The sequence below is a fragment of the Cricetulus griseus genome, chromosome 4 (genome assembly GCF_003668045.3).
Source record: "Cricetulus griseus strain 17A/GY chromosome 4, alternate assembly CriGri-PICRH-1.0, whole genome shotgun sequence".
Taxonomy (NCBI): domain Eukaryota; kingdom Metazoa; phylum Chordata; class Mammalia; order Rodentia; family Cricetidae; genus Cricetulus; species Cricetulus griseus.
In genome coordinates this window covers 197,744,450-197,816,538 of record NC_048597.1, presented here as the reverse complement: position 1 = coordinate 197,816,538, position 72,089 = coordinate 197,744,450, and the positions used below count along the sequence as shown (strand labels likewise).

General features: G+C 39.9%; 2 long non-coding RNA genes across 5 annotated transcripts; both read left to right on the top strand.

Annotated features, from left to right (window-relative positions):
• The first annotated feature begins 13,780 nt into the window (after positions 1-13,780).
• On the top strand, positions 13,781-48,448 carry LOC107979695. Of its 3 annotated transcripts, XR_004769915.1 has the most exons (6): positions 13,787-13,838; positions 15,927-16,031; positions 26,208-26,527; positions 44,334-44,450; positions 46,078-46,169; positions 48,134-48,448. It is a non-coding gene; the product is annotated as an uncharacterized LOC107979695 (long non-coding RNA). The 3 variants fall into 3 exon arrangements; XR_003484593.2 differs by lacking the exon at positions 15,927-16,031 and having other exon boundaries at positions 13,781-13,838; XR_004769916.1 differs by lacking the exons at positions 13,787-13,838; positions 15,927-16,031 and adding an exon at positions 25,664-25,784.
• Positions 48,449-50,587: 2,139 nt separating this feature from the next.
• On the top strand, positions 50,588-54,455 carry LOC118238787. 2 transcript variants are annotated; one of them, XR_004769914.1, is made up of 3 exons: positions 50,588-50,779; positions 50,931-51,249; positions 53,742-54,455. It is a non-coding gene; the product is annotated as an uncharacterized LOC118238787 (long non-coding RNA). The 2 variants fall into 2 exon arrangements; XR_004769913.1 differs by lacking the exon at positions 53,742-54,455 and adding an exon at positions 51,378-51,874.
• Positions 54,456-72,089: the final 17,634 nt, after the last annotated feature.

The following is a 72,089-nucleotide window of genomic DNA, read 5'->3' as shown; positions in this document are numbered from 1 at the left end:
CGGAGTCAGGTAGAAATATAAGGGTATTTAATAGGGAAAAGCCTTACTTACAGAGCAACCTAGCCAGCCTGCGTGGTAGTGGTCTGTACAGCAAGAAGCAAAGAGAAACTGAAAGCGCAAACGCAGTCATACTAAGTCATTCTGACCACGCCCTCACAAGCGTGGTCAGGCACACCTGTAGCCAGCCCCTAAGAAGGCGTGGCTACAGCTTCCCCTACACTTTTTTTGTTTCTATATTGTTTTGTCTTATTTTATGCATTTGAGTGTTTTGCTTATGTTGTATATCCTCCACACGCATGCCTAGCTTCCATGGAGGCCAAAAGAGGAGGCCATTTGACCCCTGGAACTGGAGTAACAGGTGTTTGTAAGGTGCCGTATAGGAGGTTAGAATCAAACTCAGGTCCTCTGGAAGAGCAGTCAGTGCTCTCAACCATGGAGACATCTCTCCAGTCCCTCAAATTCTTTGATGGTTAAACTGTTTAAAATCTGGGCTTGAGAAGTGGCTCGAGGTTAAAAGTGCTGTTCATGCAGGGATGTTTTTAGTTCAGATATTATTAACTACATAAAAAGTCGGGCGTGGAAGCCTGTGTCTGTAGCCCTAGACCTGCCGGGCAGAGACAAGAGGATTGCTGGGGCGTCCTGACCACCGGCCTAGCTCTAGATTCAGTGACACATCCTGTCTCATGAGAATGACATGGGTGGTTACACAGAAGGACACCCACCATCCTCCATTGATCTGAGCACACATGGCCACCAATACTTGTGTGCACTCACCGCATACATACATACATCACACACACACACACACACACATCACAAACATTTAATATACATTCTTTTAAATTTTTCAAGTAAACATCATTAGCTCTAGGCATCTGCTGTACAACAGGTCCCTGGGGTTTATTTCTCCTCTCTAACTGAAATTTTGGATCTTTGCCTCAACGTCTCCCTAATCATTCCAGCCTTCCTCTGAGCTTTTGGTGTCACATCAGGACCATTGTTTGGAGGGATGCTGAGAAACTACTTCCCTTTATTTTCACAAAAAGATCCACTGCAGAGCCAGGACCTGAGCCCAGGTTGTGTGACTGTGAGAGATCGTTAAGCACAAAGCCTTTTCCTCCTGGACCTACCAATTGGGCTTTATTTTCCAGCCTCCTATTGAACCAAATGTAATCATGTGATTGAATTCCAAGAATTGGAATGTAAATAGAGGTGATATTTACTATTTTTTAGACTTGCCCACGAAGTTCCAATAAGATTAGAAAGAACAAATTTATGTAGCATGCCTTAATTTCTTTTTGAGAGGCTACATTTAAAACAAGGTAGTATTAATGGCCTGTTTCTTCCAAGTAGTCTAAATAGCAGCTGGGCATAATAGAATACTTTTAAGGCAGGGTCACCTATTGAGTGAGATGTAGTCTCTATTTTCTTATTTATTGAACTGGGTGTGGCACTCAGGAAGACAAAGAACCTCTGAATTCAAGGCTAGCCTGGTCTACAGAGCTAGTTCAGGACCCAAATGGTTACAAAGAGAATCCCTGTCTTTAAAAACAAACAAAAAAGCAGCAAACTATTGGGGCTGGAGAGATGGCTCAGAGGTTAACCGCCTCTTCCAAGGGACCTGGGTTTGATTCCCAGCACCCACATGCCATGAGGAATCTTACTACAGTTTCATCTTACCATAGCTTCAGGCAAGTATGCTTGGCTGCCCTGGATGTGTTAATCAGTACTTAAACAAAAAACTTATATGCCAATCAGGCACCTTTTTTTTTTTTTCTGGAACATATCCAAATAAGAAACTTTCCCTTATATCTGAACCATTATACATTTAAGGGGTTGCTTGAGATAGCTGCTCAGCATTTTATCACACAGGATACACATAATTTAACACAACTTTTCTCCATCCTGAGAAGGGCTGAGATAAAGGAAATCTGTATATGGTAGAAAGTTAAGCAAAGAACTTTTAATGAACACTATTTGAACAAGCCAGAAGGTCTTTCATTAACTCCTTTTTTTTTTTCCTTTTTTTAAAATTTGAATTAGAAACAAGATTGTTTTACATGTCAATCCAGTTCCCACTCGCTCCCCTCCTCCCCTATCACCTCCCCCAACTAACACTCTACCTATCACATATCCTTTCTGCTCCCCAGGGAAGGTGAGGCCTTCCATAGGGAGTCATAAGAGTCTATCATATCCTTTGGGATAGAGCCTAGGCCCACCCCCCCCACCCCGTGTGTCTTGGCTCAGAGAGTATCCCTCTATGTCGATTGGGCTCCCAAGGTTCACACCTATGCTAATGATAAGTACTGAACTACTACAGGAGGTCCTGTAGATTTCCAAGGTTTCCTCACTGAAACCCATGTTCCTGGGGTCTGAATCAGTACCATGCTGGTATCTTAGCTATCAATCTGGGGACCAAGAGCTCCCCGATGTTCAGGTCAGCTGCATTAACTCCTCTTTCAAGTCCTTTGAATCGTATTTATCTGAATTATCAAGATAAACATTCATTAATGGATATTTGAAACATTGGACACCTTGTGTTAACATCCATCAAACAGCATTATTATCTGATAGGATTTAAAAAAAAATCTGGTCGGGTAGAGAGCAATGAGAAAGAAATCCAGAAGAATCAGAATTCCTCAGTGGACAATTCAATTTAATGTAAACAATAGTTGTAATTATGTAAAAATATCAAATTCCTGGGGTCTTAATTTCACTTCTGCAAATTATAATGATAAATTTAAATGAAATTGGTCTCCTTAAAAATTACCATTAATGTTACAAAGTTTCCTGGTAGCTGTACTTGCAAGGAAAAAAATGTTTCTCTATATCTACATTTAAGTGCAGCAGCCTTCCTGCATATCATAAAAAAATCAAATAAGCCTTTTAGATAATGCTGGGAGTTTATGGAATGGCTGTAGAAATACTATATCATCTAAAAGTAAGTTAATGTCAGTGCAGAGAGTAAGGCTACTCTGGGTGGGGCTTTGACAGGGGAGCAAAGACAGCTTCCCACACAATTGTCAATGCTGGGCCCAGTCAGCAGTCATGGTCCATTGTTGTAGTGGAGGCAGAACCCCATCACCTCTGGAGGAGAGGTCCTTAAGGATGGTGGGTAAGTGGTGTCACAGTCCAGGAGGAGTCATTGAAACAGAGTGGAAACCAGAGGTGCTGTTATCGGGCACTTGCTTTGCTTTATAGCTATTTTGCTTTGGTTGGGGCATTAAATGTCTGCAGTTCTGAGTTGTGATGCATCTGCCAAGGGGGGTGAGGGGTGTGGGGCTGGACAGCACTATTTATGTTGAGATTTTTTTTTCTTGAGAATTATCGATAGTACAAAAGAAGTAATTCATAAGCAAACCTGGTTGCTGATAAAATGGAAACACAATGGCACATGAGGGCAGTGGGCCCACTTCAGGGGTAGGGTGAGGAGAAGCTGTCAAGAGTTGGCCCTAGGGGTCAGGACTAGAAGACTCTAGTTCAAGTGGAGGAAAATGGTCCACACAGAGAGAGAAAGCAGATGCTTGGTAGTCAGAGGTATGTCTCCAGGAATCACTGGCCTGGAGGAATCATTTGATACAAACAGTGGAAAAACACACCCAGATCCTATCTCTGCCAGAATGGGCTCCTGATGCACCAAGTCTTAGCCAGCATCATCTCAAGGCCTGGGAGCAGCAGAGCCTCTCAACCAAAAGGATATCATGTCTGTATCTGTGGGTATTTGAAATGGACAAGTATTGGAACTGTTATGGGAAATTTTAAGATTTTAAATTTTAAAATTTAAATTTTCTGTTTTTCTAACTTGATTAAAATCCCCTTACCAAATAAGATTGTATATAATTGAGAGGTACAAAAGTGATGATTCAGTAAATGAGATAAAACATTCTTTTTATAAGAACATCTAAAGACTTCTCAACTCTTGAAATCTGCAGAGCAGGAGAACTTCAATATAGAAATTCTGCCAGTAGTATTTATTTATTTAGAGACAGGGTTTCTGTAGCCTGGCTGTCCTGGAACTGGCTTCAAACTTTCAGCCATCCTGAATTGCTACAACTCTTGAGGGTTTGCTTTGTTCTTAAGGGGGAGCAGGGGGTGTAGCTCAATTGGTGCCATGCTTTCCTACCATATATAAAGCCCTGGGTTTGGTCCCAAAACTGAATAAAAACATGTGTGGTGGCATATGTCTGTGATTCCAGCTTTTGGGAGTTGGGGGCAGGAGGATCATGAGTTCGAGGCCAGCCTTGCCTACCTAGGGAGTTTGAGGTTAGCTTGGGTTTCATGAAACTCTATCTCAAAAAGAAGTGAAGAACTAAAAATTAAAAAGCTAGCAGGAAAGTGTTTGAGGCTGCCATCCTATTTTTATTTCCAGTGTGCTAAACAGTGTTTTCTTTCCTTAAAGCAAAATAAAACAAGGTCCCTATTATTCAGACCAAGTTAACTAACACAGCCGTCTCCTCACACATCCCCCTTGTATAGTAAGACTGTCCAAGAACTAGCTCTCTCTGTCTGTCTCACAGACATATGCCCACATCTTGGGATTGAAGGCATGTGCCACCATCGTGTCCAGCAAAATTTCTTTTAACATATTTCAAATATTTAACACAATATAGTTTTGTTAGCTATAGTCACCATGTACATAGGAGTCTCAGCATTTACTCATCTTGTAGCTGACATTTCTACCGTTTAACATCTTCTCATTTTGTCTCACCTTCAAGCCTCAGGCAGCCATCATTCTACTCTCTCCTTCTATAAGGCTGGCCATTTTTGAGTCTACATACATTAAATGGTGTTTCTCATTCTGGGCCTGGATTGTTTTCCTTAGCTCTACCTCCTCTAAGTTCATTCAAAATATGGCCAATAGTATTTTCTTCATTTTTATATGTATAAGATACCTAAGTGTGTATGCATGTTTCATTTTTCTTATCTACTACAAAAAAAGCTCAAAAATTTCACTGTCAGTTTTTTATTCATCTTTTTCATACATCTTGCATCTTCTATTTCCTTCCTTCTTCCCTCTTTTGCCTCCTTCCCTCCCTTTTTGTCCCCATCGCTTATTCCTCTGCTTTCATCTCTCCTCAAACTCCCAAGAAACTCCATCTGTTGGGAGTCAAAGACATAAACAAATGTTAGCTGAACACAATGAGGGCTACAAAAGAAGATACAGAAATGTACTCAAAAAGCTGTAAGAACAGAGAAAAACTGACAGCAAGTTCCATGGGCAGTGGGGAGGTTGGTACAGATACTGGCTCTCTGGTCAGGCTGCTAGAATGGGAAGTAGAAGATGTTGTAAGGCGGAGGAATTATGAAGAATACCCGCGACTTTCTTATCCCAATGCTCAATCATGGTCAAGAGAAAAGCAAGATGCTAGAAGAAGGCCCTCTGGAGGCCTCCCTCCCAGAGAGTGAGGGAGGACCTGGGATGGGCGTCTCTGTTGAAGGAACCCTTACTCCAGAAGTCGGCTTTTGCTGTGAGCTCCTGGGGTTGGATATGGATATGATTAGGGTCTGCAATAAGTGACATCTGTTTGCTCTGACCTCTGGGTAATGTGGCGTTTCTTTCTCTGGGGCAGATGCTAGAAAGGTGTTTATTGTGAGTTGACAGGGGTCTTGGTGGGTGGTGAGGTGTGAGTCAAAACTCGACTATGCATTTTGGCATTTTGTCTACAGATGTTTCTCAGATGTTTGTGGGCGGGCATGTCTTTTAATAAAGAAATAACTGAATGTATGTTTCTTTTGTGGAGAAAAGGGAGGAACGTGCATTTACAAATTGCCCTTTTTCTAGTGTCAGAGACACTCTTGTTTCGTGGCCAGATTGAAATTAGTTGATGTATATATTTCCTAAGGAGAAAACTTGCTCGTGTATGAAAAATTCATCTGTTAGTTTTAAATCAATGTGCTGACGTAGAAGGTAAAGAGGGCAACGGGGGAAGAATAGAAAGCTTCAGGGGTTTTTGTGATCATCTTTCCAAGGCACACCTCCTCCTTACCTAGGCCATGACACTGATGTTGGTGAGGACCATTCCAGATACTCACACAGCGGAAGTCAAAGAGACTCTTAACTCACAACGTACACTTACTTAATTAATAGTATAGTATACCATAAAAGTCAGGCATTTTTAAGATGCCATTGTTATGTATGAGAGAGTGGTACCTTGTATGATATTGAATTCCTGATCTCTTGAATTAAGTAAGTATAAAAATGATTTGTAAAGGAAAGGAAAATGAAGCCATACTTAAAAATTATCTTCTTGGACTAGTAGAGTGATTCAGTGGGAAAAGGGACTTGCCATGATGCCTGACCACTTCAGTTCAATTCCCAGATCCCACATGGTGGGAAGTGAGAACCAACTCCAGAAGGTGTCCTGTGACTTACGTGCACCCTTGATCATGGGTGCATGCACATATGCATAAACAAGCAAATAAATACTAATGGCTAAACATATAAAAATTGTCTTCCTTGTATTTTAAGGAAAGTCTATTTGGTTTTTGATTCTCATAAAGGTGAAAATTCTGAGGGAATACTTCAGTTTGATTTGAGAAACTCTCCTTAAAACATGTTGCAAACACATGAAAGAAATTTCCCATAGAGATGCTCATCAGATTAGATGCCAGAGGAGCTGTGATGACAGAATGGTCATGAAAACCAAGAGCTAGGGTGTTCTGTAGTTTCTCTGATTTGTATTAAAGCTTCTTGAAGTAATTGTTGCAATAGATGTTCACTTTGGGGTCCAATTGTTAGCAATTATATTGTTTATCATCCATCTAAATTTATTTTAGAAATAACCTTCTGATATACAATTAAAAGGATCAACTTAGTTTGGCTCACTTAAAATTCTTAAAACTTACTATTTTAAAAGGAAATATTTTGTCTACTATTGCTGCAATAAATAATAACTGATTAATGATTATAAAGATGGTTTTAAAAAATGAGACTTTTCTTACCAATATTACTGACTCTCTTCTGATACAAAAACAAAACAATTGTCTCTTTAACTTAGCTGTGATACTGTGTCCATTTTCTGGTATTCCTATGGAAATTAAACAGAAATACAGGAAGGGAAAACCTGAATAATAGTTGGCTCATTGGCTGGGCTCCTTCTCCCAAGTCACTACAGTGTCTTCTAGGAAGTCTGAAGAACAGGATGGCTTTACAACCTTTAATGTAGGGACTAGAGAGGTGGCTTCGCAGTAAAGAGCACTCCCTGGTCTTATAGAGGATCTGGGCTCAGTTTCCAGCACCCACATGACAGATCCTAACTGTCTATAACTCCAGTTCCAAGGACTCCAACACTTTCTTCTCACAGCCACGGACACCAGGCATGCATATGGTGCACATACATAAGTGCTGGCAAAATACTCATACACATTTAAAAAAATAAATTAAAATATTTAGTGTACATGATTTCTTCATTTCAACATTTTGGCACTCTGCTGACGAGCCTTAACTGTTTCATTTCAGGATGTCTGGGTAGAACATAGGTCTGTCCTAACATGGAAGCCCCACAGTATCTAATAGCAGCTACTCAGTTGTCATTGCTTAATCACAAAACTCTGTTTCTTTCTCTGTTTACACTTTATTCCATTTCTTACTCTTCCTTTATTTTGTATGACAGTCCCAGGCTGGCCTGGGACTTACAATGCTACCTTGTGGGCTATCTTGTACTCCCGATCTTCCGGCCTCCATCTCCTGGACTTTCAATCCTGCATTACCACTCTTCTCTTTCTTGTTTTCCGTATCTTGTTAATATTAGTCCATTTTACCACTTGTGACCCCCTTGGAGTGAAAACTGCCTACTTTTTTTCTTACTCTACTGGTATTCAGCAAAAAATGTCCTGGTGATGTGGCCTTCACTACTAGGACATGGTTGGGCAGCTGTCAATGTTGGCAAAACTCAGGATGACATATGGCCCAGTACATTCAGTGTAAATGTGTCAGTCAAGGTAGACATAACCAGAGCATATTGGCAGGCAGTTCTACCCTCGTGCTGAGGGCCAGGTGCTCCCCACATGTGAGGCCCTTCCCATCCAGAGTGTTGGGGTTTTCTGCTCAGGAAGAGAGAATGTAGAGATACAAGCCATTGTCCTGGAAGAGACTGTTACTTCCCTCCCCCAATATCCCATTGCTTAGAATAAGGAACACAGGTTTGTCTCAGTAGCACAGTGATGGTAATTCTCTATTTCTTCATAAGTGAAGAAAAATAGTAACAGTGCTGAGTAAAATAACCCTCAAAGCTTTTAAAAATCACCAGTGTCTCATACAGTGACATAAAGTGACCAGAAATAAAAACTAGTATCTGGGCTGGAGAGATGGGTCAGTGGTTAAGAGCAGTGGCTGCTCTTCAAGAGGACCGGGGTTCTATTCCCAGCACCCACATGGCAGCTCACACCTGTCTGTAACTACAGTTCCAGGGGATCTGGTATCCTTACACCAGTGCACATAAAATAAAGTTAAATAAAGTATTTTTAAAAAGTGTTTTTTAAAAAAAACTAGTATCTTACACCTAATAATCATTAAATTATTATATAAATCAATAATATATAATAAATCAATAAATACTTACGAGAGGCAGTTCATTATCTTATTGTGGCACAATAAACTCTGCAGCTAAAAACAATGTCTTGTATTAAGTCATAAGTTCAACATGATATGACTGAGATTTATTCTCATAATTTCATGAGGCTGAAATCATGATGTTGGGCAACCTGAGTGCTCATCTGAAGGTTCAGGAGAAAAAGCCACTGCAGGGCCACTCAGGCCATCTGTTAAAGTCAGTTTCTCACCCAATGGTTGCAAGACTGATGCTTGCCTGTAATGGGTGGGGTCTCACTGAGTTTCTAGACAATGTCTATATTCCATATTTAAAGCCAGAAGCTTTGGAGCAAGCTCACATACAAACTTTTTAAAAATGTGTTCCCTCTCATTGAATTCCTGTGTCTGATCCCGAGATACAGGTTTTAAGAACTGGTTTGATCAGGTTAAACCTATCCAGACAACCACTAATCTTGGGGTCAACTGACTTGGAACCTTAATTACATCTACAAAATTATGATCATAAGCATGCTATCTAATTTGATTTTTAAAACTTCAGGGACAGTGCAGGAGAAACAACACACAGGTGAGGTCAGCCAGAGATCATATTAAAGTTCTATGTAAACAGCATCCCAGGCATCTTGGAAAAAGTATAACTTGAGTTGAGTCATATAACTTAGGTTCAAGACCAGGCTCTGCTGAGGACTTTGGAGTAAGTTTGGAAGCCTTTCTTCCCATAACTTTGAAATGGGAAGTTTAGTGCCCATCCTAATAACCACATTGAAGGCCTGTGAGTATCAAATAAGAGTATGCGAGAACTCTACATTTTAAAGACCCTCACAGATGCAAGTTAGCATTAGTGAGTTTGAATATGATTTTCCCTCCTAGGGTATGTGAGACCAAACTTCTTAAAACAATGCAAGAAGAGAAGGATGCCCCAAGGGCTAAGGAAAGGTTTTGAGAGACCAAGGCTTTGGCTTCTGTCCTTACAGAACACAAGTCTATTGAGCTAATCACAAAGTAAGTAAAAGCACATGAAGCACATTTCCCCTTTAATGCATGAAATAGGTGTAAAATTTTTGAAGGCCACTCTGGCAAAAGGTTTTGGCTTCTGCTGTGTATAATGAATGTTATGCATTACCATATATGTGTGTTTTCTGAAGAAACTGAAATGGTGCAGAGAAAGGACTGTTCTTCTAAATGTGCCCATGAGGCAGAAACACAGATAGATGGATGGATGCACTGGCAACGACAACAGAACATGACATTCCAGTGCTAGGAAGAACGTTCGAACGAGTTCACCCTTAATCAAGAGGTATCACTTCATCTTTGCCTTCTTGCACTTCAGTACTTCCTCCTCTCCCGTTGGAGGCTGGAGTCTAGATGAATTTATTTACACATATTACCACCCTAAGGAGGGGGAAACAGTTTTAACATGCACCATGAAAAAGGAAGTAAGACATAAGGGGAACCTTTCTTTTTATATAATTTAAGTTCTTTAATTTCATTTTACATTCCATCCACACACAGTTCTCCCTCCCACCCCTCTTCCAGGGCCCCCTCGACTTCCCACCCAGACCTTCCCTCCACTCCTCCTCATAGGGAGTCAATAAAGTCTGGCACACTAAGTTGGGGCAGGACCAAGCCCCTCTCCTATGCATTAAGGCTGAGCATGGCATCCCACCATAGGTAATGGGCTCCAATAAGCTAGCTCATGCACCAGGGATAGATTCTGGTCCTACTGCCTACTCAGTGAGTCCAAGATTCACAACCATCTCCCACATGCAGAGGGTCTAGTTTGTTCCCCCAGAGTCTCCACAGCTGTTGGTCTAGATTTCATGAGTTTCCATAAGGATGGTTCAGCTGTCTTTGTAGATTTCTCCATCATGATCTTGACCTCCCTTGCTCATATATTCCCTCCTCCCTCTCTTTGACTGGATTCCTGGAGCTCGTCCTGGTGCTTGGTTTTGGATCTCTGCACCTGGTTCCATCAGTTACTGGATGAAGGCTCTATGATGATTACTAGGGTTTTCATCAATCTGTTCAGGCATTCCCTCTACTATTGCTCTGAGTCTTAGCTGGTGTCCTCCTTGTGGATTCTTGGGAATTACCCTAGCACCAGGTTTCTCCCTAATCCCATACTGACTCTTTCTATTAAGTTATCTCTTTCATTATTCTTCCACTGCTTCCCTCTTCCCCATGGACCATCCTGTTCCCTCACATTCTCATCCCCCTCCCCCTTACCACCTCCTGTCCCCAATTTATCCAGTAGATTTCATTTAATTTCCCTTCTCAGGGCAATCCATGTGTCTCTTTTAGGGTCCTCCTTGTTACCTAGCTTCTCTGGAGCTGTGGATTGTAGTCTGGTTATCCTTTGTTTTCCATCTAATACCCACCCATGAGTGAATATATACCATCTTTGTCTTTCTGAGACTGGGTTACCTCACTCAGGATGATTTTTTTTTCTAGTTCCATCCATTTGCCTGAAAATTTCATGAGGTCATCATTTTTTACAACTGAGTATTACTCCATTATGTAAATGTACCACATTTTCCTTATCCATTCTTTGGTTGAGGGGCATTTAGGTTGTTTCCAGGGTCTATTACTAATAATGCTGCCATGAACATTGTTGAGCAAATGTCCTTGAGGTATAATTGAGCATCCTTTGGGTATATGCCAAAGAGTGGTATCTCTGGGTCATGAGGTAGATTGATTGCAAACTTTCTTAGAAACCATACTGATTTCCCAAAGTGGCTGTACAAGTTTGCACTCCCACCAACACTGGGACTCCACATCCTCTCCAACATAAGCTGTCCTCAGTATTTTTTATTTTAGCCATTCTGGTGGGTGTAAGATGGTATCTCAGAGTCATTTTGATTTGCAATTCCGTGATGATTTAAAATGTTGAACACTTCCTTAAATGTCTTTTGGCCATTTGAGATTTTTCTGATGAGAATTTCTGAGGCTGTGATAAATTTTCTAGAATTTGTATTATGTACCTGGAATAATCTAAAATCTCTCTCATCACTTTGATTCTTGGTCATTAGACAAGGATGTTTTAAAGTTTTAAAGTGTGCATTTCTGATGTTATACATTCTCAGACTGCTGTTTACAATTGGTAGCAGACTTACAAGCTGCAGGCCTGATGACAGTGTGACCACTGATGAATCATGGTGATGAAGATGAGAGTGGCAGACAGCAGGTTAACGTTTTTCTGTTTCTCATGCTAAGACCTAGGTATGCAGTGAACATTTTGAAAATTGATTATTGATTTTGTAGCCAATTAACTTTAGAAATGAAAATACACTAAAAAGACCACATGGCTGATATTAACCCTTAAATAATCCATATACCAAGGTGAGACCAGATTCAGCTCTCATACTTTTTTCTTTTAAAGATTGCTTATTTCTCAATTTTTAAGAAAATCAACTGGAAGTGACATGACTCCCTAAGTTGTTCATAAAATTTGTACAACAACCCAAAATGCTGTGTACAGAATACAGATCAAGATCTTTTTGGGTATAACTCTCAGATAACATGACAAAGCACAGCCTTACAGGGAACAAGGAATGCTGGGGTGTTGACTATGATACAAATCAAGAAATTAGTCATCTATGCCTTTTTATTATTTTGAGAATTTCATCAGTGCATATAGTATGTTTTGATCAAATCTACCTCTACATTCACTCTCCTTCAACTCTTTCCTTATCCCTACCATCACTATCTCCTCACATTTCATGTGGTTTTACTTTAAATCCTGTGTCCACTGGGTGCTTCCTGGATGTGCATGGGAATAGAACCATCTCATGGAGCATGGATAGCCTCTCAGGCGGTATCCCTGCAGGATATACTGACTTTCCCTCACCCAGCAGTCAGCAACTGTCAATCAATAGCTAGCTACCCATCTAGGAGTGAAACTTTGTGACTCATCAATTCCCCAATCCAGGTAGGGATTTTGTTTAGCTTAGGCTTGTATGGTTTTGCACATGTAGCTACAGTTGTTATAAGCTTGTGAGCAACTGCCCTGTCTGAACAGCACTATTTTTACCGTAGTTTTCCTGCTGGTAGCATTTTTATTTGACAGCCTATAGTATCAGGAGAGGCACTGTCCCCATGGCTGTAGGGTAACCTCCATATAAACTTTTTCTGTCGGTCTATCTGCCCATCCACCTATCTATCTGTCTATCTTAGAAATCTTCTATAGTAGTATGTTTTTTAAGGTTTTTTTGAGATTTTATTTATTTATTTATTTATTTATTTATTTATTTATTTATGTATACAATGTTCTACCTGTATGTATGCCTGCAGGCAGGAAGAGGGCACCAGATCTCATTATAGATGGTTGTGAGCCACCATGTGGTTGCTGGGAATTGAACTCAGGACCTCTGGAAGAGCAGTCAGTGCTCTTAACCTCTGAGCCATCTCTCCAGCCCCTATAGTAGTATGTTTTCATATGGCTTTTCAAAGGTCTTTATTGTTAGCTGACCCTCTCCATATTCCCTTCTTACCTTGGAAAGCCAAAACAGTTCTTAAAATAAAACATGTTTGTCTTGTTTCTGATTTTAGTGGAAAAGCTTAAGTGTTTCTCCAGTTAGTATGATGCTAGCTGTGAGCTAGCTGTCTGTTGTCTTTATTATGTTGATCTATGTCCCCCATATCCCCATGTTCTCCAGAACTTTTATCATGAAGGGAAGTTGGATTTTGTCAAAGGCCTTTTCTGCATCTAATGAAATGATCATGTGGTTTCTATCCTTGGGTCTATTTATGTGACAGATTTTATTTATTGATTTCTGAATGTTGAACTATCCCTTCATCTGTCTTGGATGAAGCTGACTTGATTATGAGAGATTATTTTTCTGATGTACTGATGAATTTACAAATATTTCATTATGAAGATTAACGATTGGCTTATAATTTTCCTTCCTTCCTTTATTTTTCTTCCTTCCTTTCTGCCCTCCCTCTTTCCCCCCTCTTTCTCTCTCTTTTTTTCTTTTTTTTGGGTGTGTGTGTGTCTTTATTTGGTTTAGGCATCAGCATAAAGCTGGCCTTATAAAAAGGATGTGGAAGCATTTTCTTTTCCTATTTTATGGGGTAGTTTGAGAAGCACTGGTTTCAGTTTTTCTTTAGAGGTCAGATAGATTCTGCATGTTTTTGTGGGTGGAGAAGAGTGGGGACTTTCTATTAGTGATTCAGTATTGTTGCTTGAGATTTGTCTCTTTAAATGTTTTGTCTCTTCCTTGTTTCACTTTCATTTGTCGTATACATCAGAAAGCTCATACAGTTCTTTGAGAATTTCCAACTTCAAAAGGTATGAAAATGTGTCCTTCTAATCCTCTGGATTCCATTGGTGATTGTGGTAGTAGCTTTACCTCTCTAATTTCATTAATTTGGGGTTTTCTTTTATTTCTTTTGGTTAATTTGGCTTAGAGCTTGTTAATCTTGTTCAGTTTTTCAAATAGCCAACTCTTTGTTCCATTGATTCTTTATGTTTCTGTCTTCATTTCTATTTTATTAATTTGGATCTTGGTTATTTTTCCCTACATACTGGTTTAGGATATTTATTATTATCGTTTATCCAAAGCCTTAAAGTTCATCATTCAGTTGTTTTTATCTTTGATTTTTTTTTAATGTATGTGCTTAGAGCTACTAACTTTCTTTTTAGGACTACCCTCATTGTGTCTCACAGATTTTTATTATACTGCATTTTCTTTTAATTCTAAAAATTATTTTCTCCCATTTATTTCTTCAGTGATCCACTTAATAGTATAATGTATTGCTTAATATCCATGACTCTGCGTATTTTATATTATTTCTATTGCTGTTGTTATCTACTTTTAGTCTATCATGGTCAACTAAGACACAAGGAATTATTTCCGATTTCTTGTATCTGTTGGGAAGTGTGTTATGTCCCATATGTGGTCTATTTTAGTGAAGGTTCTATGGACTTTTGAGAAGAATGTGCACTTTGTTGTGTTTGAAAAGAATGTTCTGTAGATAGATGCTAGGTACATTTGATCTTTGATATCACCTGGCTGCATCATTACTAAGCTCAATTTTTAAAAAAATCTAGATGATCTGTCCTTTGGTGAGAGTTGGGTATTGAGGACACCTACAATTAATGTGTTGAGGCTAATTTGTTGCTTAATTAATTTGAGTGCACTCATGTTTGGTCCATGTATGTTTAGGATTATAATGCCTTCTTGATGAACTATTCCCTTGATCAGTATAAAAAGACTTTTACTACCTCTTTTGATTAGTCCCAGATTGAAGTCTATTTTGTTGGATATTAAATACAAACTTCTACTTGTTTTCTCATTCATTTTTCTTGCTCATCATTTTACTCTAAGGTGGCATTTATCTTTGGTGATAAGGTATATTTTTCAGAGGTAGAAAAATGATAGACACAGATTTTTAATCCATTCAACTAATCAGTGTCTTTTGATTGGTTAGGAGATATCCAATGTTCATCGCCATTATTGGAATATATGTGCGTGTATTGATGTCGGTTATTTTGTTAATGCTGTGGTGTTTGTTTTCTTAATCTTCCTCTGTTTAATCACTGATATAACATTACTGTTTTTACACTGTCACCTGTTGGATATGCTTATCTCTTTCTTCAGTCCAAGATACTCTTTCCAGTAACATCTATAGGACTGGCTTGCTGGTTATGAATTCTATTAACTTGCCTTTATAGTGAAAAACTTTTCTTTCTCCTTCAAATATTACTGATAGTTTTGTTGGGTATTACTGATAGTTTTGTGGGCTATCATTTTAGCCTAAGCTAATAGTTCTCAATCTTCCTAATGGCAACCCCTTAATAGAGTTCCCCATGGTGTGGTGACCCTCAACCATAAAATTATTTTCATTGCTACATAATAACTGCAATTTTGCTACTATTATGAATTATAATATAAATATATGATATACAAATTTCCCTAGGTAACCCCTGTGAAAGGACTTTTTCACCCCCCAAAAAGGGGTTGCAACTCACAGGTTGGGAACCACTTGCCTAAGACCAGCTGGCTTTTAAAATATCCATTGAAAATCTATGTTATTCTTATGGGTCCTCCTTTATATGTAGCATAATCTTTCTCTCTTGAAGCTTTCAAAATTCTTTCTCTACTTTGTGAATTTAGTGTTTTATTATTATGATGATGTGAGGAGTTTCCTTTTTGGTCTTGTGTATTTGGTGTTCTGCATGCTCTTGCACCTTGATAGGCATCAATTTCCTAAATTTTGGGGGAAATTTCTTCTGTAATTTTCCTGATAACATTTACTGTGTTTTTGACCTAGTGTGTTACACTCCTCCTAGGTCTAGTATTCATATATCTGGTCTATTATAGTGTCTTCAATCAGTTCATGACATCCAAGAATCTGCTGCTTCCATATCTCACAGGCACGCCTAGAACTGGAGTGTTTCTGATTAATTGTATAGACCTTAGCCAAAGCTGGTGAAAGAAGAAGGTGGAAGAACAAATTATGAACCTACACCAATCCTAGGGTAAGACTTCTATGGCAAGCCTGTGGTCAGTTCTCATCAGTGACAGGTTTATATGAAGAGCTTAGAGAACAAGAGCTCTGATTGTACAGATGGCATCAGCCACTACAGAAGAACTGATGATTAGCTGCCTGACACTCAGCAAGTTCTGCTGGTGTGTTTCATTCTGCTAAGAGCCATGTGGGCTGTATTGTGATCCCCATTTATAGAAATGGAAATAGACTGAGAAATTAAGAATGATGCTCAGAGCAAGCTGTTACTACAATGGGCTAGAAAGCATATGCCTCTCTCTTACCTGTATCTTCAAGCTATTTGAAGAAGGAGTTACTAAAGTTTTTTGTTGTCTAGTTGTGCTGGCTAGTTTTATGTCGACTTGACACAAGCCAGTGTCATTTGGGCAGAGCAAACCTCAACTGAGAAAATGCTCTACCAAACTGATCTGTGGACAAGTCTGTGGGGCAATTTCTTGATTGGTGATTGATGTGGTAGGGCCCAGCTCACTGTGGGTGGTGCCAACTCTGGGCTGGCAGTCCTGCATAGTATAAGAAAGCAGGCTGGGTAAGCCATGAGGAGCAAGCCAGTAAGCAACACTCCTTCATGGCCTCTACATCAGTTTCTGCCTCCAGTTGTTGCCCTGACTTCATGGATGATGGACTGACTCCAAGCTATAAGAAGAAATAACCCCTTTCCTTTCTAATCATGTTGTATACATTAGCACCAGTGCTATCCAATGCCTAGTTATACATCCAACAGGGCTTCCATATACTACTAGCATATCTGTCTTTATGACAGAAACTAGGAAACTCTGGCATTATGGACTCTCTGATTAAGAGTTAAACAAACTATCTGCAACTTATACTGTCTTTTTATCAAATTTGTGTCTAATACCCCTAGAAAGGATGACTCACTGAGCCCAGGGGCTCTCACTGATGGAAATGGAGCTGAGAGCCTGTTGGGAGGGGCAACTCTGTCTAGTGCACATTGCTCCAGGAAGAACCTGAATTCTGATGCACATGGACTCAATAGCTGATAAACAGCTCCTTGTGAACAATCTGGAACCAATGCCTTTCCCTGGGATAACAGAGTCAAGAGGAGGTTACGGTCCTAATGTGTTGATAACAACCAGAGTGACATCAGAATGTGAGGTCTTCAGGACAGAGACCTTGCGATGGTTTTGGCAAGGAGTATCCTACTGAGTCTTGTGTGTTTATGGGAAATATTAAATAATCATTCACTTGGTGGTTGGGGAATGACATACTTCGAATGAGGGAATGCCAAGGGTGGGGTCAGGGAGATTTCTTGATGACAGAAGATAAGGAACTAGAGGCTGTGGGAGGCTTTTTATGAGGCAGAGAAGTCTCTATGATGAGACACTAGGCTGGGTGTGTGGGCATGTTGGCAATTATGTCTGTAGATGAGGTGAATAATAAAACATTTCCAAGAAATTTTCAAGGTGTGAAGAATTAGAGAAAACAGATGGAGGAGGAGAGAGGGCAAGCCAGCCTGCAGGGCTTGTTGGCAGACCCACTGAGATTTCTGGACCAAGAGAAGTGCTAAAGAAATAGGGTCATGTATTTTTTTTCTTCAACAAAGAAAGCACTGAAGAAATGTCACAACATTCCAGAAACACTAAAGTCACCACTCGTTTTATGTGGAAAGGCAAGAGGCTATGAGAGAAAAATAGCCAGATGGCTTCACAAAAATGCTAGCCCTGACTGTTGAGCGGAAATAGGTGTATTCAGGCTATTTCACACTCTGTCAACAATACTGGGCCAAGTCTTTAGAACGGCATGGAGTGGCAAAGCAAACAAACATGGCCATATTCACTGTGGAACTTGGGCTAAAATGTGGGAGTATACTGGGACTCTGCTTGAAGATAGAGTCAAAAGACCTACAAAGGGGAAAAGAAGAAAGCCTTTCTTGTGTTTATCAGTTCTGCAAAGGTGTCTCTTTGCATCTGGACTCTGTGAAATTAGGGAGGCAACTTTAGCTCTATAGCTCTGTGTTTATTAGCGATGAAACAACCTTGCTCTTAATAGGAAATTATTCTCACAGAAGAGACTTGGCTGGGCCAGCTGGAGGTCTGAATGGTGTTAGAAGTCTAAAGCACCACACACTCAGAAAAACATGAGGCTGTCCCTTCTCAGCCATTTGGGTAGGAATTTCCAAATGGGGTTTAGAGCAGGGTGTCTACTGATCGGTTGCCAGAAGAGGTCAAAGATGATACCAGTTGTGAGGAAAGACTGACTGTGACAGTGCCCAGGCCAGGCGTAACAGTGCCCAGGAATCCATGCATAGACAGTCACTACCAGGAGCAACTCTGAATATGGACAAATTCTGACTCAGCCAAACACAATATTAAAGGATGTCAGATTCACACTCACACTTAGTCTGAGAGGTCCACACTACCCTGTGCATCTTACAAACACCTACTTATACCCTATATGGCTTTGGGAGCAGAGCTGGCCAGGGGAGATGAAACAGTACACATCCTCTCTCAGACAAGATGCTCTGTAGAACAGCGGTGGACACTAGCAGCCAGGCAAGGGCACTGGGAGGGATGATGAGAAACTAAGGAAGACAGAGGATGTGAAGTGAGGCCAAAGGATGCCCAAAAATCTCATTGAGGTCACAGGCTTATTATGTATTAATTAGTCACGTGTAGCGTAAGCCATCATTAGGACTAAAGAAAAGAAGAGATTATATATCCTAATTCTTCTTTTTAATTTTTGTATTTCTTCCTGGAGCCTCCTAGTTGATTTTTGCACTAAGACAATTTCCATGATCCTGTACTGGCTCCGCTCACATCTCTGTAGAATCTCTTCCTTTTTAGAGTAAGTGGTATCTGGTTTTATTGTCATCATGCAGTATGGGAAAGGTTATGGAATGTCATCTCCACCACTGTGATTTTATTTTTTTTCCAACTTTTTTTATTTGAATTAGAAACAGGATTGTTTCTAATTCCATTTCCCTTCTCCCTCCCGTCCTCCCCTACCCACCCCCCACACTAAAACCTTATCTGTCACATATCTTTTCTGCTCCCCCTGGATGGTGAGGCCTTCCATAGGGTGTCATCAGAGTCTTTCGTTTCCTTTGGGGTAGGGCCTAGGCCCACCCCGTGTGTCTTGGCTCAGGGAGTATTCCTCTATATGGACTGGGCTCCCAAAGTCCACACCTATGCTAAGGATAAATACTGGGCTTCTACAGGAGGTCCCATAGATTTCTGAGGTTTCCTCACAGAAACCCATGTTCCTTGGGTCTGGATCAGTACCATGCTGGTATTCCAGCTATCAGACCGGGTAGCAAGAGTTCCCGGATGTTCAGGTCAGCTGTTTCTGTGTGTTTCACCAGCATGGTCTGGACCTCTGTGCTCTTCACTGGTCCTTCTCTACATCTGGGTTCCAGTTCAGATCGGTGATTAGTATGGGTGTCTGCTTCTACTTCCACCAGCTGCTGGATGAAGGCATATAAGTCAGCCATCAATCTCATAATCAGGGGAGGGCATCAAGGTAGCCTCTCCTCTGTTGCTGAGATAGTTAGCTGGTGTCATCTTTGTAGATTTACAGACATTTCCCTAGTGCCTGATTTCTCTGTAAAACAAAAATGTCTCCCTCTATTAAGATATCTCCATTCTTGTTATCGTGTGTTCTTCCCCTGACTCATATTTTCTGCTCCCTCGTGTCCTTGGCATCCCTCTTCCTCTCCCTTTCTCATTCTCCTAGCTCCCTCCCCCCTCTTCCTGTGCTCCCAATTTGCTCAGCAGATCTTGAACCTCTCCCCTTCTCCAGGGGACCATGTATGTCTCTCTTAGGGACCTCCATGTTTATTAGCTTCTTTGGCAGTGTGGGTTGTAGGCTGGTAATCCTTACTCTATGTCTAAAATCTGCATATGAGTGAGTATATAACATGCTTGTCTTTTTGTGATTGGGTTACCTCACTCAGAATGGTTTCTTCTAGATCCATCCATTTTCCTGCAAATTTCAAGATTCCATTGTTTTTTTCCGCTGAGTAGTACTCTATTGTGTAAATGTACCACATTTTCTCTATCCGTTCTTACGTTGAGGGGCATCTAGGCTGCTTCCAGTTTCTGGCTATTACAAATAATGCTGCTATGAACATCGTTGAACATATGTCCTTGTTGTATGAATGTGCTTCTTTTGCCTAAGAGTGGAATTGCTGGATCTTGTGGTAGACTGATTCCCATTTTTTGAGGAGTCACCATACTGATTTCCAAAGTGGCTGTACAAGTTGGCACTCCCACCAGCAGTGGAGAAGTGTTCCCCTTTCTCCACATCCTCTCCAACATGAACTGTCATTGGTGTTTTTGATTTTGGCCATTCTGACAGGAGTAAGATGGTATCTCAGAGTTGTTTTGATTTGCATTTCCCTGATGGCTAAGGATGTTGAACACTTTCTTATGTGTCTTTCAGCCATTTTAGATTCCTCTATTGAGAATTGTCTATTTAGTTCTGTACCCCACTTTTTAATTGGGTTGTTTGGTGTTTGGGGGACTAGCTTCTTGAGTTCTTTGTATATTTTGGAGATCAGCCCTCTGTCAGATGTGGGGTTGGTGAATATCTTTTCCCAGTCTGTGGGCTGCCGTTTTGTCTTGCTGACTGTGTCCTTTGCCTTACAGAAGCTTCTCAGTTTCAGGAGGTCCCATTTATCAATTGTTGACCTCAGTGTCTGTGCTACTGGTGTAATGTTCAGGAAGTGGTCTCCTGTACCAATTAATTCAAGGGTATTTCCCACTTTGTCTTCTAATAGGTTCAGTGTAGCTGGATTTATGTTGAGATCTTTGATCCATTTTGGCTTAAGTTTTGTGCAAGGCGATAGGCTTGGGTCTAACTGCAGTCTTCTACATGTCCGCATCCAGTTATGCCAGCACCATTTGTTGAAGATGTTCTCTTTGTTCCATCCATATAAATTTGGATTGTTTGTCAAAAATCAGGTGTTCATAGTTGTGTGGGGTAATATCAGGGTTTTTCAATTCGATTCCATTGGTCTACCAGTCTACTTTGTGCCAATACCAAGGTGTTTTCAGGACTATAGCTCTGGAATAGAGCTTGAAGTCAGGGATGGTGTTGCCTCCAGAAGTTCCTTTATTGTATAGGGATGTTTTGGCTATCCTGGGTCTTTTGTTTCTCCATATAAAGTTGAGAATTGTTCTTTCAAGGTCTGTGAAGAACTGTGTTGGGATTTTGATGGACATTGCGTTGAATCTGTTGATTACTTTTGGCAAGATTGCCATTTTTACTATGTCGATCCTACCTATCCAAGAGCATGGGGGATCTTTCCATTTTCTAGTATCGTCTTTAATTTCTTTCTTTAAAGACTCAAACTTCTCACTGTACAGGTCTTTCACTTTTTTGGTTAGTGCTACCCCAAGGTATTTTATGTTGTTTGTGGCAATTGTAAAGGGTGATGTTTCTCTGATTTCTTTCTCCACCAATGTGTCATCGGTGTATAGTAGGGCTACGGATTTTTTTGAGTTAATCTTGTATCCTGCCACTTTGCTGAAGGTGTTTATCAGCTGTAGGAGTTCCCTGGTAGAGTTTTTTGGGTCACTAATGTATACTATCATATCGTCTGCAAATAGTGAGAGTTTGACTTCTTCCTTTCTGATTTGTATTTCCTTGATCTCCTTTTGTTGTCTTATTGCTCTAGCTAGGACTTCAAGGACAATATTGAAGAGGAATGGAGAGAGTGGACAGCCTTGTCTTGTCTCTGATTTTAGAGGAATTGGATGGAGTTTCTCTCCATTTAATTTGATGTTGGCTGTTGGCTTGCTGTATATTGCTTTTATTATGTTGAGGTATGTTCCTGTTATCCCTGATTTCTCCAAGACCTTTATCATGAAGGGGTGTTGGATTTTGTCAAAGGCTTTTTCGGCATCTAGTGAGATGATCATGTGGTTTGTTTTTTTTTTTTTTTTCTCAGTCTGTTTATATGGTGGATTACATTGATGGATTTTCGTCTGTTGAAACATCCTTGCATCCCTGGGATGAAGCCTACTTGATCATGGTGGATGATTTCTCTGATATGATATTGTATTCGATTTGCTAGGATTTTATTGAGAATTTTTGCATCAATGTTCATGAGGGATATTGGTCTGTAGTTCTCTTTCTTAGTTGTGTCTTTGTGTGGCTTGGGTATCAAGGCTATTGTAGCCTCTTAAAAAGAGTGTGGCAATGTCCCTTCTGCTTCTATTTTGTGGAACAATTTGAGGAATATTGGTATAAGTACTTCTTTGAATTTCTGGTAGAATTCTGCAGTGAATCCATCTGGCCCCGGGCTTTTTTTGGTTGGGAGACTTTTGATGACTGCATCTATTTCCTTAGGGGTTATAGGTCTGTTTAAGTTGCTTATCTGTTCTTGATTCAATTTTGGTAAGTGATAACTGTCCAGAAAATTGTTCATTTCCTTTAAAATTTTCCAATTGTGTGGAGTACAGGTTTTCAAAGTATGACCTGAAGATTCTCTGGATTTCTTCAGTGTCCTTTGTTATGTTCCCCTTTTCATTTCTGATTTTGTTAATTTGCATGATCTCTCTCTCTGCTTTTTGGTCAATTTGGATAACGGTTTGTCTATTTTCTTGATTTTCTCAAAGAACCAACTCTTTGTTATATTGATTCTTTGAATTGTTTTGTTTCGACTTTATTGATTTCTGCCCTCAGTTTGATTATTTCCTGGCGTCTGCTCCTCCGGGGTGAATTTGCTTCCATTTTTTCTAGAGCTTTCAGCTGTGATGACAGATCTCTGGTGTGGCCATTTTCTAGTTTCTTCATGTGAGCACTTAGAGCTATGAACTTTTCTCTTAGTACTGCTTTCAAAGTGTCCCATAAGTTGTGTCAATATTTTCATTGAATTCTAGGAAGTCTTTAATTTCTTTCTTTATTTCTTCCTTGACCCAGGAATGTTGCAAATGCATGTTGTTCAATTTCCATGAGTTGGTAGTTTTTTTGCACTTTGATTTGTTTTTGATTTCTATCTTTAAAGCATGGTGGTGTGATAAGACACAGGGGATTATTTCAATTTTTTTGTACCTGTTAAGGTTTTCTATGTTGCTGAGAATTTGGTTGATTTTTGAGAAGGTTCCATGTGATGCTGAAAAGAAGGTATATTCTTTTGTGTTTGGATAGAAAGTTTTATAAATGTCTGTTAATCCCATTTGGGTCATAACTTCTGTTAGTTCCTTTGTCTCTTTGTTATGTTTCTGTCTGGTGTCCTGTCCAGTGGTGAGAGTGGGGTGTTGAAGTCTCCCACTATAACTGTGTGAGTCCTTATTTGTGATTTGAGTTTTAATAATGTTTCTTTTACGAATGTTGGTGCCTTTGTATTTGGGGCATAGATGTTTAGCATTGAGACTTCTTCCTGATGGATTTTTCCTGTGATGAATATGAAATGACTTTCTTCGTCTTTTTTGATTGATTTCAGTTTAAAGTCTATCTTGTTAGATACTAGGATAGCTACTCCAGCTCGTTTCTGGGGTCCATTTGATTGGAGTATCTTATCTCAACCCTTTGCTCTGAGGTAATGTCTGTCTTTGAATTCGAGGTGTGTTTCTTGTATGCAGCAGAAGGATGGATTCTGTCTTTGTATCCAATCTGTTAGCCTGTGTCTTTTTATAGGCGAGTTAAGACCATTAATATTGAGGGACATTAAGTTCCATTCAGTGTTTATTCTTGTTCGTTTTTGGTTTGTTGTTGGTACTGGTATTGTATGTGGATTTACCCTGCCTTTTATTTTGTGTTTTTGTAGAGTGGGATTATCTATTGCCTATGTTTATACGAGTGTAGTTAATTTCCTTAGGTTGGAGTTTTCCTTCCAGTACTTTCTGTAGGGCTGGATTAGTGGTTACATATTGTTTAAATCTGGTTATGTTGTGGAATATCTTGTTTTCTCCATTTATAATGATTGAAAGCTTTGCTGGGTATAGTAGTCTGGGCTGGCATCCATGTTCTCTCAGAGTTGGTAGAATATCTATCCAGGTCTTTCTAGCTTTCAGAGTTTCCATGGAGAAGTCTGGTGTAATTCTGATAGGTTTGCCTTTATATGTTACTTGGCCTTTTTCCCTTGCTGCTCTTAATATTTTTTTCTTTATTCTGTACATTTGGTGTTTTAATTATTATATGATGAAGGGACTTTCTTTTGTGTGGTCCACTCTATTTGGTGTTCTGTAGGCTTTTTGTACTTTCATTGGCATGTCTTTCTTTAGGTTGGGAAAGTTTTCTTCTATGATTTTGTTGAATATGTTTTCTGCAACTTTGAGTTGGGTTTCTTCACCTTCTTCTATACCTATTATCCTTAGGTTTGGTCTTTTCACGGTGTCCCAAATTTCCTGAATATTTTGTGTTATGGATTTGTTAGACTTCAGATTTTCTTTGTTTGACGAGTTTATTTCCTCTAGTTTTTCTTCAGCGTCTGAGATTCTGTCTTCCATCTCTTGTATTCTATTGGTTATGCTTGCATCTGTGGTTCCTGATTGTTTACTAAGCTTTTCCACTTCCAGCATTCCCTCAGTTTGTGTTTTCTTTATTGTCTCTAATTCAGTTTTCAGGTCCTGAACTGTTTCTTTCAGCTGTTTAATTGTATTTTCTTGGCTTTTTTTTTTTTTGGCTTTCCTTGATTTCTTGCATCTTTTGGTTTGTCTTTTCTTCCATTTCTCTGAAGGATTTTCTGATTTCCTCTCTGAGATTCTCTATCATTTCTATGAAGTTGTTTTTAAGGTTGCTCTCTTCTACTTCTGTGTTGGGATGTTCATGTCTTGCTGGTGTAGAGTCCCTAGGCTCTGGTGGTGTCATATTGATTTTCCTGTTGTTGGATGTATTTATATTATCGTCTTCCCATCTCTTGTTCCAGTGGATACAGTTGGTGTCACTTCCTTTCCTGGTGTGTATGGGTCCGGTGTTCTCTTCAGGTGTGTGCAATTGGCTTTGATACTCTGATGGGTTTCAAGTTGGGTGTAGGCAGGTCTGAGGCACTCGCTCTCCAGGTGGATGAGAGCAACACTGGAGCAGAGATGTCAGCAGACTCTGGGTTACTTTGTCCTCAGGGGTTGAGTCGTCTTGTTGAAGATCCCTTGGCAGGGTTTGCCAAGGTGGGCAGATGGAAGTTGGGCCCAAATTAGGGGCCGAATCAGCTCACCTCTGGACTCTCCACTCTGTGGGGGCTGGAATGACCCAGCGATCTCAGCAGAGACAGGATCCCAGGGTCCTCAGGGACCGATTCAGTCTGCCTGCAGATCCTAGGGCGGGATTTGCCAGGGCGGGCAGGAGGAAGTTGGGCCCAAGTTAGGGGCCGAATCAGCTCACCTCTGGACTCTCTGCACTCTGTGGGGGCTGGAATCCACCGCTACGATTTCCAAAAGGTGGCTACAGTGAATCACATGGTTAAATCGTCGAAACTATAAACTTTGGTAACAACCTCGTAGGTTTGGAAGCCAATCTTCCTTAGCTGAGCCCCGAAATGTGACCCCCTCCTGAGATAACACTTTGTCTACGCCTTAATCAGACTCAGCTAAGCCAAGCCTAGACTCCTAGCCCCTAGAAACTGATATGATTAATGGGTATTGATTTTAATCTGGTCAGTTTCTAGCAACTTGTTATACAGCACAGGGAATGAATGTACTTACATTATCCATAATCCTTAGCAACATCTATTTTTCAACCAAGCAGATGAAGGATCCAGCAAAATCCTTTCTGTTTAAGACTGCTTAGCACATTGCCCAACATAAAGAAGAAGCCAGAGTTTAAGGTACAGCTTGGAAGGCCCATAGCTCCCATCACCTCTCCATCCTGGCAAAGTATTGCTTTCCCATTGCTCACTCTATCCACACCAGTCACCTTGCCAACTCTCCAACTTGCCAGCACACTCCCTGTTCCCTTTGCCTGAAATTCTCTTTCCTCTGATTCCCATAAAGCTTGCTCCCTCACCCCTTGCATGCCTCCCTGACCACTTCTGATTTATTTCCTCCTTAGCACTTCTGGTATCTGGCATAGGATGCAAACTCTGGCCACAAGCAATAGGGCTTTGGTTTCCTATGTTTACTGAGTTGCTACAGAGCCTAGAACAAGCCTGACACATAGTACAGACACAAGAAATATTTCTTGAAATAAATTTCAAAATGCATGTAAAATCGGTTACTTCATCAAGTTTATCTTAAAATCTTGCCCTCAGGCATAATCTGTATCATGTGGAATTGTCGAGACCAGTATCAAGATTTCCTGCTCTGAGAATGAAACATGGAGCTATTTAATGAAGACCAGTCAGTACAATGGAGGACCAATGGCAGTCCAACTCAGTGGGACCTTCTGTGCACCAAAATTGACCTTTGGTTTTATAGACCTAGGGGCCCAATTCTTCTACCTTGAGCACAGCCTTCCAAAGTCCCAATCAAGGTGCCTTTCAATGGAACTAAAGTTCTCAACTGAAATCCTTCCAACTCACTAGCTGTGCTGCTAAAATGACAAATTTTGTTCCCTGAAACAAGTTTACGGGTAAGTTTTGCCAGTACCTGCTTGTTGCTGGCTGTAAGAATCAAATCTCCAGGGCCTTGGGTCTGGAATCCCTACTGATATCTATCAGACAACAAGACTGCAGACTTACAGACTCAGTCCTGAACAGAACCTGTGTTGGGTAAGTAACAAGATATCTGTGGAGCTGCGAAGTGCAAAGCAGTAGTCTTATAATTTCCCCTGCTTAGAGAAGAATTGCTTGAAAAGGGAGCATCTTGGTGCAGGGGGAAAAGAGTTAAAGACCTGCTTTGTTTAAATCCCAAGTTGGCTCCTGACCTCTGATGTCTGCTTCATTTCTGTGTCTATAAAATGAGAATACAGTTCCTGTCTCACGGAGTTGTTAGAACAAATAAATGTGATAAGATGTGTGAATTTCTTGCTATCGTGGCTGGCACCTAGAAGCCTGTCAATGGTATGTGTGATGAATAATAAAGCACCATTTTAGGCAGTGCCTTTTTGCGATGGGAGAAACACATTATGAAGTATACTAGTGTTGTATCAATAAACACAGTGCGGCTAGATTTGAGTAAAGATATTGATCCCCAGAGGAGAGCACAGGGCCCCAAACCAAAGAACTGCCTTCATTGGTGGAGACACTTGTTCACATAAATAGGAGTGGTGACTGAAAAGCAGGCTTTTCTAAAACTATGAGAAACTGTTTGACAGTTCATCTTTCTGTGAGACTGGAGAATCAATATTACCTGGGGTTTTGAATTTACATATGTTAGTTTTTCTCTGTGCTGGCAGGATGGAGTGATTGCTTCTAAAGTTCACTCAAGCCAACTCTAGTAAAGAGTTCACCCTCAAATATTTGCATTGTATTAGGATGAGCTAGAGCACCCACAGGTTAATTCTGAGATCTCAGCCATCCATTGTCGCACCACCAAGCCCGATAAGGCTGCATTGCCCTTGTATTAGGTGAAGGATGTACCAGTTTGAGAGACTCAACTGCCAAGAACTGTGCTCTGTTGATACCATCAGCAAAGTAGAGGAGCCTACCTCCTCCCCGGGGACCTTCAAGATGATCCAAACAGTAACCAGACTTTGCATCTGGACTGGGAATGCTCAGCTAGGTGTGGTTTCTATAAACCGCTTCCTGGACTGCAGCCATATTTCCTCACTGAATGCTACCCAGAGACATTTATTTTCTTATCGTGGTGAGATTTTTTTGGGGTGGGAGTGTTATTTTAGGGGAGGTATTTAAGATGATTACCCCCTACAGTAAGAGCCGCACAACCCCTCCTTGGCCCACTTGTCCTTCCGTCAACAATGGTGGAAGAATCTATTGTCACCTTAGACTCTCACTTGCCTTCCTAGCTCATCACTGAGGTGACCCCACAGAAAATGCAGGAGTCTGGACAGGGCTTTCCATGCCTATCCACTCAATCCCACACAGCTTATGTGAGCACATTAACAGATACAACAAGCACACAGGAAAGTCTAATTGTTCTCAGATATTGAGATTCTCAGACCATTAAAATTCACCCAGTGAGGAACATTAATAGAAACAATTTCAAATCACACCAGAAAACAACAAAAAGTTGGCTTCTAGAGTCAAACCATATATGTATCTTAACTTAAGAGTTGTGGTATACTGAGAAAAAGGAATAAAAACTCTGCTTCAGCCTTCATTTCTCAGTGATGGGGGTGGTACCTTGTTCATTTGCTACATCTCTATGCAGATAAAGTACGTGGCCAGTGGACCTCTTGTTCAGTCACTCCAGCTTGAAACTGTGATCTTCCTGTTACCAGTTCATAAAAGAAAGGTTGTTTTAATACCCAAAATTCAGGGAGTGTCTTAGAGAACAATTGAATCCTTTTCTAAAAACTCACAGCAGACAAAATAAATGCATGCTTAGAATATATATGTAAATGAATGTACATTGAAAAAACGAGAGTTAGAACCATAATGGCTCTCACAATGACCAGCTGTTTTGCAGGTGTATCTATTTAATAGTTCTGTTTGAAGTGACTGTCAAATTTGGATTAGCCATATTTTTTTATTTAAATAGATGTTGAAAATACAATTTCTTTTAGATTCATTTTCAAGAATTAAAGTAATACAGTGCTGAAAGACCCACTTTAAAATGTTGGAAACTACTTAAAAGAGAAGGCTCCAATATTAGTAGGCCCAAGACTTGGCCAGTTTTAGCTTCGGGTGTCAGGGATGGGCCTGTTGGGCCATGCTAGTTCAGAGCTTCTGTAACAGGACACACTCCTGCTATGTCCACCTGCTGTAGACCTGTGACTGCTTCCCCAAAGATGTGGTCAGGGACAAACAGCTTGAGTAAACTTTACCTAATAGTTATTCATTACCCTAGCATTGTCTACCAGCCTATAGTTGTCTATTCTTTCTGAGAAGAATGGTGTAAGAATGGCTGGCTACATTCTACATAAGTGAGTTTTGTATTGTTGTAAATTTATCACTGGCTTATATCATGGTGTCTGAATTCTCCCCATGTGAAGACAGTAAAAGGCACAGTGGTGTAGCTTCCTGTCTATCTTTGAAACAAGTTTCACACCTGGAAGCAAGAGAATAAATTAGATCACTGCTTAAGATGTTCTACAGTCTCAAGTAACTGAATACCAAACATCACAGGATTGGTTGACAGAAATTATACTGAAAGACACAGAAACAGTTCAATGGGTAATAGAGATTTTGAAGTTGAGAGGCCAAGATCTGGAAAGAACTTTTTTAAACCACTGGTTATTACAATAATGACAACAATCACCCCAGTTGGATTACCGTTGTTTTACCTAACATGTAATAACAGCAGAATTCATTGTGAGGTTCACGTGAAAACATTTAAATTATGGCACTTTATCTGGATGTCAGGAGGACTAAGGAACAGTAAAGGCTGTGGCTGCACCCACTGAACAGCAAATGTGGCATCTAAAAGTTCAGGAAAAGGCAAGAATTATTAGAACTCACTAAGGGAATGCCAGAATTCAAGCAAAACATGCTCCCATGAGAGTTGCTTGTTTCTAACATAACCATTATATACTGCTATTTTGGCCTATCTATTAAGTGTTAATGCACTTAACTGGTCTATAGTGTATTTTTCTTTAAGGTGATTTTAATAAATGTGGGATAACAATTCAATTAAAATAATTACTTAAATAAATTAAGCTTTCTGCAAAATTTATTAAGCAGCTTTATATCTGCCAGGTACTCCAGTAGGTGCTAGAGGTGAGATGGGAGAAGAGGCATTCTATCTGCCTCTAGAGAAATTATATTTCAAAATGGAAACATGAAAACATACACAGAAAAATAAACAAAATAACTGAAAACTATAATTCACCTTTGAAAGTAATGACTGAGAATAGTTAAGCAAAGTTGCTTAGTGTCATAGTTAGCTTTAGTTGTCAACTTGATGTATCCTGGGAAAAGGGCCTCACAACTGAGGAGTTGCTTGCATCTCATTGGCTTGTGGGTATGTGTGGGTAGGTGAGTTTGTTGGTGAGGCTTTTCCTTGAGTGATAGGAGGGTCCAGTCTACTGTGGGCAGATTCGTTTTCCTTCCTGTCACTGTTACTTGATTTAACACTTGAGTCATCACTGGTAACCTTGTGTGAAATTCCACGAAATCTTTGTTGTATTTTCAATGTGTTTCAAGAACACTTAGAGAGTTCCTTCCCTTTCCGCCGACTGATCACTATGAGGTGCTCTTACCCAACTGCTGTCCAAAGCGACATTCACTCAGATCTCCCCAGGCTTGTGCATGCTTAGAGTAGACATGCCCAGGCAGGGAGGAGCTCCCTGAATCTGGGTACAGACTACTCTTCCTTCCCTTTCCACCGACCGATCGCAACAAGGCGAGTGATGCACTGCTCTTACCCAAATCCCTTCCAAAGCCCCATCCACCCCATCTCCCCGGGCCTGCTCCTGCTTGGGGTAGACCTGCCCAGGCAGTGAGGAACTCCCAGAGCCTGGAAACACCCCTCTTACTTCCTGTCCTGCCCCCACACACCTGACCCCTATGGAGGCCTAACTCTTTCAGAGTGAGGAGACTACCAGGAGAGGCAAGACCATCCAGAGCTGTGGACATTGAATTCCTGGCCCCCACACACTACTAGGTAACAAGAGGAGATAGAGAGACCCCACCTGCACTCACTGGAAAAAGATATGGGAAGAAGACAAAATAAGAACTCGCTCAACATCAGAAAGACCAATATGACACCACTAGAATCTAGGGACTCCACTCCAGCAAGATCTGAAAAGCCCAACACAGTGCATGAAGAAGAGACGGAACTCAAAAATTATCTCAGCAAGATGACAGAGACCTTTAAAGAGGAAACAAGAAAATCCCTTAAAGAAATAGAAGAAAAAGCAAATAAAAAAATTACACGAAATGGAGGAAAAGACAAACCAAAAAATTCAAGAAGTAAACAAATCTCTTAAAGAATCTAAAGAAACCCAAGAAAAAACAACCAAACAAGTGAAGGAAGCTCTTGAAACAGTTCAAAGCATGAAAGCTGAATTAGACACAATAAAGAAAACACAGAATGAGGCGAGGCTGGAAATGGAACGACTGGATAAACGATCAGGAACTAAAGACGTGAGTATAACTGATAGAATCCAAGAGACAAAAGAGAGAATCTCAGCTATTGAAGACTCGCTAGAGGATATATATTCATCAACCAAAGAAAACCTCAAGTCCAACAAATCCCTAACACAAAATATCCAGGAAATATGGGACACCGTGAAAAGACCAAACCTAAGAATAATAGGTATAGAAGAAGGTGAAGAAACACTGCTCAAAGGTACAGAAAACATATTCAACAAAATCATAGAAGAAAACTTCCCCAACCTACAGAAGGATATGCCTATGAAAGTACAAGAAGCTTACAGGACACCAAACAGACTGGACCACAAAAAGAAGTCCCCCCGACACATAATAATCAAAACACCAAATCTACAGAATAAAGAGAAAATATTAAGAGCAGCAAAGGAAAAAGGCCAAGTAACATATAAAGGCAAACCAATCAGAATCACACCCGACTTCTCAATGGAAACTCTGAAAGCCAGAAGGTCTTGGATAGATACCCTACAAGCACTAAGGGAGCATGGATGTCAACCCAGACTACTGTACCCAGCAAAACTTTCAATCACTATAGATGGAGAAAACAAGATATTCCATGACAAAAACAGATTTAAACAATACATATCCACAAATCCAGCACTACAGAAGGTTCTGGAAGGAAAACTCCAACCCAACGAACATTACACTCACAAAAACACAGGCAATAGGTAATCTAATTTTACCAAACACAAAAAGAAGTAGGAGGGCGAAATCCACACACAATGACACCACCAACAATAAATCCAAAACAAACAAGAAACAACAATCAATGGACATTAATATCCCTAAATGTCAATGGTCTTAACTTACCCATAAAAAGATATAAGCTAACAGAATGGATACGAAGACAGAACTTACCCAAACTTATGGGACACTCTGAAAGCAGTGCTAAGAGGGAAGTTCATAGCACTAAGTGCCCACATGAAGAAACTGGAAAAAAGTCACATTAGAGAATTTTTCTTTTGATACTTCTTTGGTTTTTCTCAAATTAATGCCAGAATTTTCCCCCAAAATATTTGAATTTATTAAATTGGTTATTTACAGTTCCAGACACACATGTACAGGCAGTGGCTGCTTCATTAATTGGTAATTACTGTTTCACTAATTTGTGACTTTGGAGACTACAAGTTTTTCAAGGACCATTTTTTGTATCTTTAGACATCTTCTGCTCATGATTTTTTTCCAAGTGCAAGGACTACCATTAATGCCATTCAATCTAAGTTGGATGATGTCCTAGTGTAAGAATGAAAGCTAAGGGTGAAGCTCAGTGGCAGAGTTCATCGTTGGCATGTACAAGACCCGGTGCTCAATAAACAGCATGGCAAAATTATAATTACTTAGCAAAGCATGGTATAATAAATAAATTAACAAAGGGTGATGAACAGTATGCTCAATATTTTTAAAACATACAGTCTATATTCCTGGGACAGTCTGGAGAGGTATCTTGTATATTTTTGCTCTTTGACACAGTATTATAATCAGTCACTTTCTCAGGACACTGTAATGCTAAAATGCCTAGAATACATACCCCTCAAGTTGTTATCAAATGCCTTAAAACACATTGGCTTATTTATATTAGGATTTTTATTGGAAGTCTGAAATCTGGGCTGCTTCCCTCACCCCTATGCTGAGTTTGACATTTTTGACGAATGTGAGCATGCTAAGCCTTCACCATCTATTTATAAAATACCCTTAGCTAAAACTTTTTCAGTTATTTTGACACTTCTGAATGTGCACAACAGTGTCTAAAAAATAAACACTTACAAACATGCCTGTAGTTTATAACCAGTGAATATGTCCCTTGATTAATGTATATTTAACTATGAATAATATGAAAAAGACACATTTTAATTAAGTCAACAAACATGCACAGGACCTAGGTTTTTATTTAAGGTTTTATATTATATATCTGGTCATGGAAAAGTCCTCTTGCCACAACCTGAAGTTCAATGAATACTGAGTAAGAATTGGAGGCAACACCTGGAATGATGACAAACTTCATCACTTCTTTCTTGGCAATAAAACTTGAGTCCTAGGTAAATTTTTCCAACTCCCCATTTCAGGCATAGTTCTTTGATTTGCATAAGGTCCACAGATCCTCCAAATGGTTCAGGCAAGTTTTCTGTGGAACCATGGACTTTTAGATAAGATAGTAGATTAGAAGCTCTCTTGTTGTAACCCTGTGAAAGAAAACTGAATAATAAACAGTCACAAAGATGTTAGCTCACAGAAATAGGACAAAAAATGGCTACTAAGGCTTGTGACAATTTGGCTCTGAACTTGTAACATCCCAAACTCTCCACAGTTGCTGGAGGTCTCATCAATTAATCAGCCTTGCAGAAGGGTCAGGGGCAAGTGCTATTCTTTCCAGGAACTCTCATCCACACTGCTTACTCACTGTTAAATTATGGACTTACTGCTTTAAGACACGGCCACTCCAAGAGACAACATGGGAAAAATCAAACCACACCTCAGAGAGAAGAGCAAACCCAACCTCTCTCCCTTGCAAATTCGAGATGAGTTGGTTCTACCTCGTGCCTGCCTTCTTGCCCCTTGGCATGCAAGCTAAGCCATGCTAAGTCACATGTAGTGGAGTCTCCCACAGCCCCCTGAGTCAGAAACCTCCTTTGTTAGGGAGATGGGAAGGCTTCAGTCTTCCTGGTCATGCTATACATGATGGCCATCTTTTTTTTTCTTTTTTGCTTCTTTTTTTCTTTAATTAATTTTTTATTTAAATTAAAACAATCTTATTTTACATACGTTGGTGAACTCCTCTCAGACCCAAAAGCTACTTTTCTGAGCCCATTTCCCAACAAAGCTCTCTGTAAGGTGATTTTATATCAGCTTTCTGCCAAGTCTTACTCACTTTTCTATTGCTGCAATGAAACACCATGACAAAAAGCAAGCTGAGAAGGACATGGTTTACTGGCTTACACTTCAGCATCATTGCTATTGATAACTGATGGAAGTCAGGACAGAAACTCAAACAGGATGGAACCCTGGAGGCAGGAGTTGATGCAAAGGCTATGGAGGATTACTTCTTACTGGCTTTCTCATCATAGCTTACTCAGTCTGCTTTCTTATAGAACACAGGACCAGCAGCCCAGGGACAGCACCATCCACAATAGGAATAGCCCTCTCCATCAATCACTAATTAAGAAAATGCCCTACAGCCATATCTTATGGAAGCATTTCCTCAATTGAGGTTCCCTTCTTTGAAATGACTCTAGGATGTATCAAGTTGACATAAAAGAGGCCAATAAAGATTCTTCTTCCCTTAGAAATTATCAGCTTTCATAGCTCCCTATCTATGCTGCAAATTTGGGAAGTTTGATGTTGTGCAGTTCTTGTGCAGATAAACACAGCTCCGATGAGTTCATGAGTACAACATCCAAGCTGTCTCCAGAAGACAGTGTTCACAGCACTTCTCCCCATTCTGTGGCTCTCACATTCTTTCAGGTTCCTCTTCCATGGTGTTTCCCGCTATTTCTACTTTCTCTTCCCCGACCCCTCCTCTTTTAACTTCCTAACTACAACATTCTAAATCTTTAACGTTTTAAACCATAGATCTCAGCAAATTCCAACTTTCCCTTCTCATCAATTTTCCTTCCTCATTTTTTAACTGACCTATTTCTAATCCCCATCTTTATTCTGCCAATTTCCCTGAGTAACTAATATCATAAATGTCATCTATTATTTTCCCTAATAATAAAGCCTTATTAAAGTTAAAGGGATGGCTGTTTTTTAACTATTATGTTATTTGCATAATGAGCCTATCCAGCACTGTGGTTGTTCATGATATGAATGTAAATATTTTATTCCTAGAAAACAGAATTAGACCAAGCAGATGTTGCTGTCTAAAATAGATTTTAAACTAAATTTAAGTCACCTCATATTTGTTAAGAAAATAATCCACCAAGAGAACATTATAATTCTAAACATATATGCACCAAATTTCATAAAACAAATACTACTAGATGTAATAACACAGATTGACCTCAGTGTGATAACAGTGGGTAACTTAAATGTCTCACTCTCAGGAAAACACTGGTCATTCATACCACAAAGAAACATCTGAGTTAAATGACAACATAGATCAAATGGATCTAGCAGACTTCTATACAGCTTTCCATCTAAACACTGTAAAATACATAGTCTTCTTAGCAGCCCATGCAATTGTCTCAAAGATAGATCATATATTAAGACACAGAGAAAATGTCTACAAATAGAGAAAAATTGAAATGATTACTTGTATTCTGTCTGATCACAATGACATAAATCTAAAAGCCAAAAGCAAGAGAAATGACAGAAAATACCCAAAGACATGAAGACTGAACAACATACTGTGAAAATGAATGGGTCATTGTAGAAATCAAGAGAGAAATTATCAATATTAAAATACAATATATAAAACCCATGGAGAATAATGAAAACATTTTAAGAGGGAAATTTATAGCTAGACATACCTAAATTTAAAAAAAAAAATCAGTGACCTCAAGCAAATAGCTTAATGGTGCAACTTAGAAAAACAATCAGCCATAACACAAATTGATATGTGAGAACAAAAAATACTCATCACAGAAGAAACTAATGACATAGAAAAATACAATTATTCAATGAAGCATGAATCTGATTATCTTAAAAGATAAGCAAATTGGCAAGCCATAATTAGACTAACCAAAATAGAGACTAGCCAAATTAATAAGATCAGAAGTGATAAGAGACCTTACAACAGAGATCAACAAAATTCAGACTACTAAAAACTTATATACTGGTCTTGAATAAGTGTTTGCCATACATGCATGTTGGCTTGAGTTTGGATACTCAGCATCCTTGTAAAAGGGACAGGAAGTACTACATGTCTATAACCCAACACTGGGAAAAGGCAGAGACAGGCAGGGGCTCACTGGACAGCCATTTTAGTTCCAAGTTCATTTTTAAAAACCAAGAAGGTGGAGAACAATATAGAAAGACTCCCAACATTGATATTTGCTCCCCCCACACACTCTTGCATGTGTGCATACACACACACACACACACACACACAGAGAGAGAGAGAGAGAGAGAGAGAGAGAGAGAGAGAGAGAAAGAGAAACTTTATATTCTAGTATGTTGGAAAATATAAAATTAATTAATGAAGTTTTAGACCTAGCAAAATTAAATAAAGAGAATATATACACTTTTAGCAGTACTAAAACAGGGAATGAAAATTAAAACATTTTTTTTAAATCTCCCAAGCAAAAAAAAGTCTAGGCCCAGATAGATTCAGTGCTGAGTTCTATCTGCTCTTTGACAGTAGAACTAACATTAACACTCCTCAAATTGTTCCCTACCATAAAAAGGAAAGGAATGCTACCAAAACTTTTTATGAAGTGATTATTATTTAGATACCCAGACTGGAAAAATTAATAACAAACAAAGAAAACTATAGATCAATCTTAATACTGAGCATTCACAAAAAAGTATTCAATAAAATACTTATAAATCAAATATCTACATGCCACAGACAGAAGTTTGTTTCAACATATACGGCATTATGTTTGCAGGGTGAAAAATCAGCATATTTTTGTAGTCTTCCTACATTAATAACAAACATAGTAAGAAAGAAATCAAGCATCAATTCTAGTCACAATAGCCTTGAAAATTAGTAAAGTAACTTGGAATAATCATAACCAAGAAAGATACCTCTACAATGAAAAATTTTAAGCACTGAAGAAATTAAGGAACTAGCAAATGGAATACCTCCCATGCTCATGGATTGAAAGAAACTAATATTGTGAAAATGGCTATCAAAAACATCCTACAGATCCAATGCAGTCCCAACAAACTTCCAGTGACATTTTCCACAGAAATAGAAAAAAAAAATCTTTTAAAATATTTTTATTAATTTGTTAAGAATCTCTAGATGCAAATAATATATTTTAATCACATATGTCTCTCTTCCTTCCCCTAACATTTCCAAGTTACATTTCTCCCTCTACCCTACCTCAATTGCATGTCCTTTTAAAGAAAAGAAAACAAAATGCTACGGGCATTCATATGCAAATAAATGACTTTGTATAGCCAAAGAAACTCTAAGCAAAAGAACAATTCTGGAGGTATTAGCATATTCGTTATCATCAACAAATTATACTATAGTCATAGTAACAAGAAACCATATAATAGCACAAAATGGGGATGTAGATAAATGTAACAGAACAGATAACCAAGATATAAACCTAACTAGCTATAGCCCTATGATTTTTTTTATGTAGAGACTAAAATAATATACTAGAGAAAAAAAAAAAAACCACTCTTCAACAAATGGTCCTGGGAAAAACAGGTATCCATATATTGAAGAATGAATAAGGGAATGAAACTAAATGTCTATTTCTCTTACCTTGTATAAAAATCACCTCAAATAGATCAAAGTCATTAATACAAAATCTAAAACTGTAAAGAAAAAATATAGAAAAACTTCAAAATATTGGCAGAGGCAATGACTTTCTGAAAGGATTCTGATTGTTCGGGATATAATGCCCAAAACTGACAACAGGAGTAGTTGAAACTAAAAGCTTCTATACAGCAAAGGAAACAACTGAATTAAGAGGCAGCCTACAGAGCAGTTGGAAGTCTTCACTAGGTGTACATCTGACAGATTGGTATTTAGAAAATATAAAGAACTAAAAAAACCTGTATAAGAATAAATAAAGCAACCCAAGTATAAAATGGGCTAATGGATAGATAGTTCTCAAAAGACAAAGTATAAATGGCCAGTACACATCCGAGTAAATGTTGAACATCCTTAGACATTAAGGAAATGCAAAACTATGCTGAGATTCCATCTTGGCCTAGTCACCCTGGCCATCATTAAGAAAACAAATGATAGCAAATGCTACAAGAATCCCAGGAAAATGAATCCTTATATTTTACTTGTAGAAATGTAAATTGGTCCAGTCACTATGGAAATTAATACAGAGGTTCCTCAGGACACCGGAAATAGATTTGCCCCAAAACTTAGATATACACTTCCAAATATTTACCCTGAAGACTATATGTCAACATATTCAGAGACAATTGCCTATTAGAGTTTACTGCAGCACTATTAACAGCTAAATTATGGAATGAACTTAGGTGTCAGACAACAGTGGACTAGATTAACATGTTCAGGAAAATGGATGCAACTGAAGATTGGCATATTAAGCAAATTAGGTTAATCTCAGAAAGACAACTATTACAGGTTTTTTCTTATTTGTGATTCCTAGATTTTACATAGATACACAAAATCAGGTCTATATATGGCATGTCTATATATGACATAAGGAAAACTGTCTAGGGGAATAAAGGGAACTATTAGAAGTGATGGTGGGGAGAGAGGAAAAGAGAAAGGTAGCGATAGGAGTACATGGTCAAAGTATACTTGTATAAACATGTTCTTATGAGTCTCAGCACTTAGTTTAATGGAAATGTCATCTTAAAATGTAAATCAGCTGGGCAGTGATGGCGCACACCTTTAAGCCCAGCACTTGGGAGCTAGAGGCAGATCTCTTTGAGTTCAAAGCCAGCCTGTGTACAGAGCTAGTTTCAGAACATCCAGGATTACACAAAGAAACGCTGTATCGAAAAACTAGAAAAAAAAAGTGTAAATGGTCAAAGCCATGTGAACTGACTGATCAATAATGAATTAGAAGCCTCTTTCAAAATACACTACAAAGCCATAGTAACAAAAACATCATGTTAATGACACCAAAATTCCATGCAGATCAATGGAACAGGATAGTGAACCCATAAATAAACCTGCACAGCTACAGCCTCAAGCAGAGGCTCAACAACTCTTTAAAAATAATATTGAAAAATGAAAATGTCAATATGTTCACATGTAATAATGCCAAGTGCTGCACTGCGAGATTTTTATATAAATTGTGCAAGCGTTTAATGTACTACTTATTTTTTTTAAATGTGGATTGTGGCCCCCAGAGTTTGAAAGCCTGGGAGCCACACTGGGAGTCTGGGAGAGATTCATCTTACGAGCTGAACGAAAAATGAAAATATGCAGTCCATCTTGAAGGTCAGGTCTGCTGCAAATGTTCTGGCTGGCAAAACATGTGAGCTGTTGACCAAATTTCTATCAGCTAAAAGGACGAGTGTCATTTATGTAGGGATTTGAGGAGTTCATGACAGCAGCTGCGAGTGGTGACCTGGTTGGGAGTTCTCCCTCACCATTTTAGGTTGGACAGCCAAGGCCCAGAGGCTCAGAGAGCAAACAGAGCCCAGAGTCTAGCATGTTAAAGCCTTAACAGACCTTGGAGACAGTGGAGCCCACCCCCTCATTTTATGTGCTTGCCAAGAAAAGGGTGTGAAAACCTCCTGGGGTGCTGGGATGGCTCAAGGGCTTCTCTCTCTCTCTCTCTCTCTTCACTACTTCCACTCCTCCATCGGATAATCCTGCTTGACATGTGGGATTTGATGGGACAGAAGTGTGCTGGCATCCTCAGAATAGTGACCTCTCCACTTTACACAAAGCCAATCAGTATGAGGTCTTTCCCAAGACGAAACATGCCAGTGATTACCAAATGATGTACAGTTGTTTGCAATATAGATAACGTTCCAATAGGGACCTCACTAAATATCCTCTAAAAACTCCCATTATCCAAGACCTCTGGCTGAACTTCAACCCTCTGTTAAAGAGTAAGAAGAGCAGTTCTGGATTTGTTCACCACCACCATCCCAGCTCTACTTCAGACTCTAGAATTGCTACACAAATTATACTATCTACCTTCTATGAAACTTAGAGAAAGTAAAGCATCGAGCCCTGCCTGTGTATAATTAGTTAAGGAAAAGTTGGTTGATTAACTTTAATCTTCAACTCTGTGGTGTTTGTTAAAAAAAAAAAAGGAGAGGGTGACCATCTATTATTAGGGTCTTAGTATCATTTGCCTTTCTATGGAACAGATGTGTTGTTATTGGTCAGTAGTATCCATTGGGTTATAAAACGAAAGATGTCTGAACAATTGACAATTTACCCAAACTTAGGTCAGCTTCAAGTATATGGGAAATGGTGCATGTAGGATAAGACACACACACACACACACACACACACACACACACACACACACACACACACACACCACAGGTACCTGTACCCATTTTGTTTCATAAAATGTATTCTAGTTTGACTAGATGCTGTCCCAACTCCTACAAGCAAAAAGAAACATGTAGTTTGTGCAAAAAGTGACATGGGTCAGTGTGTCATTTATCAATGAGTACTAAAGATGACTGTATGACAGTACCACACAATCTTAGAGTTACCGAGAGGCTGCTAGTTTCCTGTGTTTTCCACTGGTGGTGTTTTTCTCTCACTTCAGGGCTATCTGAACAGGCTCAATGCAAAATTAATCTCCAGAAATTAAGATGAACAGTCACAGTGACCAATATTTACTAAATATTAAGTGCTTAAAAACAATGATACTTTCTTTTTATTGTACTTTGAATGCTATTATTTTATTGGTGGGGTATGCATATGTGTCACAGCACTTGAAGAGGACACTCTCCAACTTGTTAAGCTGTCCTCGGGTTGTGTGGTGTGCTCTGGGTTCCCAGCTTTTGTGATCTGTCACCCATGCTGGGGTGGGCTCCAGGTATGCAGATGTCTGTGAGTCATTTCTGCTCATATAAACTAAGAACTCATTGGTTCACCAAGCTGAACCTCAATGGGAGACATGCTGTCACATGCTCCCTATTTGGGATGTATGAGTGGGTATGATGTAGGGTCTCCTCATGAAAAGTTTTGTTACACAGCAGGTGGATGAATTAACTCTTATAAACCTTACCCGGAGGACCACCGCCCTAATAATATCCATTTTTTTAAGTTCTTGTTGGAATTAAATTAAATGATGGACAGTCTGCCCTCTCTGCATTTCGCGCCCAGTAACTTTCAGCCCCTGTATTTTGTTACATATTTTTTGAGCTTCTTAGTAACCAAAGCCTCACCTACAGGTGGCAATTGGTGAACACTGAATGAACTGCCCACTCAAGGAACATCTCAGAAACCTACCTGTTTACACTTAAGAAGGTTTTTTAAAAAGTATATTCTATGATTCACCTGCACCATAACACTGTAACAGCTTGAAGGCTGTACAATGAGATGTAATGAACTTGAAGGAACAGGGACTCATTGTCAATCCGCTATTGGAATTTGTATATTGCAATGCTTTAGCTCTAACAAGAAAAAACATGCTTTTAAAAACAAAAGTTGATTTTCTGTGAATTGTGAAGTGAACAAATAATTCACAATTCTCAGTGAATTCAAAGAGAAATGCCTTGTATCCACGGAAGAATAAAAAGGCAGAAGTCTATGGAAAGGGGTAAGGATCCTGTCTAAAGTGCTTAGAAGTATAAGAGAGCCTCATGGGAAGTGAATGGTCCTCAAGACACCACAAAGTTCTTAGTATTTTAAAGGTCGGGAATATTGAGAGGTGCTTTGATGAGGAGGTAGTTGCCTAGCATAGGACATTCCTGACCCCATGATAGCATTGATACTCTGATCCAAGGTTATCATTAGGGTTTCCCCAGATGTCACAGGAGTGATGGGAAGTCAGAGAGAAAGATTCCCCCTGGCCTTCTATTACCTCTATTATCCTAAGAGTTCTGCTGGAACCAATAAGTATGATTCATGCATACTTAAAGTGTCACCACTTTAGAGTGGGGTTTGCTTTAATAAAATCTACTTGCTTTTTTAGTGGTGGTGGTGGTGGATTTTTTTAAGTTTTATTTATTATACTTTATGTGCAAAAGTGTTTTGCCTACATGTTTGTATGTACATCATATGCCTGCTTGGTGCTCATGGAGGCCCGAAGAGGGCATCAGATCCCCTGAGCTACAGTTACAGACAGTTAAAAGTCACTGTGTGGGTGCTAGGAAACAAACAAGGGTCCTGTGCAAATGCTCTTACCTGCTGATCCATCTCTGCAACCCCATAGCCCTGCATTATCTTTTAACCCTCACCATTGCACTAAACCTTCATTTAAAACACTGCCCCTCTGGCTTTCCTTTATAGTTTCAATCTGTTCCTGCAACACCCACCAGCCAGACCGTCAGTGCGAATACCTGTTTGGGCTCTGAAAGGTAGTAGATGTGTAACCTCTGTTTTATATGTGTAGAAGGCAAAGGTTTCATTATGTTAAAAGATTTGTGCTCTGTGCCTTTCCCTAGTAATATATATGGATGGGGGAGAATCTGCATTCTTTATGAGTCTGGCCCTGACATTCTGTAGATTTCAATTCTTCTCAAGAGTCTGGTTCTGCATCAAAAGATCTCTTTTTCCCCTCCCTCTCCAAAATATGGAGCCCAAAATGAAAAGCTGCTAGGTTGTTCATACAGTGCTCTTTGAGGAACAGCTTTTCACAGATGGAAGGACATAAAAATGATGGGCTGTTATCTTGTAGGCTGAAATTCTACTCTCTGAACACATGAAATATTGATATTAAATCAAGCTGTACCTGGTTTTCCCCATATGAAGCCTTCCAAGTTCTTGACCTCTGTTCTGTTGCTGTTTCATTTTAGGCAGAATTCCAGTGGCAGGGTGAGGACTTGTGTTTGTGTGTGGAGCAGGGGAGGGAATATATAGATGCCTGTGAAAGACAAATTGAAACTGTATTAGCCTGTTTGTGTATTTTAGTAACTTAGAGATAATAGAGAATGCTGAACGTACCACAATAACACAGTCAGATAGAAACTCTTTTTCAGTGACATCAGTGGAGATTGGCAAACAGTATCTCTAACAAGTAGAAGTAATAAATTCCATACAATATTAAAATTGGATAGGCAATGAGCTTTACTCACTACTGTGAAGAGCCAAGCCAAAGCTTTTCATGACCCAAACATTTATTCCTCGCTCATGTGTGGATGAACTGTCTACTCCCGATCACCTGGGGCTCCCTGGGCTCCATATAGCAGTCTCCTAGGCTGACATGTTCTTCTGTGTCAATCTGTGTGAAGAAAAGCAATGCCAGTCAGGGGGTGTGCCTCAGCCGCTCTTGCCTGGCATATATGTCATCCTGAGTTTGATGTCCACCATGAAGAAGAAGGAAGAAAAGGAGGTGAAACAGAAATATAAGGTGGGAATGCAAAAGTAGAAAATCTATACTATGAAAGTGGTATGCACCTGGCCTAGAAATGCTACTTTATCCCTTCTACAGTGTTCCATTGAAAGAACTCAGGCATCCAGCTAGACCTAAATATAGAACAGGCTGGGTTTTTACAGGACAAGGAAAAACTTTCATTGGCTGTTTATAAGTCCTTCCCAAAGATAGATTACTTTGGGTAAGAGTGTTTTCTAAATTGTTCTACAGAGGTAATCATAAAGATCACAAAACAAAAAGGCGTGTTATTGATAGAAGGTCTTTTCCGTTAAACAAATCCACAAAACAAAGACAGCTCTTATTTGAAAATTACATTTCAAGTTGCTATTTGTTTGTGGGGAGAACATGTGATAGGGTATGTGTGAGGGACAGTGCGGGCCTAGTTCTCTCCTTTTGCAGTATGGGTTCTGCAGATAGAACTCAGATCACCAGTCTTGGAGGCAGATGCCTTTACCTGCTGAGCCATCTTGCCATCCCCCTGACAGGTCTCATTTTTGTTATATCCTGAAGGTGTAGTGTGACTTCTCATTTCCTGTAATTATCTTTTCATTCTACTTAGAAGTAGTTTAGTAAAGGCAAGCCATGCGCACATGGAAAAATGTTGGGCAAATTCCTAAAATATCTGAACTTTACTCTCCTTTTTATCAAATGAGATGAGTTATGCCTTCATCACTAATTCTAGTATTTAAATGTGATGAATTCCGTCAAAGGACGCTATACAGTACTTGGTCTGCTGTGAATATTCAGTAAACATCAGTCCCACCCTCCGCTGTAGCTTATCATTAACTGGAGTTTTGCTTTGATTTCTCATACCAAAAATGTATCCATTAGGAACTCCAATTCTACTCCTGTGCCTTTCCTGTCAATCATTTGGCAGCTCCTCATTTTAGGGTGTTCATATGTAACAGAATGAAGACTGTGGGTGGATTTAAGTTTTCTTTCCCCATCCCTGTTACTTCTCTCTAATCTCTGAAAGAGAACAGATCGCAAGACGTATGGATCGGTGCATACCCACTAACATTACTTTGATTGTACTTACAATCTCAAAAGTAACAACAACAAAAGATAACGTTCTGCTTCTTCACAGCAGTAAAAAAAAATGAAAAAGCCATATGGACATATGAAGCAAGAGTATCTTCTGAGGAGTAAATCTACACGATACATCACCTTAAGAATGGCAGCACAAAGAAATACTGCTACTGAGGTAGATTTTTATTTTGTTTTTGTTTTTGTTTTTGTTTTTTGTTTTTCGAGACAGGGTTTCTCTGTGGCTTTGGAGGCTGTCCTGGAACTAGCTCTCGTAGACCAGGCCGGTCTCAAACTCACAGAGATCCACCTGCCTCTGTCTCCCGAGTGCTGGGATTAAAGGCGTACACCACCAATGCCAACAAATGAATTATTTAACTGAAATTCGTACTCTCCTGATGTTTATTAAATATTAAAGAGCAATCTAAATCATAGTTTAAGTTTCTGATTCAGAAAAATGAGCAGAAAGGTAAATAAAAGAACTAAGTCAATAAAAATACACCTATGTTCAGTTTTTGTCAGTTTGACACCAACTAGACTCACCTGGGAAAAGGGCACCTTGACTGAGCAAATATCTCCATCACATTGGCCTGCAGGCAGCTCTGTGGGGCATTTTCTTCATTAATATTGCTGTGGGAGGACACAACCCACTGTATGGAGAGGTGGCCCACTATAGGCTGTGACCTCTTTGGGCACATGATTGCGGTTTTATAAGAAAGCAGGCTGAGCCAGCTGTGAGGTGAAAACCAGTAAGCACTGTTTCTCTATGGCCTTTGCTTTCAGTTCCTGCCCTGACTTCCCCTCCTGATGGACTACAACTGTAAGCTGAAATAAAACCCTTCCCAGGCTGCTCTTAGTGTTTTACCACAGCGACAGAAAGCAAACTAGGATAACCTATGTTAGAGAGAGAAATCTGTTGTTGAAATTATCCCTTTTCTGAATAGTAGTCCTTAAAAGCATTTTTAACTGTCACTTTGATTTAACAGAAGTGGGAAAAACACTGCTGAATTTTCAGCTTCTGTTCTGGGGTGAGATGAGATGATCTTGTCCCTTTTTTGCTGCTCCCATAGATGACCTTCAGAAGAAAAGGTGTTTTTAACAGGTGACCCCCTGGGGAAAGACCCAGGGAAATGTTCCATTATGATCTGAGAAAAATAATGGTAAGGAAAATTCTTCAGCCAGAAACCACATGCAGTCCGCATGGGGATGACTTCATTAGCCAATATGGATAAGTATCCTGATTATAGATTTAAACAAAATTAAAACATAGATTACTCTTCAGTTAAAAAAATAAACAAAAGTGCTGGAGAGATGGCTCAGAGGTTAAGAGCACTGACTGCTTTCCCAGAGGTCCTGAGTTCAATTCCCAGCAACCACATGGTGGCTCACAACCATCTGTTATGAGACCTGGTTCCCTCTTCTGGTGTGCAGATATACATGGAAACAGAATGTTGTATACATAATAAATAAAATCTTTAAAAAAATAAACAAAAAAACCAATTCTCACTAATGGATAGGAAAACATAGGTCTAAATTATGTAGCAGCCAGTTAATGGCTAAAAACGATTATGATGAAGTAAAGCCACAAACAGCCAAGCTCTTGGCCTAAAATCTCTATCTGAATACAACATCAGCAAACTATTGATGGAAGGTCAGGACCTCTTGGGTTCAGTGATTTGATTCTGTAATTATCAGTTTTCACTCCACTTGCAAAGGGAGCAAAGCAGTGTGTTGAAGATGCCCTGGAGTACATCGTTCTGCTTTTGAACACTGACTTTAGTCTCCTGTGTCTTCCCCACACACAGTGTAGCTGAGCCTTTCCACCTCGCCTGCTTGCCTGCTGCTGTCAATCATTCTGACAGGCCAACAACCCAGAGCTGCTTGCTGACTGTGGTGGGTGAGTTTGGAACACCGGTGGCCACACAAATGGAGTTGCAGAGGGCAATCCATGTTGGATGAGATGTTTGAAAGTCTTTAGAAAAAAAACAGATTATGCATGACTAGTCATAAATTGTCGCACTAAGCCAGTGATCTCATTTTAGTGATATTTGTTATTGAAAGAAATATGGATAACAACTTGTCCTGAAATCATTTCATGATGTCCTAGTAAACAATATCAAACCAGCCTAGCACTTGAGTATTTTATGCTTCTTTTAAATGTTAACAAACATACACAGACCCCCCTTAATGCTTTTAAAGCAAACATGAGATACAAACGAAAAATGGTTATATCTCCTCAAAAACCATTTCCCCATTTTTGTCATGATGTACAGTGTTTGCAAAGTTATTTTTATTTTGCATGTACACTGTAGTGTTCAACATTTTAATTGCCACTTCCTCAATAAAATTATTGGAAGCCTTCCATCTTGCCATTAGCACTCACAAAATAACTGTTAACAATATGTTATCCAGACACAGAAACTTTATAATTAATGTTGGAATGGTCTTCAAAGTCTGGTGACTAAAATATATCCTATAAAAATTACTGGACTTCATTCAATGCTGTTCTGCTGTTTTAAAGTTCAGTAAATGTGTTGAGGGGGAGATATTTGGCACACTAAGCTAGGCAGTCTGGCAGTGAGACCTGAGACATTGGACAGCTTGATGTCTATTGCGTGGTAAATGTGCAAAAGGCGTCCATCGTGTCAGCACAGCCCCTGAATGGCTGAAGGAGAGCTGACCAAATGCAACTCCCAGTGGGGTTCTGAGTATTCATTCGGGTCTATATTCCCACCTTGTCCGTTGATGAGGTGCTGGGGTAGGTTCCATTTAGGCAATAAAACACAACAGACTGTGTGTATATCTGGGTGATTATAGCATAACTCAGATTATGTTATAAGTCATGAGGCTGAAGGCCAAGTGTCTTAACTCCATGAGAAGTGCAATATTGGCCCTGAAACACACTGCCTGAAGTGTCTTATTGCTGTCAAGAAATGGAATTTCTACAGTACATTAAGAAAAGGAAAACACTTAGCACAGTGGATTTAAAATAACCATAGCTATGACATCACTGACAGCTAATCAAAACTCTAATTGCAACCAGAGTTCTGAGGCTATTGTATAAAAGGTCTTAACAGACACAGGCATGGATACAAGGAAGAACAATGCCTATGCCAGGAGAAGTGCTTCAGTAGCACAGGACCCTGAAGCAGAATGAAGTAGGCAGAAGACTTAGTGCTAAGTTAGCATCTTTGCAGCTAATTCACTTTGAGCTGTTAAAGCAAGGAAAAGCAGAGTGAACACCCCTCAAACATTTTTCCTGCTAAAGTCGCCACTTTTGTTTTCATGTCATTAAATATTCCTATACATTATTAATATATGAGATAGCATACATTAAAAAACTCAAATATACAATTCAAATGTCCTAGAAGAGATGAAAGCTAATAAAGAAAGCTGAAAAGAATTTGGGGGTCACATGTTGTCCATGATCCATGCAAAGAATTTCCAGTGACATTAAGCTGAAGTGGTCCAAAATGATTGAAGTCCATATGCCGTCATAAGAACACAGCAGAGATTTTACATCTGAATCTACCTAACACCACAAGGCGGAACGTGCATTTCAAGGTCCAGTTAATAGCCTCAATAAATTTAGCCACAGCAGAGCACACACTGAGGAAGTATGTTCGGAGGGTGGCATGGGAAAGCATAGAACATCATCACTATTGAAAGCAAAAGGAGGGCTTGCCTCGGGAGGCAGAGGATTTGGGTCTAATAGTTTCTGGGTCTAATATTTTCAGTGGACAAGTATTTAATTTGTGAGGACTTTAATTTCCCTCAGGCAAGCTCCTCTGGATGAACTCTAGCTTGCAGGCATTGCTTCCTCAGATCAAAATGAAGCTCCTCTATTTTATTTCCTGACAGTTCACTGGAGATGCCACGAAGAGGGGAGATAGAACCCGGTAATGTTGACTTGGACAGAGAATGGAATATACATATGTGTTTGAAAAGAAAAGCCACCAAATGGTAACCTTAAAGATAAGGGGTTGCCAATGCACACTTACTGTTGGCAGCTGAGCAACAAGTTCTCCAGATGCTTTTGAGAACAGGGGAGCAAGGTTTGTATCACTGAAGATCATATTATATACTCAATTCTAGAACAATCACCTGGCAAAAATGTGTTTTCTCCATTTACTGAGCATTTTTACCTATGCCATATACTCAGAGGTAGCAATTGTATCTTATTTGTGACTGAATATTTCTAGTCATTGTAGTTACACATATTTCTAATAATATTTATGTATGTTTGGACAATGACCTTTATATGTGTTTTAATCTTAATTCACTTTATTTTGATATATTAACTGAGTTCTTCTGACTCAATAAAAATGGTAAGTGAACAAATTACCGAAATGAAATATAAATAAAATATTAATTCTTTAAGAAATATGATACTTTGATTCTTACGAACTAGAGAAAGATGGGCTATAATGTCAAAAATTATATGTCAGAAATTTAAATTTTAGTTTTGTTTAATCCAGATCTAAAGATGGCTACTTGTCATGCTGGCTGAATGGAATGATATCTGAAATTTAATGTGCACTTTGATATAACTTGAAAGAAGCCAGATTCATGTTCATCTATAATCCTATAGTAGTTCTTTAATAAATGATACTCTTCATAATCATTGTGGTGATATTTTGTTTATGATCTAACAAATAAAGCTTGCCTGAAGATCAGAGTGCAAAGCTAGCCACACTAGTTAGCCATAGAGGCCAGCCATTGGTGGTACACACCTTTAATCCCTGCACTTGGGAGATAGAGGCAGATAGATTTCTGCTAGTTCAAGGCTGCCCTGGGACTTGAAATTGATCCAGTCTGAAAGAGAAACAGAGTTCCCACAAAGATGATCCTAGCACTTGGAGTGACACAACTTTAAGCCCAGTACTAATGAGGTGGAGACAGGAAGGCACATGGCTGGGCAAAGAGAGGAACATAAGACAGAAGCCTAGGGAAGTCTAGGCAGATGGCAGTGTAAGGAGCAGTGCAGTCTGAGCTCACAAGGCAGCTAGCCTGGCCTCACATGGTGAAGTTCCAGATGAATGAGAGAACGTATCTCAAACAAAAAGTGGAAGGTGCCTGAGGACCAACACATGGAGGATGTCTCCTGACCACCACAGGCATGCCATCTATACACACACACTTAGGCACATTGCACCACTACACACATGAACATTCTCACACACACATACACACACATGAGAGAGGGAGAGGGAGAGAGAGAGAGAGCACAAAAATACAATGTATTTGGGATTCATGGAAATTAATTGGTACCATACTCTGCCTCTGCTTTCTATTTTTCTCGTGGCCATAATCATGCATGTGAAAAATGGAGTATCAGGTTATGGGCAGAGTTACAGATAATGGAGCAGGCGATTTCTCTGTGCTATGGGGCTTCTATGGAGATAAAATCTGCAATCCAGCCTCATTAGAACTATTATCTCCTGAATGACCACATGAATGAAAGCATCCAAACCACATGAACATGATTACACAGATAATGTGGTCCAATTGCTACATCATTTATCTTGATGTATTGCTTTCTGTTTGCTGCAATATATTATACATTCAAGAATTGTAAAATACTTAGGATGAAATCGCTTTGCTCCTCCAGGTTGTAGTAATGCCTTTTTATGTGCTTAAAGAATATTTCCTCTACCTCCTGCTGCTGATTAGGCTTTCCTTCTCCAAATTAATTTAATTTGCATCAAGGGATACATAAACAGGAGGAGCCCTTATCTTTGGCTTACAAATATGTTCAGTAATAATGAGTATGCTTTGCTTTTATCAACCACAGGAATATTGGCAAAGGTGTTTTTACCATGTATTAATAAACAACTCTTGAGGGACTCAGACTTTAGTTGTACTTAAATGTTGCCTCAGATGTTGATACTAAGGGAGGCTTTAGCTCAAAGCCCATTTCTTGGCATTCTTTTTTCTGTCCTAGTTGCTGGGTCCTAAATAGAGAATAATCATAATGGTAGGAATGAAACTTGTAGCTAACACCCATTGAAATAGCCACTGTGTGTTAGTCACTGTGCTAAGAATCTTGCCTATTTTCTCACCTGCCCATCACAAAAATTATATGATGCAGTTGCTGCTGTCGTCCCTGTTTTATAAATGAGAGACCAGATTTAGAATCGAAAGATAATTGTATCAAATGGGAAAGGGATACCTTCAAAAGAAGAGAGGTTAATGAGGAGGCAGTTTACAGTAATGGGTAGGGTTAAGAGAAACGAGCAAGCAACGGGCAAGGGTTAACATCATCAGGAGGCTTTTACTATTTTAGGCAGGATCATCGTAAGACCAGCTAACACCAGCTGAAACCTTGGACACAAAGACACAGCTAGGACCAAACCAGCCTGGCAGACAGATGCCTAGAAGGATAATTCCCTGACCTCTCTCCTCCTGCTCTTGGATCTCCTGAAGCATCTTGCCTTTGCTGAACCCAACTAAAGCTAGGGAACTTGGTGATGCAATCCCTACCAGTCAACTTCCACACAATGTAGGGTAGGAAAGGGTGCATATGTGTGTGTGTGGGGGTGTATGTAATTGGAGGAGTAAATGGTCAGCTACCCAGAGCATGCTTTACTTTTTAATGAATGTAATCAAAATATTCATCCAACCAGAGCTCGTGATTACTCTTCCGTTTACTCCAAAGGAAGAAGATTCCTATAAAGAAGCTGATGAGGATTGGCGGGGACTCTTTTCACACACCCCATGTTTCTCACATGAAACCCACCCACAGCCTCTTTGCTCCCCATGAATTGACCTTTGCTGTTCCTCCTCTGATGTGCAAAGAAAAGGTTTCTCAGAAATGAAGGCATGTGCAACCGTATCCTATTAGAAGTTAAACTCCAGTAGCATGAAGATTTTAATCTGATTATGCACTGGGATAGTCCTAGAAATCCAATCCCTGGATTACAAGAACTGTCTGTTGGACCAAAAGTGTGGAGCCACCTTCTAAAACAAACCTACTGGTAACAAAAGAAAAAATGAAATATTCCAATGTTGTGCTTAACTTTCTTATTTCTGCTCCTTCATTTCTTTGTTCCTTGTAGTTGTGAAATGGTTCTGGCTTGTAGCTTGTTTGTTTGTTTATCTTCAGACAGGCTCTCTTGTCATTCTGGATGCCCCAGAACTCTCCCTTTACCTGAGGATAACCTTGAACATGTGATCCTCCTCTCTGTCCCTCCTGAATGCTGGAATTACAGGCATGTATCGCCATGCTCCCTCTCCTTTATGCAGCTCTGGGGACTGAACCCAGGGCTTTGTGCATGCTACATAAGTCCTCTACCAATATCCCCTGCCCAACAATTGTTTTTAAACATAGGAAATCTATTTGAGTACAGTGTATTGTGTTTTATGTTAAGAACTTTATGTACATTGTCATACTTGATTCTTAGCAGACATTCCTCTGAGATCATTCCTAGTATCATCTCAATTTTATTGATAAGAAACTAATATTAGGACCTAAACATGTCTGACTTCAAGTGCTAACTAACATTTCAACCACTTTCTCTATATTGCATTGCTAGTTTTGATGCTCACTGTCATGTTTAAGAGTCACAACTCTATTTGCATTCTTCAACATGCCAACATCCAGTTAGACCAGTACTATTTGCTGAAGGTGTTTTCTTTCTCCCATTGTATAATTTGGGCTTCTTTGTCAAATATCAGGTGTCCATAAGTGTGTGGATTTACTTCTGGGTCTTTGATTTGATTCCATTGATCCATCTGTCTGTTTTTATGCCAATACATTGTGGTTTTTATTACTATAGCTCTGTGACACAGCTTAAAATCAGGGATGGTAATACTCTGGAAGTTCTATTACTGTACAGGATTGTTTTAGCTACTATGGGTTTTTTTTTATTTTTCCATATGAAGTTGAGTATTATTCTGGCCAACCAATGACTCATTCAGCTTGAGACCCATACCATGAGAAGAAGCTAACCCCTGATGCTTCCTGGAAAGCCAGGACCTAGAGGTGGGATAGCCCCTAGAGACCTAGGATAGAACCAAACATGACTGGCAAAAACAGAAAAATAGAGTTAATGAAATAATTCCTAATAATACTCTGTTATATTCATAGATTGGTGCTGTGGTGGTTTGAAAGAAGTTAGCCGCCAAAGGGAGTGGCATTATTAGGAGGTGTGGCCTTGCTAGAGTAGGTGTGGTATTGTGGGAGGAAGTAGGTCACTGTAGAAGTGGGCTTTGAGGTCTCATATATTTTCACTCATATATTTCACTGCCACGCCCACTGAGACAGACCACTTCCTATTGCTGGTGGGTCAAGATGTAGAACTCTCAGCTCCTTTTCCAGCATCATGTCTGCCTGCATGCTGCCATGCTTTCCACCATGATGATGATGGACTAAACCTCTGAGCTGTAAGCAAGCCACCCCAATTAAATGTTTTTCATTGTAAGAGTTGCCTTGGTCATGGTGTCTCTTTACAGCAATAGAAACCCTAACTAAGAAGTTGGTACCAGGGACTGGGATATTGCTGTGAAAGGCCTGACCATGCTTTTGTTTAGAGAAATTTGGACTCTGGGAGTCTGGGTTAGGAAAGCAGTGGAATGCTTTAAGTACCACTTGATGGACCATACTAGTAGAAGCAAGGAAGAGAGTGGTGCTAAGAGTTATTTGAACTGGGAGGGGGGTGCTTGCTTAAGAGATTTCAGAGGAGAATAATTTTAGTGCTTTGCCTAGAGACTGTTCTTTTGATGTTTGATGAAGAATGTGGTTGCTTTTTGCCCTTGTCCAAAGAGTCTGCCTGAGGCTAAAATGGAGAGTTTTGGATTAATTCTGTTGGCAGAGGAAATCTCAAAACAGCCTAGTATAGATTCTGTCATGTGGCTATTAGTGGTAACTCACATGAAGATTTATAATGAAAAGGGGTGAACTGAGCAAGAAAAAAATATAAGATGTGGAACAATTTGAGGAGAAAAGGAGCACCAGGAATGGAATTAAGTGGAATGGAGCTGTCCTGTGTTCAAGGAGATAAACAGATTAAGAAATGAAATAAAGGGAGTGGTGACCTCAGGGCAAGATCCCACCCAGCTTAGTTTCCAAATTGTGAAAATCAATCAAAGAAAATCTTAAAGCCAGGTGTGGTGGTACACTCCTTTAAACCAGCACTGGGAAGGCAGAGGGTGGTGGATCTCTTAGTTAGAGTCCAGCCTGGTCGCAGAACAAGTTCAAGGACAGCTAAGCAGTGAAGATAACCATCGAAGACAGAAAGCTGGTGAAGATGTAATTGAGCAAGGGGGCCATGGTTTAGCCCCAGCAAGCAGCAGAACTTGGCATTTTCAGCCATGTAGAGTTAAGGACAGAAGAAAGGGGCTATAGAATTTGCCTCCACAACTAAGGAAAGCTGCTGAGGCCAGGCATGTGACAGGGATGTCCCTGAATCTCCAGGCCTAGAGAGGCCATTGCATAAGCCGTGAAGATGAAGCCTGGTTTGCCTTGCAGATCCCAAAATGTTGGAGATGCCAGAGTTGTGGGATACCTTTCGAGGAGAGCTGTTAACAGGAGTGGAACCAGCAGTCAACACAGCTGAAAGGAGTTGGAGATTTGAAAAGCATTTTGACATCAGACATGGAGATGCAGTTTGGAGTTTGTCCAGCTGGTTTTCAGTCTTGCTTTGGTCCAGTATGTCTTCACTATTCTCCCTTCTCTGCATTTTGGAATGGTAATGCATGTCCTGTGTTGGAAGTATTCGATCTGCTTTTTGATTTTACAGAGGATTACAGATTGCATGAATCTCAGAAGAGATATTGAACTTTAGACTTTTAAATAAGTTTGAGACTGTTATAGATCATGGGGACTTTAGAAGTTGGACTGAATGCATTCTTTTGCATTATGATACGGCTATAAGCCCTTGAGGGCCAGGGAATGGAATGTGGTGGTTGGAAAGAAAATGGCCCCCAAATGGAGTGGTTCTAATAAGAGGTATGGCCTTGTTGGAGTACGTGTGGTATTGTGGGAGGAAGTGTGTCTCTGTAGAGGCAGGCTTTGAGGTCTCATATCCTCTAAAGCCACACCCAGTGAGACAGACCAGTTCCTGTTGTCTGAGGGTGAAGCTACAAGAACCCTTACCGCCTTCTCCAGCACCATGTCTGCCTACATGTTGCCTTGCTTCCCACCATGATGATAATGGACTAAACCTCTGAGCTGGAAGCAAGCCACCCCAATTAAATGTTTTCTGTTAAAGAGTTGCCTTGTCCATGGTGTCTCTTTACAGCAATAGAAACCTTAACTAAGACAGGTGCCTAGCCTGGTTGTCATCAGAGAGGCTTCACTCAGCAACTGATGGAAACCAGATTCCATATCCCACAGCCAAACATTAGGTGGAGCTGAAGGGATCCTGGAGAAGAGGGAAAGAAAGGATTGTAGGAGCCGGTTGGGTCAAGACCACTACAAGAAAACCCACAGAGTCAACCAACCTGGATTCAAAGGGACTCACAGAGACTGAACCAACAACCAGGGAGCTTGCATGGGAGTGACCTAGGCCCTCTGCATATATTTTATAGTTGTGTAGCTTGATCTTTTTGTGAGACTCATAACAGTGGGAGCAGGGGCTGTCTTTGACTCTGTTGCCTGTTTTTAGTGTCCTTTCCTCCTACCAGGTAGCCTTGCCCAGCCTTAATAGAAGAGGAAGTGGTTGGTTGGTATTCATGAGAGGCCTGCCCTTTTCTGAAGAGAAATAAAAGAGGAGGAGTGGATGGGGGAGGGATGGGGAGAAGGGAGTGGTAGGAGAAGAGGGAGGGGAAACTGGTCAGGATGTAAAATACATGCATACATACATCATACATACAAGCGTACATACATACATACATACATACAAACATACATACAAACAAACATACATACATACATACATATCATAGGCCCTGTTTGTGGGGCTTTGTCAGGTCCAGTCCATACTTGGGGATGTGTGTGAATTTAGGAATGGCAGGTAGAAAAATTACAGATAATAAATACAGAGACAAGGATCGAATTGGGGGGGGCACTCCAGTGAATACTGGGGAAAAGCCCCCAAGTTTATTATACACAGTCTTATATACCCCAATCAAAAGTGGGGAAAGGAAAAGAGACTTCCTTACCAAGATACAAAGAACAAGCAAGCATAATAACCTTCTCAATACCCAAAACATCAAATAACCACACCTTAAACCAAATATCCTGTTGTCTAGGTAAGATAGACAGCCACACCTTAGACTGTCATTAAAGAAAGAATACACTAGTTACTTCTTAGACCAAATATCCTGTTGTTTAAACTTGAGAGAGCAATAGTGGCTTTGAACTCTGTGACCTTAAGATAAAGCAGAGCCATTTCTATGGGCCCCAGCGCAAAAATACAAAAAGAGAGAGAGAGAGAGAGGAGTCACAACTCAGTTGGCAACTGACCTTGATAAAGTGTCAGGTCTTCATGCCCAGCTTCTCTGATTCTGCAACCACTTCCAATGTCAGCAGCTACTTCTAAGCCAGATCAAATTCTGCCAAAATCAGGACACTATCAGTCCTGCGACAGCACCAAGCATTTGGCTCTTTTCTATCATGACTCCCACTTCAACTATTTTCCACCAAAGAGCTAATATCTATTTCTTCAAGTTCTCGGCGTCTTCATCAATCTAATACCTGCATATATGACAGGGATACTCACACAAGGAAAATCTTTTATGATGCTAGCTGGGAAATATGTGAGATGGAGAAGTAATGGTTGTGGACACATGGATGGATGGATGGATGGATGGATGGATGGATGGATGGATGGTCTTGAAGATCTTTGTTCGGCAGAGTACCCTCAGACTGTCAAGGCTATTTCATCTTAGGGAAAGGTATAAAATAATTTCTTCCCCTGTAGGCATTACTCTATCTTATTAGAAGGAACTAGGATGTTGTTTGTGGTAACATGGGTCTGGTGGTATCTTGTTTGTACAAATAAAGTGTGTCTGAAGACCAGAGGGTGGAGCTTGCTACTAGCTAGCCATAGAGGTCTGGAGGTCAGAAAGTGAGATGCCTAGGCAGAGAAAGGACTATGGGTAGGAGGAAACAGGAACTCGCTCTCTTTTCTGCTGGGTAGCTAGTGACTTTGGCTTGCTCCTTCTTTTCTCTGATCTGTCAGCATTTTCCCCTCTACCTGACTCTGTGGTTTTAATAATTAAGACTAATTGGAACTCTCGTTACACATGGGCATCGTCTCCTATGTAGAGGTATATATGAGTAATATATACCTTCACTACCTCACTGAAGTCTTCCTCTAGTCAACATGGATATACATCAGGGTTTGCACTGGTTGTCACACTCATCTCTTTTGCCATCCTCAGTTATCTTACATCCAAAAGGACTATTCCCTAACACCCACTTGTAATGGAACAATTCTCAGCTGTCCAACTTGATCCATACTGACTCCAATGTGGTTTGGGCCCTAAATGTGGGGAGAAAAATGTCTCTTCCAAGCTGTTCCTTCTTTAGAATTTTCTCAACCTAAAAGTTTTACTTTTGAAATTTTTTTTACCTTTTTATAGTTACTTTTCCATCAGATTTTAATAATCCCTTATATTAAAACTCTCTTATTTATTACCCTATAGTTTCTATTTCCTGACTGGACCCAGACTGATAAAAGGTACTTGATCAAAGAAACTAGAATATAAGATTAAATAAGCAAGTATTTTTTTGGCTTGCGGACTCTTATTGCACTATATTGAACACCCTGGCAAGCATCCCCCAGGGATATAGCAAACTGCTAGAGTGGCTGTTTGAAGCTTGAGTGAAGCTTCAGAGGATGCCAAGAAAAGCACAAATGCCTGGGTTGCCCTGGCTAGTGGTCAAGGGAAGTGGGAACATGAGATACTCAGATGGATACATTGTGATGCCAAGAGAATGTTTTCTGTAGATATCCTGGAGACCAGAGCAACATCTGAAGTCATTAAGAGCACATAGTGGCTCTTCTCTGATGGCTGAAGCTGACTGTAGTAAAGGCAACCATTGAGCCAGTCATTCATACGAATGCATGACTTCAACCTCAAAGTAACAGGAACTAGGTGGCCATGCTTAACTACCAGAAGTCAGGATTCTACAATAACTTTAATAACTTGCAAGGTTGCAAGGATACCAAAGGGCCTTCACTCACAAGAAGTTGTAAAGACAGATAAAAGAACATGACCTAGGGGTCCAATAGACAACCCCCCCAAAAAAGTCACAGGCTGCTGTCAGGGTTATTGGTTACTATCCACAACCAAATTGGGGAGAAAAAACCTATGGCTGAAGACACCACTTAACATATGTTATTAAACATGGAGAATTTGACCTGGTGTCCAACTAGAAGCTTCATCTGTCCCTACTGACTAGTTTTCATTCTGCTGGAAGGCATGCTGCTAAATGAACATAGTAATAAGATGATTCCTAATGACATATTGCTATATCCATAGATCAGTGAATCATTCAACCTTCATCAGAGAATCTCCTTTTCCCAGTGGATGGTAATTAACAGAGACCCACAGATATACAATGTGCAGAAAGTGAGAACTTAAGGGCACTCAGTTCTAAATGAGTTGTCTTTACCAAACCTCTTGCAGGGGAATTTATGTGAAAGAGGAGGTAGAAAGATTGTAAGAGCCAAAGGTGGTAGATGACTCCATGTAAACAATGTTTTCTAGGCACAACGAGACTGATACACATATGTATGAGCTCACAGAGACTGTGACAACAGGCACAAAACTTTGTACAGGTTCAAAGTAGACATACCCCCAGCGCTGAAAAGGGTAGGTGGACAGAAAGTCCCACTCCAACTATGGAGCTATTTGCAGCTGACACCTGTTGAGAAAGGGGAAACCAGTTTTCTCAAGTGGAGTATCACTGGGTAGATCTACCATGCTCCATATGCCAAGGAATAATAGGCCAACATGGACCAGACTCCATGGGTTTTGGGGGAATTTTTGATTCATTTTGTTCTGTTTGGTATTTTTGACTTACTAGTTCATCTTTTGTTTCCTTTGATTCATTTGTTGTTGTTGTTGTTGTTGTTGTTGTTATGTGGTTTTGCTTGTTTGTTTGTTGGAAAGAGAGAAAGAACATAATTGTGGGAGGAGAGTAAGAACAGGATCAAACCATTATATGAAATAAATGTTTAATTTTTTTCTCCATTTTTTAATTTAAATTAGAAACAAGATTGTTTTACATGTCAATACCAGTTCTCTTTCTCTCCCTCCTCCCCTGCCCCCCAACTAGCACCCTGCCTATCCCATACCCTTTCTGCTCCACAGGGAGGGTGAAGCCTTCCATAGGGGCTCTTCAGAGTCTGTCATATCCTTTGGGATAGGGCCTACCCCCCCCCATGTGTCTAGGCTGAGGGGCAATCCCTCTATGTGGAATGGGCTCCCAAATTCCATTCCTATGCTAGAGATAAGTACTGATCTACTACAAGAGGCCCAATAGATTTCTGAGGCCTCCTCACTGGCACCCAGGTTCATGGGGTCTGGATCAGTCCCATGCTGGTTTCCCAGCTACCAGTCTGGGGACCATGAGCTCCCCCTTTGTTCAGGTCAGCTGTTTCTGTGGGTTTCACCAGCCTGGTTTTGATCCCTTTGCTCATCACTCCTCCTTCTCTGCAACTGGATTAAAGTTCAAATTTTTAAAAAATTTAAAGAAAAGAGAGCATGACTTTCTGAGGGGGAAAAATAGACATGACAGTAGCCAACAGGGTGATGCCTACAACCAAAGCAAAGGCAGTGATGAAAGAACAAGAGGGTAAAATCAGCCTCAGAAATTAAGGTTTATAATATCTTTGCTTTGGGAGTTGTCATGCGGGATGCCCTTCTGTATACATGTTTCCCTTATTGGTTAATGAATAAACCACTGTTTGGCTAAGTGGCTAGACAAGAAGCATAGGCTGGGCTACCAGACGAGAAGATGAGGAGAATTCTGGGAAAGGTAGGCAGAGGGAGTCTGCCAAAAACAGTCGCCATGTAGACCACAAAGGAGTAATGGGTCTGGGCATTCTCTGGTAAGCCAAGACCACGTGAAAATACTTATATTAATAGAAATGGGTTGATAATTAAGACAGATCCAGCCAATAAGAAGCCCTAGTCATCAGCCAACATTTTAATAACTAATACAGTGTCTCTGTGCATTTATTTGGGGCTGAAGGGTGACAGGATCTGGTGAGACAAGAAAATCTGCCACAGAGTTTAGCCAATTTTCAGATGCAAGCCTCTTTGACTCATAGAAGTAGTAACACTCATCTAGTATGTACAATAATGATTTCCCCAGTTCTTATCCAGTAGAACCTGTTGGCCGTATACTTGGGTCACCGGATATTCCATTAAAGACATATTGAGGGCTACTGGACATGGGATCTGAGGTGACATTGATTGCCAGAAGACCAAAGCATCATCACTACCCCTATTAGAATGGGGGCTTCTAGACACTGAGTAATAAATGGGGTTCTAATGAAAGACTGGGTCAATAGTTTACAGACCAAGTGGTCATTTCCTTCATTTGCTAGTTTATAACTGGAATTATGCTGGCATTGTGTGCTCATTAGGGCCTGGGACTATGGAATAAAAATTATCATAGCAGATACCTAAATGGAAACCTGTAGCAATGCCTTTTTCTCACAGTCTGAGACGGAAAGTCAAAAACATTAACAAACCAGGAGGAAGAGAAGAGATTTTGGCCGTCATTGAAAAGACACAGGGGCAGTGATACTAGATACATTTTGTTGAATTCTTCAGTCTGCTCCCTATAGGGGCCAGGTGTTTCCAAGCCTTAAGCCCCTTTATCTGGAATCAGAGAACATACATTCTTGTCATGATTATTGAAATCTCGAGTTTCATCATTTGTGCCGATTTATTATTAAATTACAGATACTTGCACATCACACTTAATTAGAACTATTTTAAAAGAGCTCTTGAGGAGGAGCAATAAAGCTGTTGGTTTTGGACAGGAAACTACCTTCTAGACGTGGTCTACAGTACAGTTCTCAGGACTATGCTCCATGGTATCCTCAAAAAATGATACAACATCACTGCCTGACACTTTATTTCTCCAGTCCTTCCTGTGTCTGTCTGGTTTTCTCTGTGTGTCTTTCAGATGCATTACAGCTTCTATTTAAAGACTCAAGGATCACTTTTTCCATGGAGCCTCCCTGAAACTTCATGCACACACCAGGCTGATTCAGTTATGCTTGCTTAGTGACCCTCCAACATCCTCTGTAGAGTAGTTTGCAGTAATAGGCCACCTTCTTGTATGTTACCCTTTAACACCGCTGTCTTCCCATTGGACTGTGAACTCCTTGAGGACAGTATCACATTTGTGTTTGGGTCTCAATGGTTTAGTACAGAACCTTATAAGTGGTCAGCAGTCCATAAATGATGAAATGATAGATTTAAATATCCTGTTTTGCTATTGTGTACCAGGTCTTTATGGATGATTTCTTCCAGAGCACATTAGATTGTTTAAAGAATGTGTGTGTAGGCAATCCTACAGTTTGTCCTTTTGAACTAGAACAATGCCTGCTCCAGACCACCCAGCAAGGACCAGTCCCAATGGACACTGTCCTGCATCCCAGCCTAAAACACTGGCCTTCAGTTCTTCGCAGGTGGGTTCTCAGTATACACCATTGCCACAGATGCATAATCAGAGAGACAGAAGAGTTCTCAACAGAGGAGTTCCTGGCTGCCTTACAGAACAGGGGGTGGTGGGGTCTGAGAACTTGAGTTCTGCTGGAGCCCACTCCTGCCTCCCTTAACTATAGAGGTGCTTAGTCTGCCAAGAATCCCTGAGCTAACACAACTCTTCAGGACAGATTACAGTGTCACTTTACCAGATTCCCTAGAACTGTGTCTCCCATGTGTCCCAACAGATGGCTATACCATGGCCTTATGGTCAGCCACAGTCTAATCTGATGAGAAGCTCTCTTAGGTCAGCCTTGTTTGATTTGTCAAGCCTCACACTCACCATGTATAAGAAGCTACTACCATCAGAGCTGTGAATGGGCTATGAGAACACAAGTTAAAGCAAGCCAAGCACAACAGCACACCTGAGACAAGAGATCGAACCTTCAAACATCTGTGCACAGCAGCTGATAGATAGCTTACTCTTTTATGCTTGTTTCCACTGCCTGGTTTATGTTTCCCATATTTGTTGCATAAAATTATAAATAAATCCACATAATAGATACCTTTACCAGAGCAGAAGGGAGTAAGCCTTACATTAATACCAAAATAACTCCAGCATCCCTTAAATAGATTGTTTCTCACCTTTCAGTGGTGTGAGAGAAGGACTTGGAAGCAGTACCAACTTTTGAAATCTCCTTATGGATTCTCATTCTTTCTGTTTAGTAAAATTCCCAGTCTTGGACAAGCTTCTTCTTGTTATCAAGTCTCTGCTTCCTTGTAGGCAAAACTAGACAATCTGTTTAATTATAATGTTTTAGTCTCTTCCAGCATCTCATTCTCTTATTGTGAAATGCTACCTGATACACCAAACCAAAGGAGAAAAAATAAGACAAGAAAACAAATAACTAAAACATAACCTAAACTTTGCAGTTACTAAGAAATTTTAACTAGGGTGTTTAGGCAATCAGTACATGTAGAAGACTTAAAAACAGTTTAAAGCAATGTTTATCCTGGAGCCCATTAGTGCATAGACACTATGGCATAGCAATAACATTGATATTCAGTTGGGTCAAAGGCATATGCTGCGTTACCTCAGCTCCGTGCTTGTTCCTAATAAATTCCTCCACATAACATGCTTTTTTGATATACCAATAAGCCCACCGAGACAATTTCACATGCCTGTGCCCGACAGAGCACTCTGGCTGTTCATAGAAGTTGATCTCAAATTGAATCGTAGCTCTTGCTACTCAGCTGTTTCCTTCAGCTCCTTATCCACAGACTGGGCTTATTATTCGTATCTCTATGAGATCAAGCATGACAGCATGTTCATTCGTGCACATCTCAAAAATAATAATCAGGTTGTTGCTTGTGTCCTCAGCTCTGTGAATGCAGCTATGGATGAGAAATTACCTGCTCTTCAGGGTTCAGAGCAGAGAGCCTGCCACATGGATTTTTCTCTTTGCATATCACAGTTGGTAGAATTAGAATTCCTGTGGCCAGAAGAATGGCTAACTGCCTGTATTCAGAAGACATGTTGCCCTTGCATACAGAATATCCTTCTACAATATTCTATTCCAAAGCCTTCCATAATGTTTATTATTCCATTTTCTGATCATAGGTACCTCAAAGGTGGGTCCATGTCTGGGTCCCACATATCTCCAAGGATAACTTATATCAAGCTACATTGAAAAGCTCATTCTGATGTCTGGTTTTATTGCTCCTGCGTATATGACATTTCTTAAAACATAATAATAGGAGTGGTATTTGTTTCCAAAAATATTCCCCTAAGTGAGATGGGACTGTGTGTTACCTATGCACAGTTTCATATATATCAACCATGCTGTGCTTTATAGTATTTCTTCTGGCTGTGCTTCTGTTTTTCTCATTCCTACCCAGAGTAAGTTATCAGACCTAATTTTGAAATATGAAAGCTATTATCCAAAATGCACCAATATTTCCAGGTGCAGTTTTATGGAACTGCACAACTATTTCTCAGAAATATAAAATAGTTGTTGAAAAATGTTTTAAAGTGCCAACAAGTTAGAGGTCTTCCGAGTTGAGCAGGGTCAAGCTCGGGCAAGCAGAACCTCAAGTCCATTTACTTTAGTTTTTACTCTTGTTGAGTCTAATATTCGGACTCTAGATAGTCCATAGAAAAGCGAGAATTAGGATAAATTTCATTTCTGTGAGTTAAAAGCCTTACTTTACTCCATGTAAATTCTGGGATTATATGTCAGGTGTCAGTACGAAAAGAGTATAAAATCAAACAAAGCACTTCAATGTACAGAGTGTTTACGCTCTCTCAAACATTTTGCAGAGGTAATTTTATTTTCATTCTAGTTAATTCTTTTGAAAACTTAAAAGGCTGCAAGGCCCATTTTAATAAATACAGACTCAGAAAGATAAAAGTAATTTATAGATTATACATCAGTGTGTAGCAGAACTAGGAATCAAACCTAGGTCAGTATTCTGCAAAACTCTAATATTTCCATTATGCTGGATTCTTTTGGGGGGGAGACAGGGGGTATTGCTATTTGTTTTCTGACATATGGATTGGCTGTTTACTTCAGGTTGACCTGCCTCAGCCTCCCAATGCCTGAATCATAGATATTTGTCTCACAACAGGCCAATCTGCTTTTAATTTAATACATGAGTCAACAAATTACCCTCGTTGTTCAAAATCTAGTCTGTAGCCAGCTTTTGTAAATAAAGTTTTATCAGAAGACAGCCATGTCCCTTTATTTACACACTGATGTCTCTCTTACTGTAATAGCATTCTTGTAAAGTTGTAACAGTCACCATGTGGCTTGCAAAATCAAAAGAATTTATTATCTGGACTGCTAACAGACTAAGGTTGTTAAGCTCTGATTTAAGACACAGTGTTTCCTCTTGAAAATATTAATCTAAAAAGAAAGAGTCAGGAGAAAAATTAAAGCCTTTATTTTCACACTTTACATAAAACTCTAGACAAAGTTTACTGATTAAGACTTTATTAGTGCTAAGCAGTTGTGCACGCCTTTAATCCCAGCACTGGGGAGGCAGAAGCAGGTGGATCTCTGTGAATTTAAGACCAGCCTGGTCTACAAAGCAAGTTCCAGGACAGCAGGGCTGCACAGCGAAAGCCTGCCTCAATAAACAAATAAATAAATAAATAAATAAATAAATAAATAAGAAACAAAGCAAACAAAAAACCCAAAAAAACTTTATTACAGTCCCAAAAAATGCATGGACAAAAGAGAACCGAGAATGAAGGAGGGGTGAATCCGAGGCAGGCATTACAGGAATACAAATGTCTTTCTGAAGAAAAATACATCCAAATGTCAGTAATGTAGGATCTGTACAAGGTAAAGGAGGTGGTGTGAGAACCAAAGTCACATTTTAAGTTTTAATAACGATGCCTAAGGAATTGATAAAACAAAAATGCCTCTGATCTGCAAGCCTCTTGCTCAAGGACAGATAGTTTCTGAAACGCTAGTGGCTTTTGATTTTGGGGAAAGAAAGCCACATGTATGTCACTCCCCTAAACAAGTATGTTTCATCCATCTGCCCAAATGTGCTGGATCACACTGTAGGCAGGAGATTCACAGGCAGGAAATACATTTGGATGTATGCTTGCCCTTGATTGGATGCAGGCTGGTGGTACATCAGAATGTGTGCTTGCCCCTGACTGGACTTGATGGGAAATGTTTAAGCTGCTGCAAAACTTGATTTGGGGCCGTCTTCTGGAAACCTAGAGATGGACCTGGCCAGAGCCCATCCATCTGACCAGTATTTAATTGAAGCTTGCTTCAAATTTGGCTTTGCATTGTGTTAGCGGTCTTATTCTCCACCCGTGGTGCTAACAGTGGCTTAATCTGGAATAACTAAAAGACAGAATGACCATCATACCCTAGAAGAAGCAGAGTAGTCTGTGATAGAGGACACATCAAAAGAGATGGTGATGGCAGCAGCAGGGACTTTGGAACTGCAGACAGGGGGTGAGCCTCCACTGTGACTGCTGGGAAACAAGGCAACAGCTGAGATCGAAGGGATATAAAACGCCAAGCAAGCCAGACATGGAGAAAATGCTGTTCCTTGCACCTGCAACATCCAAGCTCATTCTTTTACTATAACCAATTCTACATGTTAAAAAAAATATCTCTTCACTTGCCTCACATCTCCCCCAAAACCCTCCCCCCAAACTGCTTCTAGGATAAGTGCAAGTCTTTTAAGTCTTATCCTTGAGAATAATAACCAGTGGCAATCTTCTGAATTTTTCAGTGGGACTCTCAACTGGGCTGTAATTCCTGATGATCAAATTTAGTAGATCCCAGGTCCTTATTTGATCTCATTCTAGAATCCCCTCTTCCTTGAACAGTATTGTGTTAATTTAGTGGAACTGGATAGACTATCATTCCTGAGTGGACTAAGCCTCCAGCTTTGTAATCTTAACCCAACAACATAGACTTCTCATTGTAATTAAGGTTAATTATCCGAGATTTTGTTATTTCACTGAGTTCAGGCAGACTATCATAGCAACTGAAACAGATGGTAGAGCAGTATAATGGTTGTTGGTTATCAGTTTGACAGTATGTTGGATCATCTAGGAGATAACCTTGTAGGTACCTATCTAGGTTATATAGGTTAGTGTAGCCTCTAGGCATGCCTCTAGAGGATTGTCTTGATTATATTAATTTAGGTGAAAGGACTCTCCCACTCTGGGTGGCACCATTCCCTAGACTAGAGTCCTGAACTGCACAAAATAGAGAAAATAACCAGGCATGGTGGTATTTATCTTTAACTCCAGCACTCTAGAGGCAGCACATTTCTGTGAGTTCAAGGCCAGTCTGATCTATACAGCAAGTTTCCACAAACAGCCAGAAAAAAGGAAGGAAGGGAGAAAGAAAGAAAGGAAGGAAAGAAGGAGACAAAAAGAAAAGGCAAAAATGATCTGGGTGGAATCACCCATCACTCTCTGCATTTGACTACGGATATGATATGACCAGTTCCTGCTGCCATGACTTCCCCAGCATGATAGAATGTAAGCCTTAACTGAAGCTAAAATAAGACCTTTATCCCTTAAGTTGCTTTTGTCAGGATATTTTATGACAGCAACCAGGAAAGACAGGGAGGTTGCTTACCTCCTGGCATCTGGGAAGCAAAACAATAAAAAGGTGAAGGTGCTTGGGACAAGAGATAGTTCCCATGGGTCCATAGACAAGGACACACTCCCTTCAACTAAGTCGTCTCTCACTGACCTCTCAATATCCAATTAAATCATGAACCCATAAGTGAGTTAATTCATGGATGAGGTCAGAGCCTTTATGATCCCACCAATCACCAAAAGCCCACAGATGGCAATGATGTCGTACCCACAGGACCTTTGGACATTTTAGATACAGACTATGTAGTTTTATGGAATTGCACCATCTACTTGATACAGGGGACACAAACTTCATGGTAAAATTTCTCCTTCCCAACAACTTGAGAGAACACTGCACCATGCTTCTCAAAGATTCAATAGGCTTCACTAGGGTATTTCTTATTGTTGTTAAAAACGGGGAAGTTTCTGTTATCTCTCAGGATACACAGTCAGCTATCTCACATGCTAATTCCATCCTAATATTTCCACCATGCTGGGCTTTCTGGACCTTTCCTTGGTATCCTTTTAAAGTTCTGCCATCACTATCTCATTGCCATGGGCAAGTTTCCAGGTGCTGCCTCACCATAGTATCAGCTATCGTACTTCCAAAACACTGTCTTATTTGTGTGATCCTATGAATTATCTTAGCCTACTCACATGCTATTCCTCACTTCCTCAAGGCCCTACCCTATGCACACTCCCATATCCCTGCTTGCATTTATAACTGTGTTGTGTGATGAGACCTTTCCTGGAGAGATGTATACACACATCTACTCATTCCAGATAGGGAGCCCAGGGCAAATCAATGTACAGATATCACCAAAGTCCAACTTGGTGAACCAATGAGTTTTATTGGGGTTATGTACAGGAATATGGAGGAGGGGTTACTATTAGGAGCAGAAATCAGTGGCCAGACAGTTGCATTACCAAAACCCACCTGACAGCTCACAACTTGGAGCACACTGCACAAACTGCAGGCAGTTCAACAGATTGGAGAGTGTCCTTTTCAGGTGCCTCAGTTGGTCTAAGCCTCTTTTGAGAAGCTTGGTTAGTTTCTGCTTCTAGCCAGCTGGTCTGGTCTCAGGGTCTTCGGCCTTTTGCTTTGCCTGAGAATCTTCTTTGCAGCCTGGCTTGCCTGAGAGTGACTCAGCAGTCCTTATTGCTTATTCTGGGAGGGATGGGCCCAGTGAGTCTGTTCAATTTCAGGGACTTCCAGAAGCTATTTTGAATTGTTTATCTTCTGGCTTTAGAAGCTTTCCTGCAGAATGGAATGCCGTGGAAGAAGCTTCAACCCAACAATATGTCCTGGTTAAAAGGTAAAGTGTAGGCAGCTTTGAACTCCCATGTTTAATCTATGTGGAAACCTGACACAGGTTAGTGTCTAGAAGCAATGAAATACCAAGGAAAGATCTAAACTCTCCACGTAGGAGAAGTCTCTGGCCTCAGGTAAATGATAAGAACTTGTTTCTGATGATCAGGGGTTTCTAGGAAATTGAGGATTAATTGTTCTCAGGTGCATTCACCCCTGTGCTCATCTATCTTACAGCTTAGCTTTTATCAGTGTCTTCTAGATATACCCAGTTGTTAGGCTCCCAGCTGTTTTATTATCAGAATTCATTCCCACCAAAGGGTTTGTTTGTTTATTTATTTATTTTATGTGCATTAACATTTTTTCCTGCATGTATGTCTACGAAAGGGTACCAGATCACAGACAGTTGTGAGCCTCTGTGTGGGTGCTGAGAATTGAACTCTGATCCTCTGGAAGAGCAGCCAGTGTTCTTAACTGCTGAACTATCTTTCCAGCCCCTCCAGAATTCTTATTTAGACCAAATTATTGAGCCTTCATATTTGCCTTTCTGTTTTAGAATTGCTGTATCATGACCAGATTAAATGTCTGAATTTTGGCCCAGTCAGTCCTTCTGTTTCAGGAAATGTAAGTTTCCTTTAAGCGGCCATAAAACAGCTTTGATTCATAGCATGACACAGGTTAAGAGCTGTCTGATGATGTCAACAGCAGAAATTCAAACTACAGTTCTTATAATTATCATTACAACCATAATGTTCATGTATTAATGGTCCAATCTTCTAACGTCTCATTTGTACCTGGGGAAATTACCCATGGTGGAACTTTTCATAATTGAGATGCCACAGTACACCCAACATTGTTACCAGAAGGTGCCTATACCAATTGCCTTTTCTTGTGTTTTCTATAGCATTGTAACAAGATGCAATTGATGAAGTAATGATATCGGCATCACATTTGGAAGATTGTTGGAAATAGCCTTGAGTCCAAGCCTATTGTGCAGTATTATTTTAACTAGACAAAGATGTGTTACATTTGTTTATGCTGCATTTGTTTAATTATGTAAAGATGTGTTGCATTTGCCTGCCTAAGGCACCTGATTGGTCTAATAAAAAGCTGAACAGCCAATAGCTAGGCAGGAGGGGGATAGGTGGGTCTGGTAGGCAGAGAGAATAAGGAGGAGATCTAGGCTTGAGGAAGGAGGAGGAGGAGAAGAAGGAGGAGGAGGTGGAGAAGGAAGAGGAGGAGGAAGAGGAGGAGGAAGAGGAGGAGGAGGAAGAGGAGGAGGAGGAGGAGGAGGAGGAGGGGAGGATACATCCAGGGTCAGAAGCCAGGCAGCAGTCAGCCAGACACGGAGACAGCAGAAAAGTAAGGTATGCAGAAAGAAAGGTAAAAAGCCCTCAGGCAAAACATAGATGAAGAGAAACAGGTTACATTTTAAGAGCTAGCAAGAAATGAGTCTAAGCTAAAGCCAAGCATTCAAAACTAATTTTAAAAAGTCTCCATATCATGATTTGGGAGCTGCTTGGTGGCCCGAGAAAGCCTGTTACACAAGACCAAGAGATCTGAATTAGAATCTGTGCTTTATAGAATTCTCCAGGTAATTTTACAAACATTGAATGAATGTCCCATGTAAATCTCAGCATCTGAAGATCTTAGCTCTAGAAAACATATCCTAAGGCATACCTGTTTCCATGTAATCCCAATGAAACCTGAGAAATAGGAAACCCAGGCAGAAGCAAATGTAAAGTAGAATGTACTGACAACTCACCACAAAATACTCAAGAAAACACAGTCTGGAAAATTAGTCATGTAATATATGTCCAGAGAAGAACCAGAGTCATTGTATCTTGGAACAGGCCATCACTGGCAGGGTCATAGGAAAGAAAGAAAGGTATTTACTTAATCATCTATTTCCTGTTTTTCCTGGTGAAAGATAAACCCAAAGTGTTAACTGCCCGGCATTCCTAGATGTATTACTTGGCTCTTCCATACAACCACATGGGAAGTCATTGCTTTTTTGGATCTCATTGGATAATGTTGTGGTGCTGGAGCCATCAGCTATTGCCAAGCATTCAAGAAAGCCCCTAGTATGAAAAATGTAGAACAAAGTAAGTAGATAAAATGAGCATCTTAGAGGAAATAATGTAGAAAGACAAAAAGGGTTTTCAATTCTTTGCAGAGAAGACAGGGTAAATTAAAGGGCATTACTGATTACAGCATTAAATATTTCACTTGAAACTATAATTCAATCTTGTATCTTACAGCTAAGCTTTTATCAGTATCTTCTAAAGTGTTACCAGATACAATTTTGGTATATGAAATATGTTACTTCTCAATGAGATAAGAGAGAGAGAGTGAATTGGCAAAGCAAAAGAGACGTGGTTTTAAGGAACATTCAGAAAAAAAAGAACATGCTGAAGTAAAATTTAAGAATTAAAATAAAACATTAAGAGGTGAAATCAGGTCTAACAATAAACAAAAGGAGTTTTGAAGAAAAGGATACAAAGTTAATGCGGGGAAATTGAGAAAGCTTTTTATGGAAAGGATTTGAATTCATCAGTTGATAGTCTATTTCATGACTGCCTTAATAAACAGCTAACAGATGTCTACCATCTCCATCATCTCGACATTTCAGAACACCTAGGACAAGGAAATTTTGGGCTTTACACGCCCGACTGGACAGCCAGACTCACCCAATAGGACCCTGAAACTAGAGGGAAATAGATATGTAGGTATCGTGGCTTTAAAAAGCTAGAATACGTATAGGAGGAAATTCTATAGCAGCCAACTTTTCAATCAAATATAAGAGTAAAAGAAATGGGCTTTCAAATGTTGAAGTTGTGAAAAGTTTGCTTTGCATGTTCACTTTAGCTGTGGAAAAGAACTCCAGTAAATCACAAGGGTGTCTGTCAGAAATGGGGAAACTGAGTCCAGATGTCTAGAGATTGAGAATGAGTGAGAAAAAGGAAACTTTTCTGTGTCCCTCTGATCTCAGGACAGGAGCTGTGGCTAAAGTGCATTTCGGAAGGATTAGAAGGCTCAAGAGATATGAACAGGCTTGATTGTTTATGTTCAGCTATGCAGAAGGGTTGCCATTAGCAGGTAACCCAGCTGGTGGTATCACTTGAGTGGTTGTAATGATGGAGACACTAGAGGCAGAGCTAACTAACTACATTAGAATTCAGTGGTTTTCTTAGGAGGGAAGATGGAAAGAGTGTGAGTGGTGATGATAAGGAGGAGAGGGCAGGAAGAACAAGAAGAACTAATTATTCCTCTTCCATATGAATGCAAATTAAAAATCAAACATATGAAGCACATGTTTTATATGGTATAAGCTTTTATTGCCAGTCTTAATAGCCTCAATTATGCTGCCATTAACTGTTTGGCATCATCTGGACCTGCCTTTTATTAATCACTAGATGGCATATATACAATCCTTTATGTTTAATTACTCAAAATTCTGCCATGCTGACCTCTCTCGTAGCGTTCAATTATTGAAACAAACTGAGTCTTCACAAAATCTTTATGTTCAATTGGGAGTATTGACAATACTGTTTTGGCTCCCCACTAAAGTCTTTAGCATGCATTCATACTTTTTATCATGGGCAGTTTTCCTAGTGTTTCCTCAGACATGCTGTAGTGATTTATATTCACTCATCACACTAATGAAATACATGTTAAAAGATTAATTAAAATGTTTATTTTTTTTAATGACCAGAGCATAACACTTCAGGAGTTAGAACTGTCCTAAATGACACTTACTAAAAGCAGAAGAAGGGGAACTTTTTGTGTAATATGATATTAATCCCATTGTCTCCAAAAATAGCAAGACTTTTTAAAATCAGCTTAATTTATAATCCATAGTCAGCATTAGAGTGGCAATCATAGAAATATATTTTTGGAGAGTGTAGAAAGGTAGAAAAGGCAATCGTTATTCCTGTCACTAAATAAATCAATTTGCCAAAGCTATTTTGCCCTTATATAAATATGGCATATACTCAAATTCAACAATCATTTATTTGAGCACCAACCTCTGGCATGCATCCCCTATCCCATCTCTCTTAGGTTGGTTCATTTTCTCCTAAGAACACTGTGTAAGGGTAGGTTTTAATATTATCTCTGTTAAAGAAAAACTGACATTCGAAGAGGATGTGTATCTTGGCAAAAATCCTTTAAATGTCTCAGAAATACCTAGTCCGTTTTGTTGTTCACATCATTCAAATATCAGGTCAGCAAGGAGGGCTTCACTTGTAAGCAGAAGGGGCACAGTCTTTTCCCCTCTAGCTACTCTTCCTTTAGGAATCCATCTCTTTTTTTGTCCCTAAATAATCCTGTTGTTTTCTAGCTTTGATGCTCTGAAACAGTGGTTCTCAAAGCCTGTACCAGCAAGAATAGAATTACTAGAAACTTACTACATTTTAGGTATCTCAGACCTTTTGGATCAGAATGGGGAACAGTGGGTGTGGTTAACAGATAATTCTAAAGTTTGGGAATCTCCACACTTAGAAACTAGAAACTGCTCCCTGCAGTTAGTTACCTTTGTTAAATCCCTAATTCTGAAGTCAGTGGCCTGAGTCCTGAGCCAGTTTGCCTGTATGGTAATTAACACCAGTGTCTCACTCCTCAAACGGTCTTTTGTTATCTTGTGGGATCTATTTTTATCTGATCACCACTTCAGAGGTGCCTTACTAATTCTACTATTAGTGCCTACTGTCCTAGTTAGGTTTCTACTGCTGTGATAGAACACAGACCAAAAGCAACAAGAGAAG